Source organism: Ixodes scapularis, unplaced genomic scaffold, assembly GCF_016920785.2.
Source record: "Ixodes scapularis isolate PalLabHiFi unplaced genomic scaffold, ASM1692078v2 PGA_scaffold8__174_contigs__length_109621045, whole genome shotgun sequence".
Classification (NCBI taxonomy): domain Eukaryota; kingdom Metazoa; phylum Arthropoda; class Arachnida; order Ixodida; family Ixodidae; genus Ixodes; species Ixodes scapularis.
Genome location: NW_024609883.1, coordinates 6,265,702 through 6,336,482, shown reverse-complemented (window position 1 = coordinate 6,336,482; position 70,781 = coordinate 6,265,702). Strand labels below are relative to the sequence as shown.

At 44.8% G+C, this 70,781-nt stretch overlaps 1 protein-coding gene across 6 annotated transcripts; it reads right to left on the bottom strand.

Moving 5' to 3' along the window:
* Positions 1–11,544: 11,544 nt before the first annotated feature.
* Positions 11,545–27,165, bottom strand: LOC115329657. Of its 6 annotated transcripts, none has more exons than XM_040214545.3 (22): positions 27,089–27,165; positions 22,450–22,638; positions 21,573–21,794; positions 21,415–21,486; positions 20,788–20,871; positions 20,430–20,546; positions 19,046–19,260; positions 17,854–18,013; positions 16,738–16,848; positions 15,794–15,848; positions 15,528–15,582; positions 15,263–15,317; positions 14,996–15,050; positions 14,731–14,785; positions 14,465–14,519; positions 14,199–14,253; positions 13,934–13,988; positions 13,669–13,723; positions 13,403–13,457; positions 13,137–13,191; positions 12,871–12,925; positions 11,545–11,637 (listed from the first exon to the last, which is right to left on the bottom strand). In XM_040214545.3, exons 1-10 carry the CDS (start codon positions 27,102–27,104, stop codon positions 15,802–15,804), a joined length of 1,233 nt encoding a protein of 410 aa, XP_040070479.1. In that variant the 5' UTR covers positions 27,105–27,165; the 3' UTR covers positions 11,545–11,637; positions 12,871–12,925; positions 13,137–13,191; positions 13,403–13,457; positions 13,669–13,723; positions 13,934–13,988; positions 14,199–14,253; positions 14,465–14,519; positions 14,731–14,785; positions 14,996–15,050; positions 15,263–15,317; positions 15,528–15,582; positions 15,794–15,801. The 6 variants fall into 6 exon arrangements, with proteins under 6 accessions (XP_040070479.1, XP_040070480.1, XP_042142585.1 ...); XM_042286652.1 differs by lacking the exon at positions 13,934–13,988 and adding an exon at positions 16,055–16,122 and having other exon boundaries at positions 11,546–11,637; XM_040214546.3 differs by lacking the exon at positions 13,934–13,988.
* Positions 27,166–70,781: the final 43,616 nt, after the last annotated feature.

Sequence of the window (70,781 nt, the reverse complement as noted above, 5' to 3'; positions counted from 1 at the left end):
CCTAGCTGCTACACTTGATGCTTCACTATTGGCCACTCTGTCCCCTGATGAGGCTACAACATATGTTACTCAACAGATAGTCAATGCAGCTGAGCACTTTATCCCACGTACCTCCGGTAATTTGCCAAAAAAGTGCAAGCCATGGTGGAACAAAGACTGTTCAACCACACTTACAAGACAAAATAGAGCCTGGGATGTCTTTCGTAGGTACCCCACCGTGGACAACAAAATTGAATTTAAGAGACAAAAAGCGCAAGCTCGCTGGACAAGAAAGCAGGCAAAAAAGAAATCTTGGATGAAATATCTCTCTTCTATAAGTAGTTTTGTTACGGCTAAAGAGGTTTGGGATCGTGTACGCAAAATCAAAGGTGACTACCGGGCTTTTACCATTCCAGTATTTAATCTGCCTTTGGGGTCAGTCAAAGACGTTGCTAATGTTCTTGCGAAGCATTTTCATAGTGTATCTAGCTCTCATAATTATAGCGCTGAATTTAAACAGTTTAAATCTCGTGCAGAGAGTTGCTCTATTTTTATGGGGGGGTCTAACTCGCAGCCATATAATGGGCCCTTTACAATGTGCGAGCTAGAACAAGCTCTCGATGTAAAAAAGATGTCTGCTCCAGGGCCAGACACATTGCACTATGCTATGCTTCGAAAGTTGTCACGTGACTCGCTCAGAACACTCCTTTTTTTTCAACTCTCTGTGGGAGAAGGCATGCTTTCCCCAGGCCTGGAAGCGGGCTCACATCATACCACTCCTGAAACATGGCAAAGACGCTACGCTCCCTTCCAATTACCGACCCATTGCACTCACTAGCTGCCTGGGGAAAACATATGAGAGACTGATTAACAGACGGTTAATGTACCTTTTAGAAAAAGAGAATCTTTTTGCAAATAACCAGTGTGACTTTCGTCGTGGACGATCTGCAGTGGATCACTTAGTCCGCCTGGAAACAATGATCCGTGAAGCTTTCGTGCATAAACAACACTGTGTCTTGGTTTTCTTTGACCTAGAAAAAGCATACGACACTACATGGAGGTATGGAATACTTAAAGACCTTTACAACTATGGTATTCGGGGCCGGATGCTGAAGTGTATAGGAGACTTTTTAACGAATAGGACATTCCAGGTTCGATTGGGCTCTACTTTGTCTGATCCATTTGTTCAAGAAAACGGAGTTCCTCAAGGGGGCATCCTCAGTGTTACCTTATTTGCAGTCAAGATAAATTCCGTTGCCACAATTCTCCCGTCTTCCATCTCATACTCGCTTTACGTAGACGATCTTCAAATCTCGTGTTCCTCCTGTAACAGTTTTACCTGTGAACGCCAGCTTCAGTTGGCTCTAAAAAAACTTGGTATTTGGGCAGATGAAAATGGATTTAGGTTTTCTCCAGAAAAAACGGTTTGTGTGCCATTCTCCTTGCGCCGTGGGCTGCCTTTGAATCCAGACCTCGAACTGAAAGCCATGCGGTTGCCTGTTAAAAATGAGCACAGGTTTCTGGGGGTGATCTTCGACAGGAAGCTTAATTTCATTTCCCACTTGAAGTGTCTGAAGGAAAAATGCCTTAAAAGTATGAACCTCTTAAAAGTATTGGCTAAGAAGACTTGGGGATCAGATAGAAGATGTCTGCTGCGCCTATACAATTCCCTTGTGCGATCCCGTCTTGATTATGGTGCAATAGTGTATGGATCAGCGCGACAATCAGCTCTGAAAATGTTAGATCCAGTGCACCATCTTGGATTACGACTCGCCACGGGTGCTTTTCGTACATCCCCCATTCTGAGTTTATACGCCGAGTCCAACGAGTTGTCGTTGGATAAAAGACGCCAATATCTAAGTATGACATATGCCTACAAAATATTAGCTAACCCTCGCCATCCAACATATGATTCCATAAAACGTTCAAGGTCCTTTTCGAAAACAAGCCCAGCATTGTACGCCCATTAAGCCTCTGCCTTGCTGACTATCATACCTCTCTTCAGATTTCGTCCAATGGAATGTCCCTACTCTCACAAGTTGACTGTATTGCTCCCTGGGAGAGACTGCCGGTTTGTTGCGATTGGTCACTTACGAAATATAATAAGCACTGTGTTACTTCAGTGGTTATACTGCAAGATTTTCAAGAGTTGCAGACAAAGTATGCTGATTATTGTCAGTTTTATACTGACGGTGCTAAGTCTCAATCCTTCACTGGATGTGCCGTATATTCTGAGAACTTTTCTCGAACAAAGCGCCTTAATTCGATCGCCAGTATCTTTACAGCAGAACTGTATGCAGTGATGTTAGCAATTGACCATATTAGACTGAAGAGAAAAGTAAGATCGATTATATATGTGGACTCTCAAAGTGTGATCACTGCAATTAGTTCCCTCAGACACCAAAAATATGCTTGTACAGCTTGTGCGTACCAAAATTAATCGTGCATTGCAGAACGGACATCGTATTATACTTTGCTAGGTGCCAAGTCATGTAGGTATATGGGGTAATGAAAAAGCTGATAAGATGGCTTCTTCCTCTAGGAATCTTCGGCAGTTAGCAGCCTCGTTACCTTACCAGGATATCAAACCGGTCGTGAGGGCATCAATTTTCCAGAGATGGCAGACAGAATGGGACGAAGAATCCAACAATAAGCTTCACTTCACCAAGCCCATTCTTGGACTGTGGGAGAGTGACTCTTGAAATCAAAAAATTGATTTCATGAGGTATTGTTATGTCGCCTTCGCATAGGCCATTCCTATATAACCCACAAATATCTCCTCTGTGGAGAAGAACCACCCCAATGTATACACTGCGGGGATGATGTTTCCATCCTACACATTCCATGGCTCTGTTCCGGTCTTGATGAAAAACGACGGCATCATTTTCCTGAATTGTTTAGATATTGTATACCTTTTCACCCTGTTCTGTTATTAGGAAATCACCCTCTTATCCCATTTGAACGAGTGCTCAGTTTTATTTCTAGCACTGGCTTTTTACACCAGCTCTAATACCCATGATAATGACGAACAATGTCCCATTTTATCTAGAATGTGAATGAACTACCTAGTTTGGCGCACTTTGGCCTCAGTAGCATTTTGCGCCATAAAGCCCCCAATCATCATCATCATCATACATAGCGTGCAACGCAGCCAAAGATAACGCCCCGCAGGGGGCACCTGTGACAGCAGGTGTTTGGAGAGTGGCGTCTCCACGGACCCCGAGCCATGCGGGTTCGCCCGCCCACGTCTGACTGTGCGTGGCTTTCCCGTGTCTGGGGAAAAGGGCATCCTGGTGGTTGAGCCAAGCCCGGGGTAGGTTTGGACCCTTCGGGGCCCCCCGGGCGAGGCAATACACCACTTCGGCCCCTGCTTCTCATAGACGGGAGTCCTGGTAAGGCCCGGCCAGGATGATTCAGTCTAGTCGCCACTCCTTCTACTATCCCCTCCCTTCTTTCACCTTTGTCTTCTCCTTCTTTTCACTCTTCTCATTTCTCTTCTTTCCTTTTCAACTTCTTTGGCGGCAAGGGCTAACCTTGGGTGGTGGCAGATACTCTCGTCCAGATCCACACTTGGTTATAGTTTCTGGGTAGCGCTAATAGAGTAATGCTTCCAGCAAAGCCATATTTGTTATGGGGTGTTACCTATTCCCTCGTTGGGCTCCGTGGTGGGCGGCGCGCCACAGATTCTGAACACCCTTCGCCTTTTTATGGCTCCCCTGTCTTCTAAACCCCGAGCAGAGCGACCCCCCAAAAAGGTTTGCCCCGCTCCCCCTACTTTTGAAAAAGCCAAAGAACCCGACACCTTTTCACGATTTCTTGTACTTCATGCTGCGAACGACTCTCTACCGTTATCAAAGATGTCACCTTTCCTTGTCTCTAAGGTCCTAGAGCAGACGATCGGAAAGAATTACGAGGCAAAAAAACTTGCTGGAGACCTCCTCGTTGAGGTAGAAAACAAAACTCAAAGCACAGCATTACTGAAGTTGAGTAGCTTAGGCGAACACCAAGTTTGTGTAACCCCGCACCGGACTTTGAATACTGTCCGCGGCGTCATCTCTGAGGATGACCTCCTTCAGTGTACTGAAGAAGAAATCCTGGAAGGGCTGCGTCGGAGTGCTGTTGTGGCCGTGCGGCGAATCACGCTACGACGAGACGGACAGGAGATACCAACCCGACACCTAGTCCTGACTTTTGAACTCCACTCTCTGCCTTCCACCGTGAAGGCAGGGTATCTAAACTGTAGAGTTCGTCCTTTCGTTCCAAACCCACAGCGGTGCTTTCGTTGCCAGCGTTTTGGGCATGGCTCCCGAAACTGCCGCGGCCGAGAAACTTGTGCGAAATGTAGTGCCACTGACCACGTCGCTGACATATGTGAAAACGACCATAAATGCATAAACTGTGGCGGACCACACCCCGCATTTTCACGCACATGTCCGAAATGGAAGGAAGAAAAGGAGATAATTACATTTAAGGTGAAACACAATCTCAGCTACCAAGACGCTAGAGAACAGCTTGCCTTCAGGGCAAGGGGTTCATATGCCGAGGCAGTGCGAAGGGGACCCCCACTGTCTATGGCATCCGTGGAGACGCAGACTTCCCCGGAAGACCTGTCATCTCCACAAGGGTCCTTTTACGTACGTCCAAAGACAGTGGGCAACCCACTGCCTTCATGCTCCAATGAGTGTATTGTGCCCTCTAAGGAGGGTGCTGCACCCTCCAAGGAGCCAGACGTGTCGTCACCGGCACTAGCTGGCCCTTCTGGCCGGAGTCGGGGGCTGCCTCCTCGTGCCTCTGGCAGCTCTTCAAAGCCTGGGCGGTCAGATTCACCTCTACCGCCCAAAGGACCCAAGGTCTCATTGGATGAGAAGATGGATGTGAGCGTCCCACTCTCCGATGAGGACCTTCCTCTCTCTCAAACAGGCTCTGTTTTTTCGGCCTCCTGCGAGGCTGGAGGACGGCCTAAAGACACTGCAAAAAAGAAAACCATCCCACGGATTGTGGCACCAAAAGACACATAAACAACATTTCACAATTTTTGAGTAAAACACTTTTGAGGCGTTTCCTTTATTGAAGATAAATGTCTTTCTTCCTTCAGTGGAACTGTAGAGGCCTCCTGTCTAACTACGATGATGTGAGCAATCTTTTAGAGGATCACCGGCCCATTGCATGTTGCTTACAGGAAACGCACCTAAAAACCACCCACACCAATGTTTTAAAACACTTCCAGGTGTTTCGTAGGGACCGTACACATGCAGCTCACGCAGCTGGAGGTGTTGCGGTGGTTGTCCAACGTTCAATTCCTAACGAGGTAGCCCTGCAGACTTCACTTGAGGCGGTGGCTACACATATTTTGTTAGATCGAATAATTACAGTCTGCTCATTGTATGTACCTCCCAATTATCAGTTACATATGGAGGAGCTAGAAGACCTTGTTAATCAACTTCCTTCACCTTTTTTACTTTTAGGAGATTTTAATGCACACAATCCCCCTTGGGGTAGTGACAGACGGGATTCTAGAGGGGCCCTTGTTGAACGTTTTTTGCTTTCTGCGGGATTGTGCCTGCTGAACACAAATGAATCTACATAGTTTAGCTCAGCAACTCACACTTTCACTTCCATTGACCTATCTATTTGTCACCCATCATTATTCCCATTGCTTTCATGGAAGGTCATACCGAATCCTCACGGAAGTGACCACTTTCCCATCATTTTAGAATTTAACCATCTTCCCATGACAGTCCCAACACGCTGTCCTCGTTGGAAATTCGAAAATGCCAACTGGCCTACCTTTAAAGAATCATCTCTTTTCGCATGCACATCACTTGACGATCTCGATATCAATAAAGCCACTGAACATATCACTCGGCACATTTTACAAGCTGCCATTCTCTCCATCCCCATGACGTCGTCGCATCTGCCCAGGAGACCAAAGCCCTGGTGGAACAAAGATTGCCGTTTGGCCAAAAAAGAACAAAATCGAGCCTGGGGTATATTTAGGCGCTACCCTACAACACACAATCTTATTGAATTTAAGAGAAAACGGTCCCAGGCGAGGTGGATTAGAAGGCAAGCTAAGAAAAAAAGTTTTAGAGCGTACGCTTCTTCAATTGACAGCACTGTATCTGCGAAGGAAGTCTGGGATCGCGTACATAAAATTGACGGCTCTTACCGGGCATTCACTGTCCCACTCTTGAGTCGGAATGGAGTTTGTTCTGCAAGCCTTGAGGAACAGGCCAACATCCTCGGTGAACACTTCGAGTATGTCTCCAGTTCGGAACATTATACCCTAACGTTCCAACGATACAAGATCAATGCAGAAAAAAAAGCTGTTATCACATCAGGTGGCATGCACGAACCCTACAACACTCTATTTACATTATACAGTACAAACTTCGAATGGCACTTCTTTGTTCCAAACAAACTGCCCCTGGACCAGATGGTATTCATTATAAAATGCTCGAACATCTTCATCCATCCACTATGGAGCTAATTTTGTACCTTTTTGCTAGAGTTTGGCTCGAGGGCCACTTTCCATCCTCCTGGAAGACCGCTGTGGTTGTACCAGTGCTGAAGCCCGGCAAAGATCCCTCTTGTGCATCTAGCTACAGACCAATAGCTCTAACTAGCTGTCTTTCCAAGACATTAGAAAGGATGATTAACAAGAGACTCGTGTTTTTTCTAGAACGAAACAGCTGCCTTGATAAGTTCCAATGTGGCTTTCGGTCAGCACGGTCCACTGTCGATCATCTCGTCTGCTTTGAGACCTTCGTACGTGAGGCGTTTGTCAACAGACAACAGTGTCTCTCCATCTTCTTTGATTTGGAAAAAGCATACCACAGAGCCTGGCGTTACGGCATTCTGCAAGATTTATTCGATCTTGGTTTCCGTGGCCGAATGTTGAGGCCATACAGAGTTACCTGCAGCACCATACGTTCCGCGTGAGGCTGGGAAAAACTCTCTCTAGGGAGTTTTTACAGGAGAATGGAGTCCCTCAGGGGGGTTTACTGAGTGTCACTCTTTTTATCGTCAAACTTAATTCCATTGGCCGTGTAATTCCTCCTTCGGTGCAATATTCCTTATATGTTGATGATCTCCAGATCTCCGTTTCATCCTGTAATCTCTCAATTTGTGAACGTCGCGTTCAACTTGCGGTCAGATGGGCCGATACGAATGGGTTTAAATTTTCTCTCGAAAAAACAGCTTGTGTCAACTTTTCTCGTCGACGTGGTGCTCTTCAGGAACCGTCTTTGAACATGTATGGTTCTCCTATTGTTGTAAAAAATGAGCACAAGTTTTTGGGCCTTGTGTTCGATTCCAAGTTGACTTTCCTTCCACACATTAAGAGATTAAAACTCAAGTGCCTTAAATCTCGAAACATCCTTAAGGTCTTGTCACATGCATCATGGGGCTCTGACCGACTGTGTTTGCTGCGTATCTATCACTTAGTCATTCGCTCCCAGCTTGATTATGGTTGTATTGTCTATAACTCTGCTCGGGCATCAGTTCTAAAGATGTTAGATCCTATTCATCATCAAGGACTGCGACTGGGTACTGGTGCATTTCGTACCTCCCCAGTGCTTAGCCTTTACGCGGAAGCAAACGAATTGTCCCTTGAGTATAGGAGGTTTTCCCTGGGTTTTATATACTCTGTCAGGGTTCGCTCGGTCGCGGAGCACCCCGTTCGAGATAATATTGAGACGATCAAGTTCCATTGCACATTTGAAAACAAACCTTCCACAGTTCCCCCTTTTTCTATGAGGAATAATACTGCAGCACAATCCGTTGGGATGGATGCAAAGCCTCAGTTGGTCCAATACCCTCCGAATATAGCTCCATGGAACAACTGCCAGATACATTGCGACCTTACACTGACCAAGTATAACAAAAAGAATGTTCCACAGGAAGTCATAAGGCAGAACTTCTTTGAGCTTCAGACCAAATATCACGAGTATGCCAGTTTTTATACAGACGGGACAAAAAAAGACTCCGTAGTAGGCTGTGCTATGGTGGGACCATCGGTAAATCAGGTGAGAATAAATTCAAAAGCCTCTATACTAACAGCAGAGCTTTATGGTTTGTTGTTAGCTGTTGATTACATAATCAAAAAACGCCTTTCTCACGCTGTAATCTACACCGACTCTTTAAGCTCTCTGAAGGCTGTCGCATCAATGAACCATGTAAAAAACCCACTGGTTTCCGAGTTAAAGTACAAGATAATCCTGGCTGCAACGAAAAATTTTGACATAGTCTTATGCTGGGTTCCTAGCCATATTGGCATTCCTGGAAATGAAGCAGCTGATAGTGCAGCCAGTTCTGCTAATGATAGAGAAATTGACACACACCAAATACCCTACAAAGATTACCACAATTCTCTGAAACGTTGCATCAAAGCAAAGTGGCAGCTGCAGTGGAACGGCGAAACCGGCAACAAACTACATGCAATCAAACCTCTTCTAGGCGAGTGGGAGAGCGCCCGACATCGGGAGCGCTTTTATGAAGTCGTACTGTGTAGGCTACGAATCGGTCATACTCGTCTTACACATGGACACCTCTTGAGCGGGGAGGATGCCCCTGAATGTGTGCACTGCAACCTACCTCTAAGTATTATGCACATACTCATTGAATGCCCTAAGTATGACCAATGCCGGTATAATCACTTCTCACTGCTTTATAAAGAACACATTCTACTACACCTCGCCCTACTACTAGGTGACGAACCGCTCATTCCATACAGTTGTGTTTTTAATTTCCTCACAGATATCGGCCTTCTACACCGACTGTGATTTTACTTTCTATCCTAAATTCATTGTCATATTGTTTACACTTATACACATTCATGTTCATGGTTTTATCATATATTTCGCTACTATAGCTCTTTCCTGTTCTTAAACCCGAATTGCAATAGTCTAAGCTTGGCGCAATATAGCCTTAGTTGCTGATGCGCCATAAACCCCCAGTCAACCAATCAACCAACCAAAGATAACGCACTGGTTTGCACTGCCGACCGCCTACGTTCGCCCCATAAAATAGTGCTACCCCTGCAAGAAAAAAAATCGTAAAATGTGCATTTTTGGAGCTAGTAACTGATAGTGGCGTTATGATTTCGACGGAACACCGATTTTTTTAAATAAAAAGGAAAAGATAATGTACACTACTCCAAAGTCCAAATTGTTTTCCGTTTTCGTCCGTGCGGCAGTCGCTTCGGGTTTTCGGGTTGTGCGGCTTCCCCTGCCTCGCCGGTTTTGAGAAGATGGCCTCTTACGCAGGGAAGCTTTCCTCTCCTGCTCGGATTGGCGCTTTTTAGTCAGCGTTTTGTGGTCTTCTTTTTCGGTCCTTCAAAAAGTTCGTGAACATTGTTTATTTCAAAACAGCATTGTAAATATAAGCAAATACCGTTGAGAATAATGCAGGAAACTCCGGGGTAAAATGGGAGACGGAAGTAGAAAGCGATCCTGGCGGTGTGGAGTGGACAACTCGCCACTTTCCTCGAAAATGAATCAAGTGGGTTTGACTCATTAGAGAAATTGATTGTCTATGAAATATTCCCATTTTTTGATGGCCGCACTTCCTCCGACGCCCGTCGAAGGAGTGACATCTGTGTGCAAATCACTCCTCCGACGCCGGAAGTGACGTAACGGAAGTGACGTCACCCTGTTAATTATTAATAGCTAATATAAATCATTTCTATATGCAGAATATAATGTGCCTTTGAAAATAACTACAAATAAAAATAAACCCGTTCGATTTTAATGTAGTTTTACAGTAAAAGGTCACGTGACTAAACATTTTTGTCGCAACATTTGTTTATTTACAACTTTTTAAACGCAGCCTGACAAAAGTTGTGAGTTATAAAAATAGTATTAATTCATATAAATTAATTTTTATTGTCTTTGTGTCACGTGACATTATTATTGTGGGCATGGCTGCCGTGGCCCTAGCGCGTGCGTCGCGTGCGGTAGTGTGCTCCGAATCGGCTGTCCCTTGCATTGTACATTGCACGCTCCTCCAGCCCGGGCGCTAGTCCTGTGAAAAAAACGTCTCGCAGCTGATCTCGTGCCCGTAGCCTTCGTTACACTGCCAGCGAGCGGAACATAGCACGACGCTCAATGCTTTCAGTAGTGTGCTCCGAATCGGCTGTCCCTTGCATTGTACATTGCACGCTCCTCCAGCCCGGGCGCTAGTCCTGTGAAAAAAACGTCTCGCAGCTGATCTCGTGCCCGTAGCCTTCGTTACACTGCCAGCGAGCGGAACATAGCACGACGCTCAATGCTTTCGGTAGTGTGCTCCGAATCGGCTGTCCCTTGCATTGTACATTGCGCGCTCCTCCAGCCCGGGCGCTAGTCCTGTGAAAAAAACGTCTCGCAGCTGATCTCGTGCCCGTAGCCTTCGTTACACTGCCAGCGAGCGGAACATAGCACGACGCTCAATGCTTTCGGTAGTGTGCTCTGAATCGGCTGTCCCTTGCATTGTACATTGCACGCTCCTCCAGCCCGGGCGCTAGTCCTGTGAAAAAAACGTCTCGCAGCTGATCTCGTGCCCGTAGCCTTCGTTACACTGCCAGCGAGCGGAACATAGCACGACGCTCAATGCTTTCGGTAGTGTGCTCCGAATCGGCTGTCCCTTGCATTGTACATTGCACGCTCCTCCAGCCCGGGCGCTAGTCCTGTGAAAAAAAAACGTCTCGCAGCTGATCTCCCCCGCAGGGGGCACCTGTGAAAGCAGGTGTTTGGAGAGTGGCGTCTCCACGGACCCCGAGCCATGCGGGTTCGCCCGCCCACGTATGGCTGTGCGTGGCTTTCCCGTGTCTGGGGAAAAGGGCATCCTGGTGGTTGAGCCAAGCCCGGGGTAGGTTTGGACCCTTCGGGGCCCCCCGGGCGAGGCAATACACCACTTCGGCCCCCGCTTCTCATAGACGGGAGTCCTGGTAAGGCCCGGCCAGGATGATTCAGTCTAGTTGCCACTTCTACTATCCCCTCCCTTCCATTCACCCTTGTCTTCTCCTTCTTTTCACTCTTCTCATTTCTCTTCTTTCCTTTTTCAACTCTTTTGGCGGCAAGGGCTAACCCTGGGTGGCGACAGACACCTTGTCTAGAACCACACTTGGTTATAGAAACTGGGCAGCACTAATAGAGTAACGTCTTCAGCCAAGCCATTCTTGTTATGGAGCGTTACCTATTCCCTTGTTGGGCTCGGTGGTGGGCGGTGCACCACAGTTTCCGAAAACCCTCCCCCTTCATATCCCAGACAACACAAGTACATTCGACGTACATCCCTGGGTGATCCTTTCAAGATATTTGGATATCCCTGGGAAATGCGAATATATGCAAAGATAATCCAGGGACATTCTCAGGATATCGAAATGGCCACTTTGAGTTTATCCCAGGGTGTTATGTGACAAATCTTTAAGGATGACTGCGGGACATTTTAAGGAGGTCCCAGCATATCCTAAGGAGCTGCATGACAGATCTTTATGGATGACTGGAGGACATTTTAAGGAGGTCCCAGCATATCCTATGGAGCCACGTGACAAATCTTTTCGGATGACTGTAGTACATTTTAAGGAAATACCAGGACAGTGCACCGATCTTTCCCAAGTTGCTTTATTAAAAGTATGACTAGTAACAACGTCTTAGGCGTAAAAATTCTTCAAAGATGTCGCTGAAAAAAAAAAACAACTCTTAATGACATTTCCTCACACTTGGTTTTATGTCAATATAACCACTTGAAAAAACATCTGCCGAAATTGCTGCTTAGATTTTCGTTGAAATGCAAACCATTTTACAGTTTTAGTACAATAATTGCAAATTCATGCCTTACACTAAGATGATAGCCACGTGCCTAAGACCTAGGGCAATGGTATTATTAGTGCGTGCAACTGCTCTGCGGAATCTGTATAAATTATTTAGCGCGTCTCTGGTTCTAAAAAAAATATACAGCGCCCGTCGTCTGTTTGGTATTCGTACCATAACTGGCGCGGATTACATGCAAGCTATGTGTTGTGAAATTCTTTTCCCTTTAGATTACGGACTCTTTTTTGCCCGCTAGTTTTAGGAAAATAATTTGCCTAATAACCATAGCCAAATAATTTGCCTAATAACCATAGCCTAATATTTTGCCTGCTATATTGTTTTTATGTGGTACGACCGACCCACTGATCGACATTTACAGGGTTCGACCAGAAATGTTTCGCGTTTACAACTGAACATTAGGAAAACAAGAAACAGCGCAAAAAACACACAGGATAAGTGGAAGAAGTAGACGGAACAAGCGTTGACTGACAACTAAAGTTCACTGAAAACACAAAACACACTAGCAAAAGCAACCACCATCCAAAATCCAAAAGCAAACACAAACAAAAAAACAAAGAGCTATAATTTTCAAGCTTTCATTGATGATGGTCTATCGTGCTTGCTTTTACTGCATGCTTTTTTGGTTGTTTGATTGCTTTTGTGTTTTTGATGGTGGTTTCTTTTGCTCGTGTGTTTTTTGTGTTTTCAATAAACTTTTAGTTGTCAGTCAGCACTTGTCCAGTCTACTTCTTCCACTTGTCTTGTGTTTTTGTGCAGTTCCTTGTTTTTGCCATGAAACAACTCGCCTGTATCGCCACCTTAATAAACATTAGGGTTTGGAGGTTGCAGAGGCATCATAAGTATCCCCTCTACTAGTATGAGTAGGATACTTCAGCTTTGCTTGTGAATACTATACTCAGTACAAAACAAATATACAAAATGTAAATTTTTGGCTTATTAAAAAGTTTGACGATGGAGCAACCATCTTCAATACTGTTATATACTTGGGAAATGTGTCTCCCTATTAACGTTTGCTGAGTTATAGTGACTGGGGCTCTCACGAGAGGAAAAAAGCGCCAGCAATGTCGAAAGCATGACTTACCTCTGGAGCTACCTGCTCCTGTATTGGGCTAATGGCAAAGAAGTAACACCAAAATCTGAAAAGAAAGTAAGCGAAGAAAGGACTTTTAAACAGAACATCACCGAACACTTAATCTCCATCAATCATTTCGTTTCCATAGACCTGCCAACTTATAGATAACCATTGAGACTGTTTGGCTCCAAATAAACATATTGCACAGTGACTAGCACTCTCGCGTGAGAAACAAAAAAAAAAAATTGGCAGTTTCTGTCAAAAGCATCCCTTACCTCTGGAGCTACCTGCTCCTGTATTGGGCTAATGGCGAAGAAGTAACACCAAAATCTGAAAAGAAAGTAAGCGAAGAAAGGACTTTTAAACAGAACATCACCGAACACTTAATCTCCATCAATCATTTCGTTTCCATAGACCTGCCAACTTATAGATAACCATTGAGACTGTTTGGCTCCAAATAAACATATTGCACAGTGACTAGCACTCTCGCGTGAGAAACAAAAAAAAAAAATTGGCAGTTTCTGTCAAAAGCATCCCTTACCTCTGGAGCTACCTGCTCCTGTATTGGGCTAATGGCGAAGAAGTAACACCAAAATCTGAAAAGAAAGTAAGCGAAGAAAGGACTTTTAAACAGAACATCACCGAACACTTAATCTCCATCAATCATTTCGTTTCCATAGACCTGCCAACTTATAGATAACCATTGAGACTGTTTGGCTCCAAATAAACATATTGCACAGTGACTAGCACTCTCGCGTGAGAAACAAAAAAAAAAAATTGGCAGTTTCTGTCAAAAGCATCCCTTACCTCTGGAGCTACCTGCTCCTGTATTGGGCTAATGGCGAAGAAGTAACACCAAAATCTGAAAAGAAAGTAAGCGAAGAAAGGACTTTTAAACAGAACATCACCGAACACTTAATCTCCATCAATCATTTCGTTTCCATAGACCTGCCAACTTATAGATAACCATTGAGACTGTTTGGCTCCAAATAAACATATTGCACAGTGACTAGCACTCTCGCGTGAGAAACAAAAAAAAAAATTGGCAGTTTCTGTCAAAAGCATCCCTTACCTCTGGAGCTACCTGCTCCTGTATTGGGCTAATGACAAAGAAGTAACACCAAAATCTGAAAAGAAAGTAAGCGAAGAAAGGACTTTTAAACAGAACATCACCGAACACTTAATCTCCATCAATCATTTCGTTTCCATAGACCTGCCAACTTATAGATAACCATTGAGACTGTTTGGCTCCAAATAAACATATTGCACAGTGACTAGCACTCTCGCGTGAGAAACAAAAAAAAAAATTGGCAGTTTCTGTCAAAAGCATCCCTTACCTCTGGAGCTACCTGCTCCTGTATTGGGCTAATGGCGAAGAAGTAACACCAAAATCTGAAAAGAAAGTAAGCGAAGAAAGGACTTTTAAACAGAACATCACCGAACACTTAATCTCCATCAATCATTTCGTTTCCATAGACCTGCCAACTTATAGATAACCATTGAGACTGTTTGGCTCCAAATAAACATATTGCACAGTGACTAGCACTCTCGCGTGAGAAACAAAAAAAAAAAATTGGCAGTTTCTGTCAAAAGCATCCCTTACCTCTGGAGCTACCTGCTCCTGTATTGGGCTAATGGCGAAGAAGTAACACCAAAATCTGAAAAGAAAGTAAGCGAAGAAAGGACTTTTAAACAGAACATCACCGAACACTTAATCTCCATCAATCATTTCGTTTCCATAGACCTGCCAACTTATAGATAACCATTGAGACTGTTTGGCTCCAAATAAACATATTGCACAGTGACTAGCACTCTCGCGTGAGAAACAAAAAAAAAAAATTGGCAGTTTCTGTCAAAAGCATCCCTTACCTCTGGAGCTACCTGCTCCTGTATTGGGCTAATGGCGAAGAAGTAACACCAAAATCTGAAAAGAAAGTAAGCGAAGAAAGGACTTTTAAACAGAACATCACCGAACACTTAATCTCCATCAATCATTTCGTTTCCATAGACCTGCCAACTTATAGATAACCATTGAGACTGTTTGGCTCCAAATAAACATATTGCACAGTGACTAGCACTCTCGCGTGAGAAACAAAAAAAAAAATTGGCAGTTTCTGTCAAAAGCATCCCTTACCTCTGGAGCTACCTGCTCCTGTATTGGGCTAATGGCGAAGAAGTAACACCAAAATCTGAAAAGAAAGTAAGCGAAGAAAGGACTTTTAAACAGAACATCACCGAACACTTAATCTCCATCAATCATTTCGTTTCCATAGACCTGCCAACTTATAGATAACCATTGAGACTGTTTGGCTCCAAATAAACATATTGCACAGTGACTAGCACTCTCGCGTGAGAAACAAAAAAAAAAAAATTGGCAGTTTCTGTCAAAAGCATCCCTTACCTCTGGAGCTACCTGCTCCTGTATTGGGCTAATGGCGAAGAAGTAACACCAAAATCTGAAAAGAAAGTAAGCGAAGAAAGGACTTTTAAACAGAACATCACCGAACACTTAATCTCCATCAATCATTTCGTTTCCATAGACCTGCCAACTTATAGATAACCATTGAGACTGTTTGGCTCCAAATAAACATATTGCACAGTGACTAGCACTCTCGCGTGAGAAACAAAAAAAAAAATTGGCAGTTTCTGTCAAAAGCATCCCTTACCTCTGGAGCTACCTGCTCCTGTATTGGGCTAATGGCAAAGAAGTAACACCAAAATCTGAAAAGAAAGTAAGCGAAGAAAGGACTTTTAAACAGAACATCACCGAACACTTAATCTCCATCAATCATTTCGTTTCCATAGACCTGCCAACTTATAGATAACCATTGAGACTGTTTGGCTCCAAATAAACATATTGCACAGTGACTAGCACTCTCGCGTGAGAAACAAAAAAAAAAAATTGGCAGTTTCTGTCAAAAGCATCCCTTACCTCTGGAGCTACCTGCTCCTGTATTGGGCTAATGGCGAAGAAGTAACACCAAAATCTGAAAAGAAAGTAAGCGAAGAAAGGACTTTTAAACAGAACATCACCGAACACTTAATCTCCATCAATCATTTCGTTTCCATAGACCTGCCAACTTATAGATAACCATTGAGACTGTTTGGCTCCAAATAAACATATTGCACAGTGACTAGAACTCTCGCGTGAGAAACAAAAATATTGGCAGTTTCTGTCAAAAGCATCCCTTACCTCTGGAGCTACCTGCTTGCGGAAGACATGCTAGGCAGTCGGGCTTGGTGGCACAGACATACCAACTTCTTTAAAGTAAGGAAGGACAAAGGAACCTTTAGTGGGCTATCCCTGTACCCTTTGTTCCCAGAAACATTTGGAACTAACCTGTCAAGTAACTGATTAATATGAGGTTCAAAAGTTGTCTTTGTTGCAGTTGGAAAACGAGTGACTTAAAAACAAAACAATGATTTCCAGAAACAAATTTTTGAAACATTTTCACGTAATGCTGGGCTGCAATTTTTAATCAGTACTGCATATCAGTATTCCAGTAAACTTTGAGGATTCATTCATTAACAATAGCGATATAGTGTCTTTATGCTTGAGAGACTTATTTTTCAAACATGTTCCAGTATACAGCTAACACTTAAAGAACAAATAGAATGATTTGAAACTCTTGCAGATCTACTTTCTTGTTGTTTCCATTACAAAACATTAAAAGCATTGATTCTGATAATTCTGCAAATAGTATTTTACATTAATCTAACTTGTAATTAACTGGATAAAACCAAAGACTATCCGTCATAAAAAATATGTTTGAAAGATGAGTTTACAGATTAATATCACAGCTGTATTAAATGCTTGTCACATTTAATATGTTGATTGAATAATTATTAATATCAAAAAAATATATTTTAACATACTTTTGGCTGCTTTGTCCAGTCTCTCCTTTGAATGGGCCAACCATGACTTAACTGTTTGTTCGACATCATAATCCGTGGCACCAGAAAGCTTACCCTGCGCTTTAACAGTTTCTGAAACAATACGAAAGCATGAAGTCAACAGCCGTCGGGACCTCCGAACCACAGAGCCACCACCATATATGCCCCTGAAGGAAGTGAGTAGCGCAAACTTGAGTTCGACATCTCAGCGACTGCCACGTTAGACAGAACTCCGTTTGGGAATGCATGGGGAATCGGGAAAAAAAAACCTCTTTCCCTTGTTACTACTAAATGTGCAGTGTTAAGACTAATATTAACATAATGTGGATGTTTTATAAACACAGTCTTATTAAACTTAAATCTTGGTGCAAATACAGTTGCCGCATTTTTAGTTAAAAACGACCCAGGTCGAGTAGACAATTTCAAGTAGACATTTCACACACGTGACCAGTAGACAATTTCACACACGTGACCAGCTTCGACCAACGAAGAGCGCTTGCCTTGCTCATTTCTCTCGAACTGATGGATGTCTGCAAATTTTGTTGGAGAAGGCAAGGAACAGGGTCGATCCGTCAGCGAAGCCCTTGATTAAAGGAATGCGCAACCCTGCTACCTTCAGTAGCATATGCAGTGCTCTATCCCATCTAGCCTCTCCCTCACAGTGTCGGGAAACCAAACGGGGAGCTTGAGAAGTAAATTTGTTGGCTCCTCTCAGCACCGATTTTGCTGCAGCCATTCTCACCCTAGAGAACATGCTGTGTCATGCTGTCAGATGAACTAACCAAACACCACTAAGCATGACGACTTCCATCATCAAGCGGGTATCATTCATGCCGCCCAATAAAATGCTCTTCCATCCCCGGAGAAGTGCCAATGTCACCACGCTAGTGCAGGAAAGGGCGACGTTTTCGTAAAGCGGTACACATTCCCCACAGTTGGTGGGGACTTGTCCCTTGTGTGAATCCTGCTTAAAAGCACAACAGTAACACTTCCGTAACAAAGCATTCACATTTGCAGGTAAATTGGCATTCATATTGTGCACGCTTACTGTTAATATACATACTAACACAATGGAAAAGATGGTTTTGAAAGGCCTACCTTTAATGATTTCCCAGCAGGCGAGTTCGTTAAACTTGCGCTTGCCTTTACCCCCCTTGAAGCTGTACTGAACAGCGATGTCGTCGGAAAGCAGTCCAACGAGAATTCTCCTTGTCATGTCAGGTCCAGAAGAACCCCCGTACTTGCCCCAGGAGACCATCTGACATTGAACAACCATGTAATTTCAGCATGAAAAACTACGGAATTCCACCCCATATTAGTATTCAGCTATAAGTTTAAAATTGTCTAAAATAGGAGTTCTATGGTTGTTTTACTTCCCATAAAAGTTCAGTTTCTGACTTTATTTGAATTGTAAGCCCAAGGTATTCTAGTTCACCACTGCTTTTTCCGCTACACTGCAATGCATTCACATTACAAATAGTAGTCGATCCATCTGCTTCAATGTTAGCTGCTAGGCAAAAGATGAAGCGATTGCACAATCTACTAGCGGAATGAATGGACACAAGGTCTCTTCCAAGTAGCAAACATGGGAGACTAACGCCCTTCCGTCTTGACTACACATCCGGCATAACCACCCCAATATCTTTCAAAAATAATTTTCTTGCTTAAAGGCCGACGACCAGTTCGCGCTTTCCACTTCTGCCCCGCTTGCTCCTCTCCACCCTTCTACCCTGCCCACTGCTGCCGGTTTCTTTTTCCCCATGGTGAGGAGGATCTTCTGCCTTGCAGAACCTCGAGTCTGGTCGTCGGCTGTTAACGTACATTATTTCAGCATAATCTTACAAAATGAAAGCTATGAATCAATAGAGCTGGACCCTAAAATAAATACAATCAATACAGTGAGCAAGATTGTCCGCTAGTTGGCCATGTATCCACTACTCATGGTGCATTCTGAAAGCGCACTTCTTGAGCATTCTTGGCATTTCCCATTGAGCATGCCTTCTTTTCTTTATATTCTCATCTTTTACGAGCTCGTGCTAACATTCTCATGCACAAGGTGCATTTTTGTTCACTTGTATGCCACGTGCAGTATACTCAAAGCCACTAAAACCATAATTGGCCTATTGATTAAAACTGCTCTAACCCGTTTAACGCTCCTACTGTGCAGATATGTTTTTAGTGCTTACAAATATGTTAAAATGAAGGTTAGTGCAAGTGGCTATTCACTTTATATAGGGTAAATTGTCAATAGCAGTCGAAGAGCAGACTTAAGTTATATAAGTAGACTCACCAGCCGTTTTTTTTTCTCTTCGGAGCTTGCCACAGAAGCATCAAAGTCTAAAAACGTTGCGAGTTCATTGAAGGGCCCAAAGGATTCGCCTGAGACAAGAATGTTCTCGTCGTTGCTGTTCGAGACCAGGGTGGTTAGCAACTCTAACTTCAGTGCATGTTCATTCAGCTTGAATTGGATGATGTGCAGTAGGCGCAAGATCTCCTTGAAAAAATCTGTAACAATGAGGGGTTTAAATTTTTTGAAAGTCAGTGAAGAGCTGGAAAAGCTTAAGAGGGGACATGGGCCTAAGTTTCAAAATTTTTTTGAAAAAATTCCTTTTTAAATTTCGAGGTTTTTGGTTTTAGAAACTAATTATACACCCGTACACTAAATTTCATAACTATGTGCCAAATAGTTCCGTTGATATAAAATATTTTCAACAGATTGTGAGGCAGTGACAAAGTAAAAGAGTTCAATGTTTGAATGCAGTTTTCTCAGTTCCACTTTTTGCTGCAAATTTGGTACGAAGGAATCTTTTGTTCGAAGGTAAAAGTATTCTGATACCACAATCAAGATGTTTCTGAACTGCAGCCGCTTGAGGCGGCCATGAGAAACACGCGGCATGACGTCAATGGGGAATCTTGTAGAAAGATAGAAAGTTGTGCGAATACCTGCTCGATAAAAGGTAACTTTTCTATAAATCTTGTTGTTCCAACATAAATATAAATGCGCCAAAACCCTCGTATCATCGACAAAACTTTTATTATATGGAGCTTTAGTGGCGCCATCTATCCAAGGTCCACAAAACCGTCGGCTCTACCTGGTACCGCGAACAGCCGCCAGAAGCCGGAGGGGGAGGGGGACATGGCGGGATGGGTAGTGATGAAACTTTCCTCCTCTCACCATATTGTTCGCTCTGCGCGCGTCAGCACGTGGTCACGAGCAAGCGGATGAGTTCTCGCCGCTCACTGATGGCTCTAAAGAGAGCTTCACCGGAACCCCGCGCCTTCCCATTGACGTCACAGTGCACTTGACTCGGAAGATAGTGAATGAGTTGAGAGGCGCCGAAAACCTCAATCTTTGTCCATTTTTAAAATTAAAACTAGGGCATGCAGGCGAATGCGTTTTTTTTGTTCTTTACTTCAGAAATGCCGAGACACCAACTTCCACATTAGTTAAGCAAAGCACTGAAACTGTTGCACAGCTCCTTTAATAAAGCAGGACATGGCCGGGTAGACAATACCTGTAAAACCTTGACTGAGCAGAAAGATATTATATAGCAGGGCATGGCTGGGATAGACTAATTAATAATCTTTAACTTTTATGGTGCTATGGCCTAGATGACTGCAAATCCTCAGAACACAAAGGAGCTACAGCAACAGCAAGTTCTCATTTTGCTTACTTGGAGTGACATGATCGGAACGAGTTGCCTGAGGCTCATTTTGGAGTGGCACCAACCCTGTTGCAGCACTAAAATGGGGGGTTCCTGCCCTGAAATCACTTCCTGCTGTGGAACAGCCTGCAAAGAAAACAAACAAAATGACCATAGTTTTAGTTAGCTCTATTTAAATTCTATCTGTAGTTTCTTTTGTTGCAGCTGTCTGTTTGCCTCGGCAGTTACTAAACCTGTGTTCCATCACATCCCCAATTCCTATCTGGCCACACTATTGGTTGCTGTATCAGAATACAGTAGAAACGCATATTTCTACGAAATATGAAGGCCAACAGCGGAAGGGTTATAAGGCCAGTCCAATACATACTTGGCATGGCGCTGTCACTTGCTTGAGGATCTCTGCACTGAAGAGCTGACTCTGATCTGGCAGTCTTGTGTCTCCTGAACTGATCTACATGCCAAACAAAGAAAAAGAAACTTTTTACCTTTCTAAAGCAAATCATGACGTCTTGAATCTCAGCATTCATGCCATGATACAATGAAGTTGATAAGATTGGAAAAATGCAGAAGCAACATTGCCAACCTCCTTTTCAACAGAGGCCACAAAATGCCATTTATTATAGTGTGATGCATTTTAAATATACTCCCGTGATGCATTCACACTGAAAATATTTTAACTAATATTTAATGTCATGCTATAAAGAAAAAAGCACACGTCACATGAAGCGTTCTATACCTTTCCCAAGGGAATGACTAACCTCCTTGACACTATAGGCCGACTCAAATTAAGACAGACCTCTGGAGTATGTTAGATGCATTGTCAGCAACAATCTTTATGCATAAAGGTAGCTAAAGAATTTAAAGATGGGTGTTTCTGTTTCGAGTTGGGTTAACAAAATAACAATATATTGTGCTGCATTAATCATAGGATATACAACGTGCAACTCCATTTAACTAGGGCAATTTTTTGGATTAAATAAAAAGCAATAATGACCTAGACGGGCCTTTCTGACCTGGTTGTGGCTCCTGTCTTGAGTACCACATAGAGTTGATCGGTTTAGTAGCTCTACAAGAAAAAAAAAATCAGTGATTAAAAAAGACTATTAACTGTTACACTTGGTTAATTTTCGGTTGCTTACAAAATTATGTCACCTGTGTTACGATCAGGACGTTGCTTTGGATGCAACGGCGAGGCAGATGCTGGTGGCGATGGCAGTGGTAAGGATACAGCAAACTGGTAGCTGTCATCAGAGTCTGAGTCCGTGCTATAGCGCCTGGCTCGCCTACGCCGCCTCTTCGGCTGTTCAATCTCACTGTAGAGGTCTGACAACTCCTCAGCCTCAGGAAGCCTCTTCCGTGCATGGTCATATGATGCTGAAGAATATTGAATGGCAGTTAGATGTCGCTCCATAAAGGCCGTAAGTATATGCAATGGTTATACATCATGTTCAAATTTGGCATTATATATCTTGTACCAAGAAAAGCCCCCAATTGAAAGTGCCTACAGCAAACATGTTGACGCGAGCGCAGCTGAGTCAGCATGAACCCGTCTTCCACGCCCGTGGCTCGAATCCTGAAACCTGCTATCGTTTTACCTCTTCCCATTGCTGTAATGTTCTAGTAAAATCGAAAATCTTACCATTTCTTGGGGATCAGAATGTTTGAGGACCGAACTTTCTAGACCGAATCTGCCAGGAGGCAGTGCGGTTACAAAAGGGACTTCACGTGGCTGCGTAGTGCCACCACCGTCAAAGGATGTATGGGTTAATTGTTTTGTTTTTATTTTGTAGGCACAAGTCTGCCTTATTAAAACTCTGTTTTAAGTATTATAAAAAAAACAGTTTATTGCTTCATTCGTGAAAGCATGTGCACGGGTGCGGCAAAAAAAACCCATAAGAAACATATTCATCCAGTTGGCATCTGTGCTAATACAGACTTGATTCAAGATAAAATAAATTGTTAGCCTCACAGTGACTGATAACACTAAGTGGAAATGGAATAATCTATGAATCTATGAGTAAATACTCACCAAACCATCCAATGGGAATGCATCGAAGTCGCCGCCACTCGGACGTCGGCTGCTCACCGTTTTTGACCAAGGATTGAATCTTTCCAGTGTCCTTTGGCCAATAGCAGATGTCCCCGTCTAACCAGCTCTCATGTATGAGTGCCACACCATTCTCTTCATCGGGAAACTTTGCGATAATAAATGGTTTCTCTGAGAAAGATGAAATGTTGCATTTTAAGACATCTACCAGTGCGCAACTCTAACCAATCGGACACGTCAGCAGCGACATCGTCGCTCCTGTGGCCTTTGGGAAAAGGTAACAGCAAAGCCAAACATAGCATCCCAGAACTCGTCTAACATAGCTCAATTGAGATGCAACAGTGGGTAGACTGCAAACTTGTCACCCAGAGGCAGTCGAACACATTTGAGCGCCACATCTTGTAGGGGCCATGATGACACTGTGTGTGGGCAAGAAACTAGAGAAATATTAAGAAGCGACGACCGGCATGGATATGTGTACAGATCCTCTACTACAGAGTACCTCCTTCCAACAAGCACTGGCTTCTTGGACAAGCATGAAAATGCAATGCTGTGAACCTCTATGATGCCACCATCCAGAAGTGTACATGTGTTGTCTCGTTTGTTTGTTGCAATACAGAACCTTCCTGGAATGTCGACTTTTCTGTACTGAGGGCTCCGACAGTGTGATGGCAGTGGAAAGTCTTCATGCTTCCCGGAAAATTTTATTGATTCGCTTGGTCGGATCTTGTCCTTGAAAGCAACGGCATTTTTTTTTTCTGCTAGCCTGTTGCAGAGTTGTTCTAGTGGCTTTTCTGGTTTCCTCAAACTCTTTTTGAAGTTTTGCATGTAGTTTTCAAATGCAAAGGCACTCCACCTGTCCAAATGACCGTGTGCCCTGACATCATTTGCCAAGTGCAAGAGCCCATGAACATTGTATGAAATAAATTCGGTTCCAAACAGTGACTTGCAGGTCTCCACAAAGTAACGCAGAAGCTTTTCAGCATAATCAACAAGCTCCTTTGAAAGCCTTGGTGAAGCCAGGATTGTTATGGCACAATGGAGAATCATAAAGTTTGCCTGAAGGTCTGATCGAACTGTGGATGGAAAGATCACAGGACCAGTGTACAGCAGAAGAAGTCTGAATTCCGTTGCTTTCCACATCTCCATATCCCAAAAACTTCGAGGCCGACGACTAAAATCTGATGGAACAAAATGCCGCAGTGCTTCGCTTTTGGTGGAGAGCTCATCCTTTACATTTGACCCCATCCGACAGGCTTTTGGTCCTTTAAACCAGACCCTCATCAGCTTATGCACGACACCAATGCACACCAAATGCATGTAGTCAAGCGGGACTTGTGCTACCATGTCAATTGGTAGTTTCTCAAGTATGCTCACACCAGTGTGATGACCCTCATCAACATGGCTCCTGAAACTGTCATTTGTTCTTAAAGGGGCGTCTAACTCGGGGAAGCACATCCTACCAAGCGAGACTCCCTCAGTAGTGCACCTACTGCAACTTGAGTAGCCCGAGTGACCTTTGATATGTAGGATGTAGGCTCTAGCTGGAGCATCACACACTAATGCTGTAAGCTTCACTTGGACGGTCACATCCCTAATGGTCACGCCGGAGTCAAGTGCCGCGTTTAAGTCATCTACGAGTGGTTGTAGGAATTCATTTGCTTTCAGAGCCTTTGAATGCCCATAGAACACACCAACTGGAAATGGTATGCCTGGTCCACAGTTAACCACCTGGCAAAGAATTGGCCAAAACTGTTCTTTTGTACTTTTCCTCAAGGGAAGTCCATCAATGTTGATGTGCAAATTCAGAACTCCGGGAAAGTGTTGGACATTCTCAAGGCTTTGCTGAAGTTGAGTAGCGAGACCAAAATGACAGTACTGGCCGCCACCTATGTTCACAATGCCCATACACATTCTAGGTGTTTGAAGAAGGGTTCTAGAGCACCCTGGCAGCTCTGCAAAGCAAGGGTGTGTGCGCTGAACCTTCAAAAGATCTGTCAAGCACTCATGAGTTACATTGTGTCTTATAGCCCATGTCTGGAGCATTGTTTTGAAGCTCTCAACACTATTCTTCTGTGTAGCACTCACTGATACAGATGTGCTTGGCACCAGTTCCTCAGTGATGTGGTTTATGTCAGCAGAAAACTGCTGTTCCCTAGAGTCAAAGGATATGCAAGAATCATCCGAGATGGACCCCAGTTGGTCTTGTGAAGAGGGATCGCCTGTTTCACTCGATTCCTGCTCAGAGCACGTCTCCGACTCGGAGGAGAGTGCAGCATTCAGATAACCTCTCTGAGGGTTTGACAAGACACGGTTTGACAGGACAGGGTTTGTTTGCAGGGAGAGCTCATTGTCAAAAGTTGACGCTGTAACTAAGTTGACACTATCTCTGACTGCATTAGAAATATGACGCCGTAGGGTACGTTTTGATTTTGGCATTGTCTGTAAATGAAACAAAAATACATCCTTAATGGCTGGATATTCACACACGACATGAGACACCTCAATAACATGAAATGTATACATGCAGCAGCTTCGTTCTAAATCTAGAAATAAAGCCTATGATTACTGCAGCTGCACTGCTGCAATGGGCAAAGATTATCTGGTTTTCAAACCTTTTGGCTAAGGACGTACCTGAAAGTCACGGATGATACAATGATTTATATAAGGCCTTCAACAGCCTTTGGAGACGGTCGTAAAAGCGCAGCTACATATTTCGATAATGTTCTGTCGTGGAATCTGGTATGTATGTACAGTCGGGAGCAAAAGTTTGCGGGGCACGGGAGCGCGTGCCGAAATGCATCGCCGCGCCGTCCGACGGCGCGCCGTCGCACCAAGAAGCAGCGCTTTGCGCATGCGCGCCTTTCGTGCTCGCTATCATGCCTCTTTCGCTCGTTTTTTTCTGACGCACTCCTGATAACACGAGTCGGCGCCAGGGGCGCGAGCCAGCGCTTACTGGCTGTCATGCTGCACGTCTGCTTCAGCCTCCTCAGCCGCCGCGCTTTGTGACGGAGCTCCCGTGGGGGGATGGGACCAGGCGCTTCGTCACAAAGCGCGGCAGCCGAGGCAGCTGAAGAGGATACGAGGCATGACAGCCAGCGAAACGGCAACTTGCGCCCCTGGTGCTGACTCCGGTTATCAGGAGTGAGTCGGACAGAAATGAGCGAAAGAGACATGACTGCCAGCACGAAGGGCGCGCATGCGCAAAACGCGACTTCTTAATTCGGTGGGGCGCCGTTGCACGGCGCGGCGATGCATTTCGGCACGCGCTCCCGTGCCCCGCAAACTTTTGCTCCCGACTGTACATATATACTTATGAAATAGTTATGTTTTCTCCTGTTTTGGAGGCGTTCCTAAACTTTTTCCATTCTGTATTGGAGGCGTTCTTAAACTGTTTAGACCGCGACACAGCACGAAAAAGCGATCATCAACTTCTTCCCATATTAATATCATCAAACATGCTCATAGGGGTAAAATACAAGGGCTGTGTCTACAGTGCCGTCCGACGGCACTCCAATCGCGCCTACATTGCAAGTGCCATCCGAAAAAGTAGGATGGTGCGTATATCACTGAAAAGCTCGTCTACAGCCCCCCCTACTCTTCCTCTCTCCTCCTCCTCCCTCCTCCCCTCCCTCCCTCCCTCCCCCTCCTCCTCCCCCCCCCCCCCCCCCCCCCGGCCGGCTTGCGTTCACGCCGCTTCGCGGCGACAGTATGCGGCAGCTAATTACAAAACTATTGACCCATTTGGTTTGCCGGCTGACCAAGTTCCGCTGTACCCGATGCACCTCCGGAAATAAAGCCCCATACCGTTTCGTTCAGCGAAGTTTCGACGACAACGTTCGCTTTTCCTGTGTTAATCGTAAATAAATGTAAATATCGCCAAATGCGTCGGCAAAATAAAATTTTCGAGAAAACAAAAACAAAAAAGTAGGCCCGCACTGGGGAACGAACCCGGGACCACTTGCTTATGAGACAGAGATCCTACCACTTGTTTTATACGAGACTTTCGGACGGCACTTGAACGCGCGAGTGGAGTACCGTCGGACAGCACTTGAACGCTCTGCAAGAGTGCCGTCGGACGATATTCTAGACCACGACCAGTCGTGCTCTAGACACTACGAAAAAAAAAATGCGCGTGACCAACGCGCTGGCTGTCGCACACACAGCGAGCCACAGCCCAAGCACGCCTTCGGCGTCTTTTTTTTTTTTTTTTTTTACATTACCAAGATAGGATATCGAGAAGCACGAACTTTTTCCTGATAATTTGTAGCCCCAAACACACATTTTCCACGACACTAAGAGTTTTGATGACACCAAATGAATTCTAGAAGACTGAAAAACAGTGCATAGAGTCAACACTCAATCCGGCCTTTTGCCCAAATTGCAATCCTCACAATCCTTATTATGTCTCTGTTCGTCAACTAACTCAAAGACTGAAGCCCAGAGGTCGATTTTAAGTGCCCGTTTGGACCGAAATGCCTTTATAAATTGTCCGAATTACCAAACAGTGCGAGGCTATGAGGTACCGACCGTTTACTCGCTACAGCACATCAAGAAATGCAAAATCCAAATTCATGCAAGACATTTAAAACAGTGAGCATAGAACGTATACGATCCATACCGTGGGTGTCGTTCATTATTTAGAGTTGCAAATTCTTCCAACGACGAGTGAACAAGCTATGACGACGAGCACAGTGACGACGAACAAACAGCGCGCGCGCGAGTTCTCAATAAAGATGGCGACCGGCAAAACGCTAGCGTTCATACACCGGCACTAGTTGCGTATTTCAAAGTAAAATTCTTAAACACTATTCCAGCTAAAGGTCTACAAAATAAATTGATTAAGATGTTTATTATTGCTGAAATTGTATTTATTTAACGTGTTTTGTGCGTCTAAACAAATACGAAAATAAAGTATGTTTTTCATATCCTCGTTTGATCTCCCTAGAATATCTGGTGGGTACGTGAGACGATGCACCGATAGGAATCTCCTAGGGACATACTGGGGATGTCATATCCCGAGCAGTAGGTTGGGAGCTTGTAGGGATATCCTGGGGATATTGTGTGTTGTCTGGGATGGGTTCCAAACTTAAACCTTTTGATCGGCCCCCCAAAAAGGGGCCGCACCGAAGCACTGAACATGATGAAAGAATCTTTCGTACTGCAGAAATTCCCGAAATTCCTTGTAATGCACTCGGAAGGTGACAAGCCACTTGGCAAACTTTCTCCCTTTCTGGTCTCCAAAGTTCTTGAAGGTGTTATTGGCTCCAATTACAGTGCAAAAAAGATGGCTTCTGATGATCTCCTTGTCGAGGTCAACACAAAGCAGCAGAGTGATGCCCTTCTCAAACTCAACCTTGTCTCCGACTACAAGGTAAGCGTCAGTCCTCACCGCAAACTGAACAGTGTTCAAGGAGTCATTTCTGAGGATGACTTGCTTGACTCACCTGAGCCAGAGATAATTGAGGGCCTCTCTAGTCAAGGAGTTACAGATGCACGACGAATCACTATCCGCCGTGATGGTGTGGAACGGAAGACAAAACACATCATTTTGACTTTCGATTCAACCACTCTGCCACAGACTGTAAAAGCAGGTTACCTTCAGTGCCGTGTCCGACCTTATGTGCCGAACCCTCAACGGTGCTTTAAGTGCCAGAGGTTCGGCCATGGGTCACGGAACTGTCGGGGAAGGGACACCTGTGCAAAGTGCTCCAGCAAGGAGCACGTCACAGATGCGTGCAATAATGAGCCCCATTGCGCAAACTGTGGTGGCAACCACCCGGCATACTCCCGCTCTTGCCCTGTGTGGAAAGACGAGAAAGAAGTTGTTACATTAAAAGTCACTGAAAACATCACGTATACTGAGGCAAAGAAGCGTTTTGCCTTTGTTTCAAAAGGCACTTATGCCGAGGCCGTGCGGAGGGGACCAGCTCGGCCAATGGTTTCGATGGGAACGCAGACGTCTCCGGACGACCTGCATCTCCCATCACGGTCCCCCTCGAAACCCCCGGGAGCGGCGCCGGTGGCACCGCCTCCGAACCGCAAGGTGAATGCTGCCTTGCCAGCATCCACCCCAGAACAGGAGATGACGTCTCCTGCTCAACCAGCTGCTTCGACCTCTCGGGGTCGGGGCCTACCTCCCCACACCTCTGCTCCCCAGAGGAAGCCTGGGGAAGTGCCAAAGCAGTCGACCTCCAAGGGCCAGCTGCCAGCAACTGCAGACGAGCCCATGGATGAGGGTGGGTCGAGATCTGATGAGGAGGCTCTCCTCTCAAGATCAGAGTCCACCCCCTCTGCCTCCGGTGACTCTAATCGGAGGCAGAATAACCCCCCCCAAAAAACAAAGTGCACCGCGTGTAAAAATAGATTTTAAACCGTAAGGAATATAGCTTTTTAGTAGAATTTGTATGTTATACTTATTTTGTTTTAAATGGTTAAAAATATAGGTATAATGCAGTGGAACTGCCGCGGTCTTTTACGAAATATTGATGATGTCAACTTTTTTCTCGATGAGCTCCAGCCTGTTGCCATCTGTTTACAGGAGACTCATCTTAATGAAACACATACACAGGTATTACGGCGACATCAGGTTTTTAGAAAGGACCGTGTTTCTTGCAACAGCTCTTCTGGTGGAGTAGCTGTGGTTGTGCAGAGTGGTATTGCCTGTGCTCCTGTCCCTCTTGCGACCCACTTAGAGGCAGTAGCAGTTCGTGTTCTGCTTGACCGCCTAATTACAATTGTCTCGCTTTACCTTCCACCAAACCTTCCAGTGCATGTACATGACCTGCAAGGACTTGTGGGCCAACTCCCGCAACCTTTTTTAATCTTAGGAGATTTTAATGCACACCACCCCATGTGGGGCAGTGGTCGTCAAGACTCCCGTGGTGGTGTCATAGAACGTTTTTTACTGTCATCTGGCCTTTGCCTTTTAAACAAGAGACAACCGACTTTTTTTAGTGCACCTCATAATACTTTTACTTCCATTGATCTTTCCATATCATCACCTGCTTTACTTCCTTGTTTTTCTTGGAAGGTTTTAGAAAATCCTTTTGGTAGTGACCATTTTCCTGTAATTTTAGAAAGTTCAGTATCCCTTCCTTCTCTTCGAGCTTGTGCTCCCAAGTGGAAATTAGATAAAGCCGACTGGTCTTTATTTTCTCTGGAGGCAGCCGTCGATCCCGCTGTTTTTTTAGCTATGTCTCCTGAGGAAGCGACTCTTTACCTTACTGAAAAAATTATAAATGCTGCTTCTCTGTCAGTTCCCCGAACTTCTGGAAATATTCCCAAGAAATGCAGGCCTTGGTGGAACAAGGACTGTACGACCACCATAAAAGCTCAGAATAAGGCTTGGGGAAGGTTTCGGCGGTACCCGACTGTTCAGAACAAGATTAAATTCAAACAGTGCAAAGCAAAAGCTCGTTGGACACGAAAACAAGCCAAGAGGACCTCATGGGTAAAATATGTATCCTCTCTGAACAGTTTTGTTCCTGCAAAAGAGGTATGGGATCGTGTTCGGAAAATTCGGGGTACTTACCACTCCTTCAGTATTCCCCTTTTTCCTTCATCATCCCCATCACTAAAAGATCAGGCTGACATTCTTGCTGATCATTTTCGAGAGGTCTCCAGTTCTTCAAATTACAGTACTAAATTTAAAAAGTTCAGGTCTTTGGCAGAAAAACAGCCAATTGATTTCTCTGGAAGTGATACTGGTTACAACCGGCCGTTCACAATGTATGAACTTGAAATAGCCCTTGCAGTAAGGAAACAGTCAGCACCTGGCCCAGATATGATTCATTATGAACTGCTGAGGCACTTGTCGGCTGAATCCTTGATGAATTTGTTGTCTTTCTTTAATCATTTATGGGCAGCTTCTTGTTTTCCACAGTGCTGGAAGCAAGCACACATCATTCCCATCTTGAAGCCTGGCAAAGACCCTTCCCTACCAGCAAGTTATCGGCCTATCGCTTTGACTAGTTGTCTAGGAAAAACTTATGAACGGCTTATAAACAGAAGGCTAGTATACATTCTAGAACAAAAGAAAATTTTCGATAAAAACCAGTGTGGTTTTAGAAGAGGTCGCTCAACCTTGGATCACCTTGTCCGGTTAGAGACTTTTGTTCGTGAGGCTTTTGTGAACCGGCAGCATTGCCTTTCTGTCTTTTTTGATTTACAGAAAGCTTATGATACGGCATGGCGGTACGGAATACTTCAGGACCTGTATAGGTGCGGTGTTCGAGGTCGCATGCTGCGTTGCATAAAGGACTTCTTGACAGACCGTTGTTTTCAGGTCCGCCTGGGATCCACGCTCTCGGATGTTTTTACACAGGAAAACGGCGTCCCACAGGGAGGTGTCTTGAGTGTTACCTTGTTCGCAATTAAGATCAACAGCCTCGCTGCAGTTATACCATCATCAGTTTTTTATTCATTGTACGTAGACGATGTCCAGATTGCTTTCTCCTCATGCAACTTGTCAATTTGTGAGCGCCAATTGCAGATAGCAATAAATAGGATGAGTAAGTGGGCTGATGAAAATGGTTTTCGGTTTGCACCAGAAAAAACAGTGTGCGTGCCTTTTTCATTACGTCGGGGGTTGTCGCTAGATCCCAGCTTGCAGATGAATGGCACTGACATAACCGTTAGGCATGAACACAAGTTTTTGGGTGTTATTTTTGATAAGAAGCTCACTTTTCAGCCCCATCTAAAGGAACTGAAGCGAAAGTGTCTTAAATCTGCCAATGTTCTCAAGGTACTTGCACACGTCTCCTGGGGTTCTGACAGGAGATGCCTCCTGCGACTCTACAACTCGCTGGTTCGTTCCCGTCTCGATTATGGTGCAGTTGTATATGGCTCGGCACGACCGTCATCTTTAAAAATGCTGGATCCTGTGCATCACCTTGGGCTTCGACTTGCCACGGGGGCCTTCCGAACGTCGCCTGTTCCGAGTTTGTATGCAGAGACGCACCAAATGCCACTAGAAAAGCGAAGACAGTTCCTCAGCCTATGCTATAGTTATAAAGTCAAATCTGATCCTGAACACCCATCCTATCGTTGCTTGCAGGTATCTCCTTTTTCACGTCTTTTTGAGAACAAGCCAAGTATAGTACGGCCTTTATGCCTCCGCATTCAATGCATGTCTACATCCCTGCAACTTGCGCTCCCTGAGCGTAGCTTGATGACGAGAGTTCGAAGCATTGCTCCTTGGAAGGCGGTTCACTATACCTGTGACTGGTCGCTAGCGAAATACAATAAGCGATCTGTTGCACCACTAGTTCTTCAGCAAGAGTTTATGGCCTTGCAAGCTAAGTATAAGCACTATGCACAATTCTTCACTGATGGTGCAAAAACTCCACACTTTGTCGGTTCAGCTGTATATTCAGAACACTTTGTAAAAGCTCGACGGCTTCACTCTGTTGCCAGCATTTTTACTGCAGAACTTTATGGTGTGCTCATGGTTATTGAATATATATTAGGCAACAACATCAAAAAAGCTATTTTGTTTGTGGACTCCCAGAGTGCTATCCTTTCTCTCTGTTCCCTCAATGATTCTAAGAATCTGCTCGTGCAACAAGTACAGGCAGAGTTAAACCTGGCTTTCCAAATGGGATACAATATCAAGCTGTGCTGGGTACCAAGCCATGTGGGAATTTCAGGTAATGAAAAGGCGGATAGGCTAGCAGCCTCCGTTAAGGATGCTCTGGAAACACCTGTTCAGCTGCCTCAAGAAGATTTTAAACCGGTTCTCAAAAAAGCAGTTTATTATGCCTGGCAGCAAGACTGGGACAAAGAAATAAATAATAAGCTACATGTTATCAAACCACGTTTGGAGTTATGGGAGAGTTCGCACCATAGAGACCGTCGCCATGAAGTCTTAATGTGTCGCTTGAGAATTGGACATTCACGTATCACCCATCGACATCTTCTTTGTGGTGAGGACACCCCAGTCTGTGAGCATTGCGGTGAATCGCTAACTATACTGCATATTCTATGGCACTGCAAATTTTTTGATCAGGAACGCCGGACGAGTTTTCCTTTACTTTCTGGATATCTTCCATTTCATCCAGTCTTCTTACTGGGAGATGAACCTTTAGTTCCTTTTGATCACATTTTAGATTTTCTTAAAAAAACTGGCTACCTGCACCAGTTATAGATCCTCTGCATAGTGCATTGCATAGTAATTCCTTCCTTCTACTATAGAGTCTTTTAATTATCTCTTTGGCGCAGCATGGCCTATGTTGCTTTTTGCGCCATTAAACACCTAATAATCAATCAATCAATTAATCAATCAGCACTTTCTGGATACCTTCCATTTCATCCAGCCTTTTTACTGGGAGATCAACCTTTAGTTCCTTTTGGTCATATTTTAGATTTTCTTAAAAAAACTGGCTACGTGCACCAGTTATAGATCCTCCGCATAGTAATTCCTTCCTTTTACTATAGTCTTTTAACTATTCCTTTGGCGCAGCATGGCCTATGTTGCTTTTGCGCCATTAAACACCTAATAATCAATCAATCGCAGCTGATCTCGTGCCCGTAGCCTTCGTTACACTGCCAGCGAGCGGAACATAGCACGACGTTCAATGCTTTCGGTAGTGTGCTCCGAATTGGCTGTCCCTTGCATTGTACATTGCACGCTCCTCCAGCCCGGGCGCTAGTCCTGTGAAAAAAACGTCTCGCAGCTGATCTCGTGCCCGTAGCCTTCGTTACACTGCCAGCGAGCGGAACATAGCACGATGCTCAATGCTTTCTTGCACCAGCGTGACCGGCGGTACTGACAGCCGGCCGAGTGCGCCCGCGCGCTTAGATGGGTGTTTGCTGTTGCAAAGACCTTAAACGTGACCAGAATCATTGATTATCGCACCCAATGAGTAGTTTTGAACGAGCCAACAGCTGAGTTACGTTAGGGTTCTCAGTTACAGGTGGTAAGTGTGCGTAACCCAGCTGCAAGAAGGTTGAACGGATAGGAGTGACCCCCGGGACCCCCCGCGGAACCACGGGAGGGAACAGGGGTGGGAGGGGGGAGGGGGGTCGTTGCGGGTACGCCAGTTAGATTTGAAACTGGGTCCACTTGGAGTCACTACTACTGAGATATGCCGGTTCCAGTTGGGATCCAATGGGGACCTAACTGGTAATCAACTTGAAGCAAAGAATTGTAACTGGGATTTAACTCAATTTGTAATCATGCATATTAATTTTACATAATATGAATTTATTCTTTGTGTTTGTTTTTATATAGAACCAGATTTAGTTTTTTCTTCTGAGGCTGATTTTTGTGTAGGTGTTGACACTTGCGCCTTCGATCGAACCGAGCAGTACTGAAAAGGTGTGCCCACCATATGACACACTCACGGTTAAAGCTGACCGAACCACTCGGTCACATATGTTGCCTGGCCCTTTCACTGCAGTAGAATGCGTAGAGTGTTATCAGAGTAGAATGTGATACATGGTAATAAAACCCGAGACTCAGGAACACAGAAGGGGACGAATGTACGATTGTGATACTCGACTCATTCAGTGAGCGCGTCGCCCTCACCGTCCTGCAACTCTATTAAATAGCAGCATATACTCTCTGTTGTGTCTACAAGCTGATCCTGGCTGCTGGTAGACGAGGACGAAGAGGAAGGGGGATACGAATGGAGCACGAGATGGAGTTGCTTTTTTTCTGTACTGTCTGACATAGGCGTTCGTATTAAAAACACAATTGGTGCAGTCGACAGGACTCTAGGACTCCTCCTAGAGTCTGAACTTTCCCTAGAATCTGCTCTTGCCATCGCCTGTCAAGTTGAGCAAGCGATGAAGGAGGCCAAGCTCTTGACGGAAGAGGGATCCAGTTCACAAGTGGCAAAAATAAAAGCCAAAAATTCGAGGGCAAGTCCCAGCAAGTCGTCCGGCACCTGTTACAGATGTGGGTCACCGCACCAGATGGCGGACCATCCTAAGTGCTGGCAAAGAATGAAGCTTGCAGAAAATGCGACAAGAAGGGACACTTCGCCTCCGTTTGCAAGCAGGGAGTTTCACAAGCAAAATCCCATGTGCGAAGAGTGGAACAAGCGCACGACCAAGTCCAGGTGCTAACTACCAGCTTTACCAAACAATCGGTTACGTGTGAGATACATCTGGCACATATGGTCCCACCAAACGTTTAGTCGATACGGGTTCATCTGTTTCAATCCTGCCAAAAGACGTCTACCGAAGACACTTCCACTCTTACAAGTTGGAATGTTTGAGTACAACACTTCTGGACTACTCCGGAAAAGACATTCCCGTTCTGGGGAAATTCGACGCACCGGTGCAATTCGCTCAAAGACGCAGCACCTGCACATTTCACGTCAAACGAACAGGCGCGGCTGTCATGGGCCTAAACGCCTTTTGTGCATTGGACCAACTAAACTTTGCTCCTCCCACCGGAGGACAGGTGGCAACGGTCTCTGCGAGAAACCTTCCAGAGATCACACAAGACTTCCCCTATCTGTTCTTCGAGGGATTAGGTCATGCGAAAGGGTTTGTACATAAGGTAAAGACAAAAGATTCCGTCGCTCCTTTCCAACAAAAGCTACCAAGACTACCTTTCGCAGTGCGGGAGAAAGTTTCTGAGGAACTGGTGAAGCTGGAACACTCCGTGGTTATCGAGCGCGTCGATCCTTCAAAGTGGGTGTCTCCCATCGTAGTGGCCCGCAAAAAGAACGGGCAGATCCGGCTCTGTGTAGGCCTATGCAAGCCGAACACTGCAATAGTTTTCGATTCCCACCCTCTACCGTGCCCCGACAAACTTTTTCATAAGCTTTCCGGTGCCCACGTCTTCAGTAAGCTAGACCTCTCATTGGCATATCACCAGTTGGACCTGGCAGAGGAAAGCAGAGACCTAACGGCATTTGTGACGCATGAATGTCTCTTCAGGTTCACCAGAGTATGTTTCGGGCTGGCATCTGCCACCCCTGCCTTTCAAAAATGGTGGACTATATACTCTGAGGTACTCCAGGTACCATCGTCTCCCTGGATGATGTACTTATTTTCGGGCGCACAAGAGAAGAGCATGATGCCCGCCTGAGGCAAGTTCTTTCACGCCTTCAAGATGCAGGCTTGAAACTAAACCAGCACAAATGTTTTTTTTTGCAGTCCAGCAGCTTCAATTCCTAGGACACGAGCTGACACCGCAGGGAATCAAGCAATGCGAAGATAATATTGAGGCTATCATGCAGGCTTCACCCCCCACAAACATAACATCACTACGATCATTACTCGGCCTGCTCACATGTTACCTCAAGTTTGTACCAAACTTTGCGACCATCGTGGAGCCTCTGCACATGCTCCTGCAGAAGGATGTTCTTTTAATGGAAAAAGGCACAAAAAGAGGCATTCACTGCTGTGAAGGATCTGATACGAAACAGCAATCCACTGACTGTGACGTGGTGCTGCCCACCGTCGTCACAACGGATGCATCTAATTACGGATTAAGCGCGGTTATGCAGCAAGTACATCCGGAAGGAATTCAAACGGTGTCGTTCGCATCGTGAAAACTTTCAAGCGTCGAACGCAACTACTCTGCAGGGGAGAAAGAGGCATTGGCGTGCCTTTGGGCCTGCGAGAAATGGCGCCTTTTTCTCTTCGGGCGCCATTTCACGCTCAAGACAGATCATCAGGCTCTCGTTACTTTGCTTTCTACACGAGGATCCGGTCGACAACCAATGAGGATAACCAGGTAGGCTATGAGACTCCTCAGGTACGACTACGAGGTACTTTTATTTATTTTTATTTATTTAATTTACCTCAAAGCGCCCTTTCGGGCATTGTATGAGGGGGGGAGTACAAGGTTTTCGACAAAAATATTGAAACGATACATATCGTACATATTTGCTTAATAAACAAGAAACAATGCAATACACCTACTCGAAAGGAATACACTCTTACACAAACAGGAAACAACGTGCCAACCAGGCTACAAAAAGAGAAAGAAAAGACCATCTTTGCACATAAAAACAAGAAAGACACCATCCCGCGATTCATTCCATGGAAAAGTGAAACAAACGTTCACATGATGATTTGAATTCATTTTTATCTATGATATCTACAACGTGGTGGGGCAAAGAGTTCCATTCTGCAATGGCAAGCTGTAATGGCGAGTTTCGAAACTGGTTAGTGCGACAATTTGATAAACGAATTTTGTGAGGGTGATCATGTCTGGGAAAGATGCGATGAGGGGGAGGTAATAAGGGTTCCTTAAGGCTAACATCATAGTAATAAATATTGTGAATGAAGGTAAGACGGGAGACTTTGCGCCTGACTTTTAATAAAGGTAAATTAGCCGTTTGTTTCAGTGCCGAAACGCTCGTGTAAGGTGAATAGTCACTAAATATGAAGCGCGCGGCTTTGTTTTGAATTCTTTCAATTTGGTCAATCAGGTAGTCCTGGTGGGGAGACCATATGATGCTGGCGTATTCGAGCTGCGATCTGACAAAGGACTTAAAAGCTAGCAAACGAGTTTCAGGGGGAGCTAAATACAACTTCCGCCTGATGAATCCTAAAGAACAATTTGCTTTCCCAACTAAGTAGTTAATATGGTCATGCCAATTAAGACTATCGGAAATAAAAACACCCAGATACTTATATTTATTTACCTTTTCCAGAGGGACACCGTTGATAGAGTAGCTGAAATTAATTGATGTTTTCTTTGTTGTCACGGTCATATATTTGGTTTTATCTATGTTGATTCGCATTTGCCACTTGTCGCACCACGAAGCAATAGAGCTCAGATCGGTTTGAAGTGTCGAGGTGTCGTCTATATGTACTATCTTTTTATACAATACACAATCGTCTGCGAAAAGTCGAATCGATGAAGAAATGCTAACAGGGAGATCGTTTATATATATAAGGAAGAGAAGGGGTCCCAGGACAGAGCCCTGGGGCACGCCAGACTTAACATCAATGGACGATGACAACTGATCAGAAATTACAACGGATTGAGTTCTGTTCGTAAGGAATTGTCTAATCCAAAATATCAGTGAGGGGTCTATATTCAACGTTTCAAGTTTTTGTAATAACCGCTGATGCGGTACACAATCAAAAGCCCGGGAAAAGTCTAGAAATATCAAGTCGGTCTGTTGGAGCGAATGAACGTTATCATAAAGATCGGTTACAAGCTCGAAAAGTTGAGTCTCACACGATTTGCCTTTTCTGAAGCCGTGTTGTCCCTCAAAAAGAATGTTGTTCTCCATGACAAAATTAATAATATGACTAATATGACATTACCAGAAAGGAAACAAGAGTGTCGTAGCAGACGCACTGTCACGCCTGCCTGCTCCGAATCCTTCGGATTGCAGCAAGTTTAGTGACGACTAGGAAGAATTCACTTGCCGGTACGCAATCTATGCAGAATCGATCAAGAAGAAATCAAGAAAGAAACCAGGCAAGACCCTAATTTGCCTCGAGTAATCCAGTGTATCTGCACTGGATGGGGTCACGAGGAACAATGTGATAAAGTACTATCTACATACTACAAGTTGCGAGAAGAGCTTTCCTCCGTGGATGACTTACTACTACGTGGTGAAGTGTTGGTTCCACCTATTTGGCTACGGCATCGACTCATTGATCTAGCTCATGAGTCACGCCCTGGAATTGTGCGGACGAAGCAGCGTCTACACCAGCACTTCTGTTGGCCCAGAGTCGACATCGAGGTCGACACCTACATTAGAGACCAACACCTGTCAGACGAACGACAAGGCAGCTGTGACGGCAGCGGCACCCCTACAACCAGTTCCATTCCCATCGGGTGCATGGAAACAACTAGGAATAGACATTGTCGGACCTTTTTACAAACTTCCATCGCAATTCAGATTTGCAGTCGCCCTAGTCGACTACTTCAGTAAGTGGCCAGAGGTAGCTCTTTGTAACCAAGTTACGGCTGAAGCTGTATGTGAATTCCTCATTAGAATCTTCAACCGGGAATGGTATCCGAAGGTAATTGTTTCTTATCATGGCCCATAGTTTGAATCCCGCATATTTCACGAGTTCCTGAAGTCCAGAGGGATTTACCACCATCGGTCTCCGGCATACCATCCACAAGCCAATGATCAGGTTGAGCGCTTCAACCGAGTGCTTAAGCAGTACGTCCAAACTATCCTGCAGGAACAAACCAACGTTCGTACAGGCCTTCAGGAGTTTCTGGGTGTCTACCGAAGCACACCACATGCAGCGACGAAGCTCTCCCCCGCGGAGTTCATTCACGGACGTAAAATGTGTACCCGTATGGACATTGTGGGTTTCCCAAGTTTTGACGAGCCCGTTCACATCGAGATGCAGCAACTCCGCCAATGCATTGCTGATTACCAGAAGCAGAGCAAGCAATACACAGATGATAGGCGAAGAGCCAAACCATTTACAGCGGGTGTAGGAGATTATGTCTGAGATTATGACTGAAGGGAACACCATCATTTGACCCCTCTGAAAGAATTCATGAAGCTGTGGGGCCAAGCACCTTCTCTGCTTATTCTTCCATCTCTTTTACCTCTATCCCCCCATAGATTGGTTGATCCTTTCTCTTTACCTTCCCTCCACAATCTTTCATTTATTAATCATATTTCACACAAAGACCACCATCTCCTTCTCATTAAAGTTTGCTGATGAAACCTTAAATTTTGTATGATTATTCAGAAAAAATTATGTATGAAAGGGCAAAGCCTGCGTCAGTCGAGCTGGAGTCCTATGCGAGGCTAGGGTTGCTTATGTGTCTGTGCAAGGGAATGATCGCTTGAACTGGTGAGTATGGGATAGCTGGAGATGACTTCCTGAATGTAATTATGGTACTGAATTCTGGCGATTATTAATTATTAAATGAACTCTCCAAGTGTAGGAACTATTAAACAGGCAAGAAATAAAAAGAAAGCATTATACTAGTATGTCGTTACTTATGCAACTTTACATTTTAACATTTGAAGTGTTCCTCCACCACAAAGTTTTATTATTATTACTGTTTTATATTGATTTAATCATTCCAATTTATACCACCATGTGTTTTCTTTTACATACACATTGTATGCTGAGTACAGAGTTCTGGCTAAAGCTAAGACATGTTTTGTACACCATTTATTTGTACTAACCTTATAATTGGGAGGAAACATGTGCTTCATCACAATCGCAACATTGCTGAAGTAGAGGTTTCAAGGAACAAATACAATTACTTGGAAGTCTGCTTGCCCCTGGAAGGACATTTTTCTATGACATCTGTGCAGTAAAAAGCCCACAAGCGTGCTTCTAATTAAAAACGCACGCTATCCAGAATAGCGCGACCCGCAAAAGCGGTTCTTTCTACGAGAATGTGCCTTGTGGAACAGTTTGAAACTCAGAAAAGAGCTTGTACCCTGGAAGGAGGGTTTCCCCCTTCTACTTGCTGTACGGCGGGAAAGCGGCGGACCAAGTAACTCGCAAGTGCGCTTCCCCTTGCACGTATTTTCCTTGTGGGAAAGCGCAGAACCAGCAAATGTACTTGTCAGTTGCAGTAAGATGGGAAAGCAGTAGACCTAACATTCCATAAGCGTGCTTCTCCCTGAAACACCGAGTTTTGCAGGAAAGCAAGAAACCCGCAAGTGCGCTTCACCTTACGAAGTTGTGTACTGTGGAAAAGCGACCTAGAAATACTTCTTCATTATCTACATTTACTGCAAGAAATCCATGCGCGAATCTCATCCTCCGAAGAGCACTTATGGCAATAGGCCACATTGATTGACTGAACATGACTTTATACCTAACCAAATTACAGATCTCTCACTGGCGAAATTAAAAAAAGAAAAAATCATTGATTAGATTTAAACTGTTTTCTCAAAATAATGTTTTGAGAGAAATATAATTTCTCTGAAAATAATAAATACACTAGAATATGCAAGATCAACCAGAGACATATACTTTAGTCTGTCTGACTGATACTATACCTCTCTCTGCTGGTATTTGAGTTTGTATGCTTGTTCACGCACGCAGTTCTTTTGTTGATTCTACCCTTTCCCTTGTTTTGCTATACCTGAAGAACGGGCTGAAAAGTAGAGAGAGCGTTCAATTCTACAATTTACTTGTGCCTCGAAGAAGTCTTATATTTGCTCGTTATCCCCATATCAATATTACTTGATAATCATTTTACATGGAATGAAAAGATAAATACACCTGAAAACAATAAAATAGTTGAGGTTCCAGTGGTAAAATAATGTTTTTTTTAAATATATCAAAATGTTTGATTTGAAACATCGGTATTCAAATCATACTTGGGTAGTCATTTAATTACAGTAATTAAATTACTGTAATTTAGTTACTTTTCTGGTAATTTGTAATTTATTACTTCCTGCTAAAGGGAGCTGCAATTGTACTTTATTTGCTTTTTAGCATCAGTAATTACAAACTTTGAGGCATAATTACAATTACTTTTGCAAGGATTTCCGGTTGGCACTGGAAATCCTTGCATCATCATCACTGATGATGACATCAGTGACGTCACTGATGACGTCACCGACATTAGCATCGTCATCATCACTGATGATGTCATCAGCAAAGTAATTTGTAATTGCAATGAATTATTTCTCAGGTAGTACTAATTGTAACTGTAGTTAAACTACTTTTGGAGCAAAGTAATTGTAATTAAATTACATTTTAGAAGTAATTTACCTGTATGATTAAAGTTGTGGTCTAAATCATGATTTCGATTTAAATCAACTTGATTTTTATCCTCCACCCGGTCGATATGTGTGTCAGTGCATGACCACTGCCAATCATTTCATTTGCAGCATGCGACATTGAGCCCTCAATTCTTTATATGAGGGCAATGGGGGATGGCTAAGGGATGAAGATGGGCTGAACAATTTTTTCCAACATTTTGTTGATATACTATTAGATAACTTTGCACTCTGCAGGTGAAATTCGGTACGGTCTGCTTTTCTGGAATCGATCGGATGGACACTGAATCTATAAGTCGATTGAATCAGGATGTCCCATGCAGGAACCAAACTGTTTAATTTTTTTATAGCTAACTTACTAATATTGTAATATTGCTGCTTTTATGCTTCAAGTGTATAGATAAGTGGGTAGCACAAATGCTCAGAAAGAGTGGCAATGTCATGTTCTTTATATAGTTGATTATAGTGGAGACAAGAGCTTCTGGAAAAGTATTTGCGACTCTGTGTAGGTGTCAATCAGGCAAAGGCAAACGCTGGCTTGTACCGCAAAGACACGAGGAATTATGTTACACCACTTTTCTTTGCAAATAATGATTTGGCAGCGCTACAGCGATAGTAGATAGTGCTGTCAAAAAAGGGCTGTCATTTGTGGCCCTCGAATTAGGAGGGTCAGCAACAGGTTTATAATAATAATCATCTTTATTTTGGGTGCCATCAGTCTTTATCTTGGATGCCCCGTGGTGCACCAAAACAAACAATAAAACCAGCAAACAAAAAAAAATCCTAAACACACTTATAAAATTAACAAACAAATAAATGTAAGATTATCCAAATGGCAACGGTACATTGCAACAGATGCAGATATATAAAGGTGAGGTGGAGCGATGGCATCATATGACTGAATCCGAGAGACGTGAGGTATTGCACAGTGAGCACACATAAAAGCATACGAAATGTCTGGTTACACATGAAGGAACATGAAACAGTTCTGCTCGTGTTTGCCTGTAGTTGTTTACAAAGGCATCGGTGGACATCTTCACAGACTCCTTCTTTAAATAGGGTGGACATGCCTGCAAGAAGCGGTAACATCATTCCACATCGCATAGGCTGTAACTATTTGCTATTACCCATGTGCAATAGGTGTTCGTTGCCCGTAGTAATTACTCTACATGTGATGTGCAGGAATTTGTGGCTCCTGTGCCGACCAAGGCAATGAATTTGTGAGCCAAATATCTTATTATTGTCACTCCCAATAAAAGGAATTTCCTTGCATCTTGTGGAAGTGCTACCTGGGCTCCGGATCATGTTTCCTGCAGTATGGCACCCAGGCCCAATCCCATGCCATTCAAGAAAGAAAATCGAGACGGCACGTGCAGTACCAGACAACTGGGTTCTAGTTGCCTGGTAGAAAAGCTGCTTTTCTACCAGGCAACTAGAACCCAGTTGTCTGGTAGCTGTGATGCTTGGCCGAACAATGCAAACAAAGAAATTGTTAGCTATCTGGGCCAGCAGCCTCTGAAAAGCATTCATTTAAGGATTAGCAGGAAAATAAGAATAAAGTGTTGGTTTCAAACTTTTGGACATAAAAGGAATAGAATACTAACTCCAGACGACTACTACTTATTTCAACCAGTAACAAAATTCATCACTGTCATTGCTGGTTGAAGGAAGCAGTCCACTGTAGTTTCTTTCCATTCTTTGTGTTGGAAAGTTTTTGTATAATCTACTGATATGGCCATACATCCTTCAACAGTAAAACAAATTTTTTTGATAATGCTGTAAACAAATACCTCCACAGCGCACTTCCAGCTTGTCGGAGTAATGAACCACGTCTCTGCAAACTGTGGTGTTCTCAATACAATGCTAGTATCAAGCTTAATACTTTGCGACAATGCTCTCGTGTTAAGCTTTTCCTTGTTGCACCAATACACGCGGAGAAGCACTCGTGCTCTCGCTGTAAGTCTTCCCACATCGCACCGGTGCATGTGAAAAGCACCAGCTCTTTTTTGGTAACCTTCTCCACGCTGCAGAGAAATGCCAGTGCTCTCGCAGTTAGCTTTCTTACGTTGCTCTTTCGCATGCAGAGAAGCACCGGGCATTATTTGTGGAGTGATCAGAATGGAAAAAAGGGGCCCATGTGCGCTAGCTATTGTTGGGGCAGGATTGATATCAAATGCAGTGTGTTGATGTAACTACTAAGGTGTAAGACAAATTGGCACCCCACCAAATGTAAGTAAACAACATCAAACTCGATTTGTAATGCAGAACAGTTTATTCACATTATAACACAAAATTCCGATTCCCTCGAAGCACTTCAGACTCGGAAAGAATCATCGGACTGTGCAGCGCCTAGTTGTTGGTTTCTTCAGAGCCAATTTACACAAGTAGCAACTTGCTCAGTTTTCAAGGGGCCTTGTTTTTGTAGCCTTCTTGTTACCAGATGTGAGGCCCACAAACTTTTTGCTATAATATCCCCAGCCTCTTAGAAAGACTATGTCGTCAGATTAACAAAACTTTGCTGGAAAAGTAGGAGAATTCTGAAGAGACAACATGGCGTGGTCAATAGGGCACCCTTGATGGTCCAGCCGTCCCACGAGCGGGTCCCTGGCATTGCCTCCTTGTGGTCCTGCTGGATCTTGGCCCTGGCCATCTTCTCCAGGATGCTCCGTACTTGCTGGCCCATGAACCCAGCGAGGACCTGCACACGGTACTTGACATTAGCACCAAAGCTGATTGTCAGCTGCAGTCACCTCACTCGTTCAAATTGTTAAAGATGTTGCCTTGAAGATTTCACAGAAAAGGTGCTGCGCCTTTAGCTTTACATACAAGGCACCTATGCCAAAACGTCTAACTGGGACCGGTTGGCATCTCGACTGGTTACTACAGTTACTACTGGAACTAACTGGTCCCAAGTTGAAATTGGCTGTTACCAATAGGAGTGCAACTGGGACTAGCCGAGGGGTCAACTGGCTTGACTATGCCCAGATGGGGAACGGGTAGGGGTAACTGGGACCAGTTAAGGAGTTAACTGGTTGGAGGGATTCCCAGGGGAAGTTTCAATTGTTTTCCCATTCCCTGTTGGGGTTCACATGCCGTGTTTATTTCGACAAGATGGGGGTGTATTGATCTTTGCTAGTGAAGGAAAAAAAAACTTAAATATATAGATTTACAGAAATGGATAAACCTTTAATTACTAGGTATACATTTATGTATTTAATATATGTCAAATTTCAATGTACATTTATGTAAAAATATATGTCAAATTTCAATGTACATATCCTTTTATAAATTGCAATATAATTAGTGGCATAAAAAATATTTACTTAAATCAACATTTATGTACATGTATAAAAATGTATTAAACATTGAAGCAAAGACCTGCTCCTTTTTTTTTTAATCGGACCCAGCAGGCCAATGTGACACGCATGCGGATTAGTTTTACGCGTTGTCGACAGATGGCACATGTGACGCAGTGAAAAATCACCAATCATGATTTTTAACGATGATGAAGTTGAGAGGCTGAAGGTACAGAATATTACAGTTGAGAAAGCTATTAAATACAAGTATCTAGGAGTATGGATATGTGATGGTGCAGAATATCTCAGTGAGCATGCAAAGTATATAATAGGTAAGGGCAACAGAAATGCAGCTGTAATGAAAAATGGAGCACTTTGAAATTACAACAGGTATAAGGTGGTGAGAGAGATTTGGAAAGGGGTCATGGTGCCTGGCTTGACTTTTGGAAATGCAGTGCTATGCGTGAAATCCGAAGTGCATGCGAGACTAGATATAAAACAGTGCAGAGTAGGTAGGCTGGCTTTAGGGACACATTGCAAAACGCCAAGCCAGGGAGTACAAGGAGACATGGGATGGGCGTCATTTGAGAGCAGGGAAGCGGTGAGCAAGATAGAATTTGAGGATTGGTTGAGGCAAATGGATGGGTGGCAATGGGCACAAAAGTTTTTCAGCTATTTATACATGAGGAGTATAGATACAAACTGGAGACAGTGCACTAGGGAGTTAGGAGGACAGTTTTTAAGGCTATAGTGAACTTAGGAAGAGCAGGTGTCAGTTAAGCCCACAGAAAGAGATTGGTGGCTAGAGAGAATGCAGACAAAGACGGCTCTGGAAAACTATAAATTAAACAAAACAGTTATTGCCAAAGAAAGCATTTATGACCATTCTAGGGGAAGCTCATTGTTGTTTGCGGCGAGGACGGGTGTACTGCAAACCAGAACACAGAGCGAAGTACCAGGAAATGGATACAGTGTGCACTGCTTGTGGAGAGGAGGACGAGATGGCTGAGCACTTGATACTTGATACGAAGCGCTTGATAAGAAGAGAACATAGATTTAATAAAGTCATTGGGTTTTAGAAATAGCAAAGGAACAGTGGATTTCGAGACAGTAGAGATTACCAAGCAAATATTAAGTGAATGGTGGCAGAAGGCGAGAGAAAACTAGGTATTTTCTTATTAACTGATGGCAAGGGTGTTTTATAGTCTCACTTTCTTTGCAGTGCGGAGTGAATATAGCTTTCACATTTAAATATTCTAAGCTTAAATGGTAAAACAGAATGGCTAGGTGGCGTAAGCTACCGCCCGATCCAAAGGGCTCAGCCGGATTCATCCATCCGTCCATCCAGTGGTCGGTAGAGAAGAAAAACCATCGCCGAAGTTGGTGTATTGATAAACGTGTCGTTACGAAAATGTCAAAACCATATCTGCGCGTCTTACGACCCAACGGTGAGCTTCGAGGGCAGAAAGATGCAGTTCAACGACCGGAGGGCACCCAGGGAGAAACCAGACGGAAGAGAAAACAGCCGCGGAGAGCACAATGGTGAAAATGGCGGAAAGTCTACCCGAAGTGGCAGCTGTTGTGACACAAGCAATTGGAATCGTTTGATTGTAAGGCGGGAGCGCAACCGCATCCTATCAGGACTTCACCTGCGCAACGCGGAAACACGGGTGAGCACCTTTCTTCACGCGATGGAGAGAAGCTAGGGACGTCGTCACGGATGCGGACAGACGCCAGCGGCTAATCTTTCACCTCGCACAAATACTAGCTCTGAAAGGGTGATTCAGTCGTCGCAATTAGCTAACGAGGCAACTGAAGCGGTCTTTAGAGCTACGCTGTGCTTCCTTCAATCCGGAAACGCGGACGTCACCGAACCTATTTATTTTCATTCTCGGTTTTTGACAATAAAGACTGGTCAACCTTCCAAGTTGTGCCGTGTTTCGTTGCTGGAGTTGGCACCGTTCTGTCAACCAGTTGAATCCAACCAGTAATTTAGCTCGCCACGTGCGCGGGTCAATTTTCAGTTCCCCTCTTTACGGCGAGCCTTGCAATCGTAGCCGCCCTATATTCGCGCTCTTTAGTGCAGCGACATAACGCACGTGTGCATACCTTGTTGCCGATCCGGTTTGGGTGGACGCCGTCGCGGCCGATCCACTGGTGCCACTCGTCAGCCAGCCCGTCAAGGAACGTGAACCCTTCCCTGCGACACAGCTCTCGCGGCAGCGAGTTCACCTCTCGGTAACGGTCATTCAAAGCCTCGATCTCTGCAGCGTGACTACGCTGCCATTCCAATGAGCAGAACCTATTCTCCGGTCTCGGAAGAACGGCAGAAAAGGCGATCTGCATCATTGGATTGCGTTCACAGATCCGGGCAGCTAGAGGACGATATTTGTCGATGTACACGCTGGCACTAATATGGGAATTATTAGTGCCAACATCAGGACGACAACATCAAAATCGGGTTCCTTCTCAGACACCTGGGAAAACAAGTGCTCGATTCTAATACCACTAAACGGCGCAACCTCAACAGCCAACAGACTATTCAATGGCAAGTACTGGGGCAAGTACTTCACCATCGAATCGCCGGCTTCCAAAACTCGAGGCACGTTGGGGGTGCGATCAAAGCTAAAATACAAAGAGTAGCACTAGATACGGAAAAATGTATTGCTAAAAGGAACAAGACAATGCTAAACAAAACGCTTCAAAGAGTGCGAAAAATCAGTCAAAATAGCTTGCGTGACCGGAGCCGACAGCAGCGCGGGCAGGACCCGACCACAGAAGGCTACAGCGGCAGACGCACATGGTCGGGCACATGTCATAACAAAGGCAACATCCGGGGCCGGGGATGATACGTTACTTCCGGCGTCGAAGGAGTGATTTCCACACAGCCGTCTTTCCTCCGACGCGACTACGTCACTTCCGGCGTCGGGGGAGTGATTTGCACACAGGTCCCACTCCTCCGACGCCCGTCGGAGGAAGCACTGCCTTTTTTGATGGAACATAGGCAGCATAAGCTCGTGATATTGGACCTCTTGGTATTTTGAGGTCAAAATGCAGTGTGTTTTATTGACTGGTCAGGATTTGTATAGCGATTTTGTACAATCAAAATAATTATTAACCTTTTCTGAGCTTGTTGATTTATTTGTTTTATTCCTACCGAAACATGTCTTATTAGATGCCCTTCGCTCCAAGTGACCATAATTGACATTAGGCATCAATTTTTTATGAGAGCGACTTTAAATGACTTCAAGTGACTGCAAGGGATTATTATTGATAATTATGCGATTTTTTTGTGTGCTTACTCTTATGAACGGCTTCAAGTAGCTTTTGTTGGCATTAGCATCTTCTTTGACCAGATTGACCTTAAATGGCTGTCATAGCTATTGATGAGATAATTGACAATTACCCATTTTGGCGTTGGTGAATGCTTATGGTTTCATCTGGCTATTATTGGCTATCAGCCTCCACTTTTATATATATTTGATAGATATGGCTACAAATATTAATGAGTAATGAAAACTGAGCTATTTCTGTTTATAAACTGGAATGACTTCAGGTGGCTATTGTTGACGATTAGAATATATTTCCGACCAGAATGGCTCAATGGCTACTAATGGCTGTTAGTCAGTATAATAGCAATGAACCTTTTCCAAATACCGACGGCACCAGGCGGTGGCTGCACGAACTAAAATTGAGGAAGTGACCTACCTGCGCTACCAATCGATAATGGGAGCTACGCTACCAGTTGCTTCGCTCTCTGAGCAGCGTCGCGTGCCCAACCAACACCCCAACGCGACTTTAAAGAGGGAAATCCGTAGCGTCCACCCGAACGTCGTGTTTTTCTTTCCGTCCACTTAATTTTTTTGTGTAACACAATTATATATATGCTGGAATTACGTGTTTTACTCGTCGATTTACAGCCTCATTCCGAATTTCCTCGATTTTTCGTGCCGACTTCCACCGCTTGGCATCGGGCGCTCGCGCGTGCGCAGAATGCTTCTTGGAAAAGGTCCATTATCTGCTGTCGGAGTGTTTATGAATGAGAATGGCTTCAAGTAACTATTAGTGGCTATAGGCACCTATTTTCGAATAGATTGGCTGCAAATGGCTACAAACCGCTATTAGTAGATAACTATTGCTTGAGCAATTTTTATATTTACAAAATAGAATGGCATCAAGTGGATAATGTTGGCTATTTGTAATTATTTTTGACCAGATGGAATTGAAATGGCTGCTGATGGATATTGATGAGATCATAAAGCAATTACGTGCTATTTCGGTACTTAAAAATGAATATGGCCTCAAGCGGCTATTATTGGCTTATGCATCAAATTTTAGATAAAATTGATTAAAATGGCTACAAATGGCTGTTAGTGACTAGTGTTGATATTGTGAGACAGAGGAAGGTCGGTCAGATGACGGTTTTTTATCAGAGTCTGATAGCTATAGAACGTTTCAAAAAAGGTGCCACTAATCAGCTGCCGATGCCGATCGCGCCACCCACAGCCAAAAGTGACGACGACGATGTCCGTGGGCAGTGCTACGCAGAAGTGCCCTCACAGTTTTCCCCCGGTTGCGGAAAGGTGGCCACCCGGCCACAGAGGGAAGGAAGGGGTGCCGTTGAGCGGGGAGTGAAAGGTTTCAGTCGGGAGACATGAATCTGTTCGCGGCCGCGGTAGCGGCGATCGGTGGATGTTTGTACTGGTTCCACGGGAAAGTTGACAGGAGTTGTTTGAGCGATGACGCGGTAGGGGCCGATGTAATGAGGCAGTAACTTTTCAGAAAGGCCGAGCTTGCGTGTTGGCAACGAGACGAGAACAAGGTCTCCAGGTTGAAAGCTGGCGTTCTTGTGGATGGAGTCGTGTCGGGTTTTTCGTTCATGTTGGTGTTGAACAGTGCGAAGTCGCGCAAGTTGACGGGAGTCTTCAGCACGGGATACGAGGTCATCGAGGAGAGTTGTATGGGGCTCAGTTGGAGTATACTCGAGTACTGTGTCGAGCAGTGATGTCGGTTGTCTTGCGTGGACGAGCTCAAATGGCGAGTACCCAGTTGTACTTTGAATGGCCGTATTATATGCGTATGTTACGAATGGTAAAATTGCATCCCAGTTGGAATGATCTGATGACACGTACGTTGCGATCATGTGCGCAAGGGTACGATGAAAGCGTTCAGTGAGCCCGTTGGTCTGTGGGTGGTAAGCGGATGTTGTTTTGTGGATGACTGCACAAGCAGCTAAGACCTCTTGCACTGTTTGTGACAAGAAGGTACGGCCTCTGTCGCTGAGCAGCACGCGGGGTGCTCCATGTCGGAGGAGTAGCTGGTGGACGAAAAAATCCGCAACCTCGGTGGCGGAGCCAGTTGGAAGAGCCGCTGTTTCTGCGTATCGTGTAAGGTGGTCGACAGCGGTTACAACCCATCGTTTGCCATTGACTGTGCGTGGTAGTGGTCCAAACAAGTCAATTCCTACGATCTCGAAAGGTTGTGAAGGGCAGCGGGGCGGCAGTAATTGGCCGGTGGGTGGAGATGTGCGACACTTATGTTTTTGGCATACGAGACAAGAAGATACATACTTTGTCACCGCGGTGTACATTCCGGGCCAGAAATATCGTTCTCTGACACGACAGTAAGTTTTGAAGAGCCCTAAGTGGCCGGCTGTGGGATCGTCGTGCAGAGATTCAAGGACCAAGGCATGTAAAGTACGGGGAATAACCAAAAGCCAACGATATCCGTGGGGCGAGTAGTTTCGACGGTACAAAATATCATTTTGAAGCTGATAATGCAAGAGCTGGCGTCGGGAGCGAGCGTTTGTCGTAGGTGAGGTTCCTTCCATTTGGGCAATGATATTACGTAGCTGGGGGTCTTGGCGTTGTTGGGTGGCGATCCCTATTCCATCAACTAGTTCTGTCGGGGTTGGACTCGTCTCAATATTTAATATAGTCGTAATTGTCGAGGGTTGAGGTAGCGGGCATCGTGAGAGGGCGTTGGCATCTTGGTGTTTTCGGCCAGATTCATAAACAATTGTATAATCGTATTCCTGCAGGCGCAACGCCCAGCGTCCGAGACGACCTGAAAGATTTTTTAGGGAGGCTAGCCAACAGAGCGCATGATGATCAGTGACGACTGAAAAATGACGGCTGTATAAGTAAGGACGAAACTTTGCTTTTATGGGTGTTTTAGTGTTAGTGTTTACTAACTGGAATGACTGTAAGGGGCTATTAGCATATATTTGTGACCAGATTGGCTTCAAATGGCTAGAAATGGCTATTAGTAAGTATAATTGACAATTATGGGCTATTTCAGTGTTCATGGATGAAAATGGCCACAAGTGGCTATTACTGGCTATGAACATTTATTTTTATTGCAATGGCTTAATTTGGTTACTAATGGCTATTAGTGACTACTGTTGATAGTTATGAGTGATTTTTGTGTTCACCAACTGGACTGGCTTTAAGTGGCTATTGTTGGCTTTTTGTCATCTATTTCTGACCAGGCTGGCTTCGATTGGCTAGCAATGGCTATTAGTGAGTATAATTGACAATTATCTGCTATTTCAGTATTTTTGAATGAAACTGGCTACAAGTGGCTATTACTGGCTATAAGCATTTAGATCGGCTTAAAATTGCTACAAAAGGGCTAGTAGTGACTAGTGTTGATATTTATCAGCAGGTTTTATGTTTACTAACTGGAATGGCTTTTACTGTCTTTTGTTGGCTATTAGCATCTATTTCTGGCCAGATTCGCCTCAAATGGCTTGCAATGGCTCCTAGTGAGTATAATTGACAATGATGTGCTATTTCAGTGGTTTTGGATGAAACTGGCTACAAGTGACTGTTACTGGCTATAAACACTTAGATTGCCTAAATGGCTAGTAGTGACTACTAACTAGTGTTCTTATATATAAGCAGGTTTTATGTTTACTAACTGGAATGGCTTTTAGTGGCTATTGTTGGCTATTAGCATCTATTTCTGGCCAGATTCGCCTCAAATGGCTTGCAATGGCTCTTAGTATAATTGACAATTATGTGCTATTTTAGTGTTTTTTAATGAAAGTGGCTGTTACTGGCTATAAGCATTTAGATTGGCTTAAAATTGCTACAAATGGCTAGTAGTGACTAGTGTTGATATTAATAAGCAGGTTTCATGTTTACTAACTGGAATGGCTTTTATTGGCTATTGTTGGCTATTAGCATCGATTTCTGGCCAGATTCGCCTCAAATGGCTTGCAATGGCTATTAGTGAGTAGAATTGACAATTCCCTGGTATTTCACTGTTAATGGACGAAACTGGTTTCAAGTGGCTATTATTTACTATAAGCATTTATTCTTTATCGAAATGGCTTGAAATAGCTAGAAATGGCTATTAGTGGCTAGTCTTGATAGTTATGAGCAATTTTAGTGTTTACTAAGCGGACTTGCTTTTAGTAGCTGTTGTCTATTATCATTCATTTTTAACCAGACTGGCTTCAATGGGCTAGCAATGGCTATAGATAGTATAATTGTGGATATTCATGAACAGCCACTCATAGCCATTCAATGGATATTCATGAATAGAAATTCATGGCCATTCAATAGATATTAACGAATAGCCATTCATAACCATTTGAAGCCAGTCTGGTAAAAAATAGATGGTAATAGCCAAAACTAGCCACATGAAGCCATTTCAGTTCGTAGACAAAGAAATAGTTGCTAATTATAAATTCTAGTCACTTTAAGCCATTTGAAGCCAATTCAAGCCACCGAGGTCAGGAACAGATGATTATACACTCCGTGCGACGCGACTGGCGCGCCGCCGCGCGGCCGGTACCGAAGGTAGACAGTGAGCACCCCAGAGAAAACGAAACCGAAACCACGCCGCGTACGTTGGTACGCGTTGAAGTCGGAGTGGTGCTGTTGCGCTGGGTTCACAGCATGAAGTGCTGCCTGTGCTGCGTCATTAAGTGCTTCAATAGTTATGCGTTGTATCTCGTGAAGACAAAGTTTCACAGTTTTTCACCTCGCCGATGTTTTGTGGGACAGTGACAACGATGGAGCCGTGCCGTACGACGCGAGAAATTTGGTGTCCCAATCATGTCTGCCACTGTGTCGGCACGGCTGACATATTCTACACTGCCGCTTTGCGCTCTGCGTTTGTTTTTGTACCAGTAACGCCTACATGTGTCAGAACCGATGGGACGAACTGAAATGCCATCCAACATTCGCGGGTATGCAGTGCCAATTTCGTTGGAGGAATGCCCTCCAAAGAAGTTTCGTCCCCATCGTACATGTCGATGATATTTCCGGACAAATATGGCACGCAATCTGTACTTCACGAAGAAAGATTTGAACGGTAAAAAAAGTGACAAATATAAATCTAAAGAAAACAATCATGAAACTCGGAATGACTGGAGGATCGGCGTTTGAGTATGGAAGTTTTTGTGGTGTGCTTTCTTTCTTGATCATCCTCCTTTTGGGTGTGGAAACACTGACACCCCAAGTTCTGCAGACAACATTTTTTTTTTCTCGGCTTTAGAGCCACCTATCGCAAAGTGGTTCGAACTGGAAGTACCGTCCACTGGTCCCTTCCTACCTGTAAAGTGTGCACCTCCCACGATGAGTGGTATTTTCTGACAGCCTTTGACGGTCAAAGCCAGTTCCCATTTAGTTACGCCACCCAAACTAAATTTCCACCTGGTTTCGCTATGCCAACTATTTTTGTTATAATAAGTGTTGTGCCAAGTGACGGTCATGTCAAAGTACCTGTGGGCCGAAAATCAGCACCTCGCACAACAGGGTATTACACTACAGCTGACCGCAAAAGCCCTTGGCGGCCAAACCGTGTGTTGGCCGACAACTTCGTTTTCTCGGCTTTGGAACCACCTTTCGTAAAGTTGTTTCAATTGGAAGTACAGTCCACTAGTCCCTTCCTACCTCTAAAGTCTCCACCTCCCCCGACCTGTGGTATTCTCTTGACAGCCTTTTCATGGTCAAAACCGGTTCCCATTGAGTTACGCCGCCCTAACCAAATTTTCACCTGGTTTCCCTATGCCACCTTTTTTTTTGTATAATAAGTGCTGTGTCATGTTACTGTCAAGTCCAAGCACCTGTGTGCCCAAATCTGCACTTTGTACAGCCCGCTATAACACAACATTTTGGGTCCAATATTGGATATACCATACAGCTTTATTTCTTCATTCGTTAGAAACAACTTTCACACCTGCTGTCTTAATGAAACTTGGCACACTTCGTGCAGAAACTTAGTGGACATCTCACTCGCCTCCAATATCATCGTTCCAGCAGTCCTACGTTTACAGCGACGAGCGAAATAAATTTCCCGCTCGAAGCAATTGTGGTGGCGGCCGTCTTGCTTTTCGGAAAATTGCTCCAACTCCTTTTTTGGCCGCAACTAGAGAAATTCCCCCGAATAACGACTAAAACTCTATATAAAAAGAGGAGAACAGCTAAATGCCCTTGTTAGGTCTGCCCCAGCATTCGTGCAACGTCACCCTCAACGTATCGGCTCAAAAAGCAAAAGTTTCGTCCGTGCGCGCTTCCGCCGCCACAGCTTGGCATGCGAAAAGGTGCCGCAGGCTGCTGAACGCGCCTCACGGTCGAACGCCAGCTCCTCCGCTAGCGGCGCTGCGCGCGTTTTTCAAAGCGCCCCTATAGTTCCCGCACGGAGTGTATAGCCAATAGCCAATCCAAGCAACCAAGTCAAGAATAGATGCATATAGCCAATAATATCCAGTTAAAGTCATTCAAATCTATACACACTCCAATTGCATAAATTGTAAATAATAGCTACTGATAGCCATGTATAGCCATTTCAAGCCAATCTAGAAAAAATAGGTGCTAATAGCCAATAATAGCCATTTGAAGTCATTTTCCATCATAATCACCGAAATAGCAAGAATTGTCAACTATATTTACGAATAGCCATTTGAAGCCAGTCTGGTAAAAATAAATGGTAATAGCCAAAACTAGCTGCATGAAGCCATTTCAGTTCGTAGACGAAGAAATAGTTGCTAATTATAAATACTAGTCACTTCAAGCCATTTGTAGCCAATTCAAACCGCCCAAGTCAGGAACAGATGATTATAGCCAATAATAGCCAATTGAAGCCAACCAAGTCAAGAGTAGATGCCTATAGCCAATAATATCCAGTTGAAGTCATTCGAATTTATATAGACTCCAATTGCGTAAATTGTAAATAATAGTTGCTGATAGCCATGTATAGCCATTTTAAGCCAATCTAGCAAAAATACGTGCTAATAGCCAATAATAGCCATTTGAAGTCATTTTCAATCATAATCACTGAAATAGCATAGAATTGTCAACTATATCCACGAATAGCCATTCATAGCCATTTGAAGCCAGTCTGGTAAAAATATATGGATATAGCCAAAACTATCCTCATGAAGCCATTTCAGTTTGCTGACAAAGAAATAGCTGCTAATTATAAATACTAGTCACTTTAAGCTTTTTGTAGCCAATTCAAGCCACCCAAGTCAGGAACAGATGATTTTAGCCAATAATAACCAATCCAAGCCAACCAAGTCAAGAATAGATGCCTATAGCCAATACTATCCAGTTGAAGTCATTCAAATCTATACACACTCCAATTGCATAAATTGCCAATAATAGTCGCTGATAGACATGTGTAGCCATTTCAAGCCGATTTGGCCATAGCCAATAATAGTAGACACTTGAATCCATTCATATTCAAAACATCATGAATACTATGTCACAAAATGTCACTAATGCTCATTCTGAAGCGATTTAAGGTGATATTGTTAAGATGATATGCTATTGCTAACAATAGCCACTTGAAGCCATTTTTATTCATAAGTATAGAAAGCAGAATATTGCGACCAATAAGCACTTTAGCCATTTTTGGCAATTCGAGCCAACCAGGTCAATAACAGATGCCTATAGCCAATAATAGCCATTGGAAGCCAACTCAGCCTGCATAAAATCAAATAAGTCGAAATAGTGACTGATCATCATTAATAGTCACTAGAAGTCATTTGGACCTCAAATCCGCCATATGATTTATAAACATGATAATATAGCCAATAATAGCCATATGAAGCCAAATCAGTCTGCACACAATCAGGTAAGTCGAAATAGTGACTAATAGCCATTGATAGTCTCCAGAAGTCATTTGGACCCCGAATCTGCCGTAAAAATAAAAAAATATGATTGTGTAGCCATTGGATGCCAACTGAGGCTGCATAAGATCAAATAAGTCGAATTAGTGACTGATAGTGATTGATAGTCACTAGAAGTCATTTGGACCACAAGCCCACCTTATAACTTATAAACATAATCATATAGCTAATAATAGCCATATTAGGCCAACTCAGTCTGCACACAATCAGGTAAGTCGAAATAGTGACTAATAGCCATTGATAGTCACAAGAAGTCATTTGAACCACGAATCTGCCACATAAATAAAAAATATTGTATAGGCAATAATAGCCATTGGAAGCCAAATCAGTCTGCTTACAATTAAATAGCTCAAAATTGTGACCGATAGTCATTAATAGTCAGTATAAGTCATTTGAACTCCGAATCTGCCATATAATTTGTAAATATAATCATATAGTCAATAGCAGCCATATGAAGCCAACTCAGTCTTCACATGGTTGAAAAAACCCCCAGACTGCGGGTAAACGACACAACACTAAAAAGTCTCTAACTCAGCTGAAATTTTTATTTTCCGAAATCTGGTTATATAGGCACTTCGATACAAATGAAAAAAGGTGGAGAGGGTGAGAACCCCAAAGAATGCCACTTTCCACCAATGTAACCTTTGACAAGGACAACGGACTCTGCGTCATGCACCTCTCTTATCTTTGACCCCTCACTACCCGACCGCCAAACACACTGGAAAGCCTAAGCCCATTAACACACACACACACGCACAAAAAACAAACGACTTAACGTTTTTTCTACCCGAAAACCTACATTAACCCATTAACACACACAAAAAAAACAAACAAACAAACTTTTTTTTTACTTGAAAACCTACAAAGATAAACCTTGAAGGTCAGAACTTTTCACAGCCTAAGAAAACGCCGATGTTCGTTGTCCAACCCAAACGACGGCTTATCCACTGCGTTACCGTGACCTAGTACCGTTAATGACTCTTTTATCAATCGCTTATGGTCATCTTTTTCCCGGAACACTACTGAAGTTAAATGCCACAACGGTGCACAGTTCCTACATTCGATAACATGTTTTGACACTTCGGAGTACGGGTCTTTTTTCATTATACAACGTTTGTGTTCCATCAAGCGCTCATTTATACAGCGTTTAGTCTGTCCAATATAACAGAGGCCACAATCAAAGGGTATCTTGTAAACGACACGCGACGAACATTCTACATCCCTTTCTCTGTGTTTTATCGTGCAACCTGAAACAGTCGAGGAAAAAGGGGTCAAACGGCTCAATCTATAATCTGTAGAAAAGGCAGTGCCAATATTAAACCTGCTGGCTAACGCTTTGATGTTGTGCGAATTTTTATGAAAATATGGAAGGACTACTCGCTTTGAAGGTCTAGGATTTTTCCGAATTGACTTCTTTGGACATACCATATACATCAACTGCCTTAAAATATGTTCCTGAGGATATCCAGCAACCTCGAAACGTTCTGTCAGTCGACGAAGAGAAGAGCCAATAAAATGTGAGCATGATTTCTGTACTGTTGAATTGACGAGATTCCGAATTATTCCCATTTTGACATGTTTATAATGGCAGCTATTGAAAGGAAGAAGAGGTTTTGCTGCAAACTTTCCGTACTCCCAACAAAGGCCTGAACTATTCCTAAGTTGAATATCGAGATACTGTAAACGGTCGTCATTCGGTCTCTCTAGCGAAAACTTTAATTCGGGCGCTGCTTCGAACACTACTTTCTCCAAAGAATCCGCTAAGGAGTCATCTGTTGAACAAACCAAAATATCGTCTACGTACCTCCTCACCAGAATTTACTTAGGGGACCTATGTCTAAAAGACTCTAGAAGACGCAGATCTAGGTCTCTTAGATAAATATCCGAGAGAGTTGGGGCTACCGCCGATCCAATACACACGCCCTGTTGCTGAATGTAACTTTGACCGTTATGTTGCACCACCGTAGAACCTATATACACTTCTAAAATCCTGAGAACGTCTTGAACAGATATCCCCGACTGCGACTGGAAACTGACCAAATGTTCTTCCAAAAAGCTGCTGACCCTAGCCAATAACGTCTTAGGTTCTAAAGAATTGTACAGATCTTTTATGTCAAGAGAAAAGATTGTGCACCTCTTCCGTGGAAAGGTTGCAATTCAGCCACTAAATCATCAGAACACCGCAGTGACAACCGGGATCTAGTATCCAAGATCGTGAGAGTCTTCTGAAGAAATGAGGACACTATTTTCTGCCATGTGCCATTCTTGTTTATGACTACTCTTAGAGGAAGATCTACTTTATGATCTTTAAGGAAACATTTAATGCCAGACGTGTCTTTAGAAACATTATTAATTCTGGTGGTCAAAGCTGCTAGATCGGCGTCCTTACAAACCCTCACAATTTCCCTTTTGGACTTTTTCAAACAACCGTCAAACGGCCTAAACAACCCCGCCATGGCTTCGTCTGATTTCCTTTTGGAACTCCAACACTGGTAACTCTGAAAACAAACCCGACTTATCGGTTTCTAAGAGTACTACTTCTTTCTCATCTAATTCCATCTTGACTGATACGATCTTGCTGAAGTCCCTACGGTCGCTTTTGTACGAATCGTCAACCAAATCTGACATCTTTTTTAAAGAAGACGTTATCAATGCAGTTTTTACCGCCGGGTCAGAGACGGCACTTGACACAGTATGAATCGCAGATACAATATCCATCCTGGACGGTTTTATATTTACACAAAATTTAGGGCCGTTAGCAAGAATGCGTTTTGTCGGTTTTGATAGTTGAATATCAGATGGGTTGACGACCTTCTTTAGCACAGAGAATGCGGAAGACAAAACCGGATTCGACCTCCTCCGGGAATATATCCTAAGTCTTAAAGTTCTAAAAGCTACGTCATAGTCCATCTTCTTTAGTGCAAGCCACTGAGTGAACACGGAAGAAGTGCGAAAGTTCCCATCTAGAAGGGCAATCCATAGCCTGTCACATAGAAGACTCACAGTTCGAAGTTGATCTCTTGTGCCGTCCCGGTAGTCGTTGAGGATCCTCTTCTTTCGATGCCACCCGACTTGCATTGATGCCAGATGACCGAATCGTGTTAAGTCGACGTACTTGTGTCGGAGGCACATTCCGATGTACGACACCTCCGCTTCCATCTGGGCCATCTGTTGTCCAAGTTTGCAGAGAACCCACAAAGAGTGGGAAAGCACTTGTGGAAAGTGGGCTGAATTCATAGAAATAATCGAATGGGGGGCGAAGTTTGCATCTTGTAGGATTAATGAACAAAAAGTAAGGGCGCAAACGAGCTGGTGTACATTGCACATGGTTGAAAAAACAGTCTTCACACAATCAAATAACTCGAAATAAGGAATGATAATCATGGAAAATCACTAGAATTCATTTGGACCCTAAATCTGCCATATAATTAGAAATATGAATGTATAGACAATAGTACCCATTGGAAGCCAACTCGGTCTGCACACAACAAATAAGTTGAAATAGTGACCGATTGTGATTAATAGTGTCACGGAAGTAATTTGGACCCCAAATCTGCCATATAATTTATAACATGATCACATAGCCAATAATAGCCATATGAAGCCAGCTCAGTCTGCACACAATAAAAAAAACTAAATATTGGCCAAAAGTCATTAAAAGTAACTAGAAGTCATTTGAACTACATATCATGTCACATTTTGATCAAAAAGCCAAAATTAGCCATTGAAAGCCAACTCAGGCCGCGCGCAATCAAATAACTCAAAATAGTTACAAATAGTCGTTGATTTTCATTACAAGTCATTTGGAACCAAAATCCGCCATATAATTAGGAAATTGAATCAAATATCCAATAATAGTCATTCAAATCCAATCTGAGACGTAACATTACAAATATCACGAAATGGTCACTAATGGTCATTAAAGTCTATCGCAAATGGAACGACCTAATAAACAGCTGCTTGGTCTATGTAACTAGAGTAACTGTATATGCTCCGCTTGCGGAGCAGAGTACCGCAATGGTGCCATTCTGGAGCCAAGCACTGCGGGAAGCCACGGTCGGTTTTTGCAGGGGCACGAAGGCGCAGACGCGAGGCGGCGTGCTGCGGCGTGCCGCGGCGCGCTGCGGAAGGAAAATAGTGCGGCGTGCGGCGACGAGCCGCGCATGCACCGTGATCGTTGTCCCGTCGTTTCCTGTCTCCTTCGCGCAAAAAGCACACCCGGGTACGCACCCGCGGGTCCCGCGGGTCGCGTGTGAAGTGAAGTCGTCAAGTCGCTGTTGCTGGGACGCAGATAGCGTCGTGAGCCCGCTTTGTGCCCAACTTTTTGAGGACCTTTCCCCTCGAGCGATCGCAAGCAGCAAAAGAACGCAGGCCTGCTTATTTTCCTCTTGTGTTTAATCGAAGAGCAAGTGCCGCTGCTCAGCCTGACTTTTTTTTTTTCTTTTTTCCAGCAGACAGTTTACTAGATATTATGTAGACGGAAAGGTGCTTTACCTTTGTGCCTTCCAATTATATGCGAATCTGAGAAATGTCGAGCACCCCCACTTTTATGCTAAAATACTGTACAACTTTTTTTTGTTTTCTTTTTTATCCGAAGTTTTTGCCATTTCACAAATTCAAAACGCCCGAATTGAGAGCTCTTGGAGACTGGAATTTTCGCATGCTTTCAAGTTGGGCTAAATTTTGAATTTGCTTGAATCGCAAACATTAGGGGCTCGCGAATAATAAATGTTAGACGGTGCTCCGAACTCTGGGAGATGCCGCAAGGTGCAAACTGCCTAATATAAAAAGAGTCCACCGACGTTCCACTTTCATTGCGGATAATGCTTTGAAAACGTAGTCCAATTCGTTGCAGGGACCAGAATAATGCCGAGATTGGCTGTTTTCCTATTAACCAGTTTATTCCGCCCCGAGAATAGGGCGATAGAGCTCTGTCTACTTTCAGTGTGTGACACCAACCTATAGCTACATTTCGCTTTCTCTTCTATTTTGAACATTTTGCTGAACCTATTAAACTGTTTTACTACCACCGACACGGTCCATTGAAGAAATTACGAACAGGCACAGCACTAAGAGTCTCTAAAACATGCTTATCCACACAACTGCCTGCAGAAATCTTTTGGGGTATTGTAAAAGGGCAGACAATGATTAAAAATGGTCTCCTTCTTATACGAAAAAGTCGGACGAGGCGGCGTCTCACATCGTGTCTCGTCGTCGGAATCCGGTACAAGCTTTTGCCACTGTCTGCGCGTATTGTGCACTTGGTAACACTACAGCCTGTCATTTTCACGGGGCTCTTTCTACGCGCATGCAAAATTTAATGCGGCAAACGAAGTAGCGGCTGACGACAACGCCGTCCCCACGCTTTCAAACGAGAGCTCGGCGACTCGCCAAGATGGCCGGATGTGCCGGTGGCGTATCGGTATCGCGTATCACTCCGCGAGAGCCGCAGACGCGGGGAACGCGATCGCCGTCCGTGTCGTCTGCTTCACATACCCTGAAAACGAATGTCTCAGAATATCGCTCGCGTTATAAAAAAAAAAAAAAAAAACGGGATTCTGCTGTACCCAGTATATACGCATAATGTTCAATGACTTAGGAAGCTTTCGGTTTGTTCGATTTTGGTCTAGGATCTATATTTTGCGAACGGAAAGCGGAAAATATGTTCCCCCGAAACTCGGCGCTCTGGAAGGCCGCTTTCCCGCACGAAGATCGGCTCCAGTTCTGCGCACGTGACCACCCCTCCGCCAATACGGAGATGGCGGCGAAAGGAAAAGGAACGCGCTACTCTGGCTCTGCAAGCAGAGCCTATACAGTTACTCTATATGTAACAAGTATGTTGCGCCCCCCTCCAGTCCGCCCGTCTGCGGCCGCCTGGCTCGGCGGGCAACATTGGTCATCGCACAAATAAACGCCGTTGAGTGCTCGCCGCTCCAGTCAGTCATCGTCCACCCTCACAACCAGGCTGCGTGGCGTCGCTTCCCGGCGGGTGCTTCGGCCCCCTTCGTCCGCGTTCTAGAAGGATCGTGACAGTCTATATTCCCCGACATAGTTTAGGGTATTGGCCCAGAGCCATTAATAGCCCTTGGAAGGCAATCTAGTTTATACTCATTCAAATAACTCAGAAATACAATCCAATAGTAATTGCAGTCATTAGAGGCTAACCAGGCCCCCAAAACGACAGGTAATACTGAACCGGACACTACTTCTACTTCCTTATAACTACTGACTCTTTGTTAAACAGCCAGTGTAGCATTTACTGGCTGTAATTACTACGTCGGGTAGCATTTCCAGCCTCATTGGAAGTGAATCTCATATAATTTAAAATAATGACCCATGGAGCAATTACCTATTTGAATTGCTGTGCTTTATTTCTAACTGCAAAGAGCCAGTCACTACAGCTAGTAACAGCCATAGCCTTTAGAGTGGTCCATAAACTGTCAATTTACCAGAAAGTCACAAATTGCCAGTAGGCCATTTGTACCAGGTGTAATACATAGGTCTATATTATCTAAGTATTTAGTGCTGATATGAAGCGCACCTCATTATTAGAGATACCGTGTATCAGCTCTTGCTCAATTGAAATCGGCACACCGATTTGCCATATATTCACTATTCCTGATAGTGTGAAGAGAAAAAATAGTGTAGTGAATGACTGTTATCCTTTTAATTTCGAGCGCATAGTTTACCATCCCACACCGAGAGATGGCAGCACGTGTCTATCTCGTTTGCGCTGTGGTCACGAAAGACTTTGATTTGCGGGCATTTTAAACGCAGTAAGCGGTTGAGATAGAAAAACTCTTGTGAGCGGACATCTGGTGGCGGGGACTATCAAACCTGCGACACCGGAAGGGGCTCAGAGAAACAAGGATCGCATGCGCGATGAAAGTGCAAGACCTGAAAAAGGAGCTGAAATCGAGGGGCCCTTCTACCACCCGCAATAAGAGCGAGCTTATGGAACGGCTGCAAGCCATCTCGGAAGCTCCCAGCAATTTACTGACAGGTGTACAGGGTGATATTGCTGTAGTGGAGCACCAGGGCGACTACGCGGTGGTGCATGAAGACCAGGTGTTCTGCGTGAGCAATGTGACGAGCCTGGTGGCCTGGAAGGACGACACGAAAGAGTTCATGAATTGCGCTGACGTGCACTTCACCTTACGACTTCCGTCTTCGTCCCGAGTTCTCCAGGACCAGGGAGCTGTGACCGACCACATGCTGTCCGCACAGACTCAGAGTAGGCCGGAACACCAGGCCACTGGGCTTTTGATGGAAACCACCCCTCTCCTGAATGCTGCACAGCAGGACAAGACAAAGGCGACCAATCGCCAGGAGAGCGGCTCGAATGAAGTTTGTTTGGCCACATCCAAAACATCTGTTAAGGATCTGCCCGTGGATGAAGTGACCCAGGATAATAACAATTGCAACATGTCGTTTCCAGCCAGCACGCCAGGGGAGGTGCCGCATGCGAACATGGTTGAGCTGGAGGAGAGCGCTGGCTGTATCTGTCCCATATGTCCCTCAGTAGACTGTGCGCAAAAATCCCAACAAAATATTATTCAAGAGCTTGAAAATCAAATCAGCACACTCAGAGAACAACAGCACCAAGTTGACATAGATAGGAAACATATTGCCAAATTAACAGGGAGACTAGACAGGTTTGAAACGACGGAGCGAGGGAGGTTGGAAGGTCAGGAAGCCCTGCTGGGTCTGATGGCCCGCTGTGAAGGCCTAGAAACGAGACTTAACAGGCTCCTGGATATGCGGTTGACGAACTTGCGCGTGCCGCCCCCGGAAACTTCCCAAGGTCACCAGGAGGCTTTATCTCGAGTACCATGCGATGAGCCCATACCTCTTGAGAATTTATTGGGGGACAAGGGCATGACAATTGCAGAGCCATTACAGCATGTGAAAGAACCGGACATGGGAAAAAGATGTCAAGAAAATAGGTCTGCTTCCAAAAATCGCCCTCACACACTGCCCAAGAGAACGCAGAGCCAGGTCGCCTCAGCCAGGAAGGCGTCCGCTGAAACCCAAGCAGATGAAGAGAACGAAGCTGGGCTCAATCACTCTCCTCAGTCGGCCGAAAGTTTAACGTGTCGCATGACACAGACTTCGAGTAGCGTTACAGTGCAGGGTGTCCCAGAGGAATCAATTCGACCTCCAACGGGGGTGCACCGAGAAGTTATTGTTGCCAGAGACAGCAATGTGGCCCTTTTTGCGCGAGCTCTCTCTGAGGAAGTCGGTGATCGCCAGAGCCTGGAGATAGTATTGAACAAAAAAGCCACAGTAGAACAGATTCACGACCTGATTGACACATACAAGGAGAGAGCAAGACCGGTTCCACGAATGTATATCATTCATGTTGGTGTGAACAATATTTTACAGGGTGATGAACCGGATGCTATAGTAGAATGCTTACGGATGAGGTGGACGAAGCGAAAGGCCGCCTTAGCCATCTGCTTAGTTCCAGAGATTCGAAGCAGAGGAAAAGCGCTTCAGGCTCTGACCTTGATGCTAAATGCCAAACTAAAGAACCTCTGCAAGAACATCAAAGCACGCTTTCTAGACTTTACCCGAGACTTCGAAGACACGAGTGCATTCGAGAAGGATGGTTTTCACTATTCTTCACAAGCGGTGCATGTAGTGAAAAACCGGCTGGGGGTTGTGGCAAATCGTTTTTTAGGGTTCCGGCAACAAAGAAACCAACAAATAAGACCGCCAGTGAACAGCAGGCAACACAGAAGGCAAGCACCAGCACATCGCGCGCCATATGTGAAACGAGACAGCCCAGGCCTGGTGTCTGGGGCACCCCTCGTCCCTTGGCACATCATGAGACCACATACGTAGCCCGAGGACCCCGGCCACAAGCAAGCACCGCATTTGATCGGCCCAGGATCGGCATCAGAGTACCAGAGGGAATACCCACCATTGGCGGGACTCGAAATGCGGAGCTCTCTTGCGTGCACGGTATGTCCTGGACACCTGCAAAGACAAGCTTCTACAATGACGCCAATCAGGGACACTCATTATTGGGACAGACTACCCCCTGTGTCGGAAAGCTCGCCGAACAATTTGTTCCGCGGAGACTTCCACCGCCTCCCAGCTCCTCCGTCTTTCCCAGCTCCGAGTGCAACTGCTCAGATCAACAGACCTTCGACAGTGCCGGGTCTCCGGCCAAGCTTCTCGATCAACGAGAATTTTCTTCGACCCCCTCCTGCTCCTCCATCACTGGAGTTGCTACACTTCGTGCAACAAGTAGTCCAGCAGCAGGTCGAAGCTATGCAAAATCAGAAGTGATAGAAAGGCCGCGAGCGGGAGCACAAGACGCTGTTGATCCTGCTTACATTCCGAAAAGGAGATCAACAACCAAGAAGCGAAAACAAGGAAGTGTTGTGGTAGGTTTTTTGAATATGAATGGTGCGCGCCGTCAACGAAAGTGGCTTGAATTGTACACGGCTCTCCTTACGAAGTCCGTTTCTATATTCGGTGTAGCGGAAACCCACTTGAGGGACATGGAAGAACCACCTATAGATCCAGCCTGGTGCTGGACTGGGTGCAATCGAGTTGAAGACGAGAAGGAGACGTAGGACTGCTTTGGTCAAGTCACGGACCAGCGTGGATTCAGACATGTGAGAACTGCAGGGAGCACCTATGGGTACACGGAGAGATAGGTAACGTGCTGACAGCCGTCTGCATCATTTATCTTTCCGTGGGAAACAACCGCCAAGAAGAGAATAACAATATCCTCGAGTGTGTTCGTCGAGATATACACAACCTGCCCACAGGTCTCTCTGTGCTGATAATGGGAGATTTTGATGGCCACCTGGTTGAATTGGATGGACGGGAAGATAATAACGGGACCATGATGAGACACTTGGCGGAGGACGTCGAACTGGAGATCTTGAACTTTAAAGAAGATTGTGAGGGGCAGCACACTTGGATGGTGCGAGACCGCCGGACGTGCATAGACTATGCGCTCGCGTCAAAAAGACTTGGGAGCAATCTTCAAAAGGTGGTTGTAGACGAAGAAGGTGAGTGGAGCGTCAGCAACGATCACAACAGCATTTTCGTGCACTTCGGCACTGATCGAGGAACTCCGAGCCGTTCACAGTGCAAAGTTGTAACTCACCTACGCGAAGACAACATATCCACTGTCGTCCAAACTTTTGACGAGAGCACCCAACGTATGCACGCACTAAGCTACGACGAATTTGCAATAGAGCTCAGGACCGTTATCGCTTATCACTCCACCGTCAAGAGCGCACGAGGAAAACGAAAACTTGTCCCATGGTGGGATGTCGAAATTAAGAGGTCCATCCAAGTACGACAAGAAGCTAATCGGCGACATAGGCAAGCACTGAGGACTCTTGGAAAACATCCCGTGACCTTGCAACTATGGGAGGAATGCCGCAAGTGCAAGATACTAACGCAGGACACTGTGGAAGCAAAAATACAAGCCCCTTGACTGCAAGGTGATGGCGGACATCAAAGATGCAGGAAAAAAGGGCGTCGAAAAGTTCTGGAGATATTTGTGATCTTTGGCTGGCAAAGACAGCACTCAAGAACTGCTAGATTACGACAGTGGGTATCCAGTTCCGAATATCGGACAACTTCTTGAGACACAGCTCTACGCTCTGTTCGGAGTGGCGGATGTAGAGATTTCCTCAGAAAACTGGAAAACTCAGAGCCGAATCATAGGTGACGTTCCATTGTCAGCATCTAATGATGAATTTGTATCACTAGTGGGGCGAGTGGATGTAGACCGTGCACTCGCACGGTTGAATGGCAACACTTCTCAGGGCTTAGACGGAATCTCGGCTAAGGTGCTGAAGAATTTGAGACCAGATTCCCACGCCCAAATGGCGCACCTGTTTAGCCGCATAGTTTGCGGCGATGAACCCATCCCAAGGGACTGGAAGCGTGGCCGAGTCACATTCATTCCTAAGAAAGGTGGCAACAAACAGCATCTCCGTGACTACCGCCCACTCACTGTAACAGCTGTAGCCTACAGGGTGTTTGTAACCATCCTTATTTGACGCATCTCATATTGGGCCGAGGGTGCTGGTGCTCTCACCGAGCTACAAAATGGATTCCGCAGAGATCGTCGACTGTATGACAACTTGTTCACCCTTACCCAATGCATTGAGATCGCTCGGTTGGAAAAGCGGAACCCTATCTGTTGCTTTTTGGACGTTGCTAAAGCTTACGACAGTGTTCCCCATTCCTTGCTGATCAAGCGGCTCCAGCAGCTCAACATGCCGGAACCTTGGGTGTAGCTAATAAAGCGGCTTTATAATGGAAATCAAGTTATGGCAACGTTCAACGGAGCCTCTTCTGGTGACGTTCCGGTGCGTAGGGGACTACTTCAGGGTTGTCCGTTATCCCCCGTTCTGTACATGCTCTATACGTCCGGCATGGAGAAGGGGCTAGAACACACAGGTATTGGCTTTACTCTGCGACACATGCAACACGGAGACATGGTTAAATGGCGGCTCCCCGGGCTCGCTTTCGCGGATGATCTAGTACTGATGGCCGACAACGTCTCAGATATGAAGAAACCGCTGATCGCCTGCGAAGCGGAAGCGGCTCGGCTTCGGCTGCAATTCAATGCCAACAAGTCGGCCGTGGTGCTTTTCTCCGGGCAGGGCGAGGGCCTTGAATCTCTCACCATCCAGGACACGGCGCTTCCTGTTAGTAGCCGCTACAGATACCTTGGAGTGACCCTGACCAGTGCAGAAGACTACCTAGCAGAGCACCATGAAATTCTCAAGGGGTCAGCGCTGAGGAAGCGAAATGTGCTACGTCGAAAGAGCCTTTGGTGCTGCGATCGGTATGTAATAACCCGCGAACTTTGGAAAGCTGTCGCTGTACCAGGCTTGACTTTGGCCAATGCCGTTACATGTGCCGCCAGCGAGATCCGAGAATACCTTGAGTGGTGCTAAAGGGAAATCGGACGTCAGGCACTAGGATGGCATGGAAAAGTCGCAAACGAACTGGTCCGAGGAGACCTTGCTGGTCCTCCTTTGAGGCGCGGGAGGCCAGCAGCAAGTTGGAATACTACGCCCGATTGCGACACATGAATGGAAATCGCTGGGCGCGGTGGATTTTCGTGTACATTCACCTAAGAGGCGCGCACACAACATGGAGACGCCGTACCATCGGACTGGGCACGAAATACGAGGCTTTCTCAATGTCCGACGAGCCTCCGACAAAGAAAGTGGGTTGCCAAGGTGAGAGAGAAAATTAAGACCGTCGAGGCGAACCGGTGGAGAGCAGACATGCAAGAACACTCTAGCATGCACCTTTACGCGTCTTTCAAGACCACCATTGCTCCAATCCCCTGGTGTGGTAATACGCTGGGCAGCAGGTTTCTCGCTGAGGCCCGTGGGGGCGCCTTGCGTACCCGCCACTATCGACGAAAATACGACAGCAACGTAACCGACACCCTATGTGGTGCTTGTGGGGAAGTGGAAGAAACTATACACCACTTGGTACTTGAGTGTCCGGCACTCGCACCGGCAGCAGACGTCAGCGCTCGCATCGAGCAAGCCCTCGGGTTTACCGATAGGGTCACCACCCGTCCCGCGACTCGCGGTACTGTCCCGCATTGGGGGCTCGTGTCCCGCGTGCCGCAAGAAATATCAAAATCTTCAAAATGTCCCGCATTTCACACTGTCGTCAAATTCACTCTGAAACTCAAGGTGCTACCGAACAACGGGGCACGGCCAGGGAAGCGCGGAGGTCACTAGAATCGCAATGGTACGCCGTTTAGAGCACTGCACGGGCCGGAATTTCTAGACCCGACCCGGCCCGGTAGAGACACGGCCCGTGCCCGGCCCGAGCCCGACAAAATTTTTAATTTCTAGGCCCTAAAGGTTAATGAGCAAAATTCTTGCTATCAACAACAATTTGTGATTTACGGCACAAGATTGCCCAGGCGCGGCCCGAGAATTTTTTTGTTCAAGCCCGAGCCCGGCCCGGGCCCGAGAAAATACGTGCTACCCGGCCCGAGCCCGGCCCGCGGGCCGGGCTGGCCCGGGCCCGTGCAGTGCTCTAACGCCGTTTTCTATCCAAGCATTGCGGGAAGCGACCGTTTTTCTTGCAGGAGACCCGACGCGCATGCGCCGTTGTGCCTTTCCCCTTGGTGGCAAAATATTGTAAGAAAAAATTGCTCGCCAAAAGTTTAAATATAAATTATTGTTATTATTTTCGTGTCGTAGTGTCAATGCAAAAGAGTGGCTGTAGAAATCTTTTTTTTTCTCTTCTTTTTTTTTAAGTTAAGACAGCCACACCAGGCAAAAAGCCTCACAACCTTCGAAAAAGAAAATAATGTTAACAATGTGCGTATGAACATGTTGATAAAAGTAAGCATTGACAGGAAACAATAACTTGAATAAAGGTTTACCGTTTCTTAATTTCATTTGATGCATTGAGTTCTGCTGCAGTTGATTTTTATGCTTTCAACTTCGACACATTTGATAACATTCAAATATATCCCTGCAAGTAAAAATGAGTTTAGCTTAATTGCTGCAATGCGATTTGCAGGTGTATAAACAGCACAGGATATTAAATGTGCTAACAGAGCCTCGGTTCGTGGTCTGCGTGTTCGTAAATCCCCCCCCCCCCCCCCCCCCCCTCCCGCGTGTCCCGCATTTCGCTAGCAGAAAGGTGGTCACCCTATGTACCGAGGAGAACACCTATGTGCAGTGCCCGAAGCGGAGACTCGAGGCCTGGTGGGCAGTACATTGTTGAAACTAATGGATACACTTCGCTTTCTAACCTTTTTTTTTTTACTTTTTTATTAATTGTTTTGGCGTGTCTCTTTAGTAGACGCCCGATTCAAAGGGGATCGCCACATAAATACAATACAATACAATACAACAACCCCATGTATTTTGGCTCGAGTTTCCAGTATTGGTAGTCAATAGTATTTGATATAAGCTTCGACCAAATCAGATTTCGCTAAAGAGGAATGCTCAGTTTTAGAGGAAGCTCTGATTAAAACACTACCATGAAACCCAGTTCTCATCTATTGTCTTGAAGCAAAAGATCTACCTGCTTATCCTTCTCCTTTTGTGTGGCGCTAATTCCACCATCTTCGCTGTCAAGGTCGGAGTCATTTAGAAGTGGCATTGGAGCTCTACTACAAGTTCTACTTGAGCTAGTTGGTACATGCTTGAATAGGGTCAGCTGAACAATTACCAATTAGAAAAACCGTGTATGTCTTTTCCTCTCACGGTTTTTCTAATTGGAGCTCTCTTCTGTTTCGCTATTTCTTGGAGCTGTTACTTGGTTTCTGTACAAGGAGATTCAAGGAGTTACTTATAGTGTGTACGGGATAGTGCAATAGCAAAAAAAAAAGGAAAAAAAAAGAGGAATTAAATATATGCGGAGAGTTAACCAGCACACTAAGATAAATTGCTCAACGGTGCATTTATTGCCGTAATATTTTTTTGAACCGTCTTGCAACGGGGTAACCAGAAAAAGGTTAACTTTTTCATGTGCACATGGCATAATCGGTAAACAAAACCAGATTTTGTTTTGTTTCCACAAATAAATGCTGTCAATGACTCCTCACATCCTGGCCAAATTAAGCCATTTACAGTTATAGGCAAAGCTGAAATGATTTTAGTATTCGATATTACCCGAATCAAGGATCCTTCATAGTGTAGAAAACACTGTTGCACTTTTCTTTTTTCATTTTTTTTATTTGGAAGGGGGGGGGGAGGGGGAAGCAAGGGTGTATGCTGCAACGGGGCGCGATCGCAAAAGCACAATGCAAGCATCGTTGAAACATTCTTACCTGCCGGCAGAAGTATTTGGATGGTGTAGTCACCGGTGTTCTGATCATCCACTGGATCTATCCAAAATACTTCAGTCTTTTCGTCAAAGTTCGCGGCGTCTCAGGGGTGGAAGTTGTACATGTCGCCCACAGAAACTACATGCTTCCGACGGTTGTCATCATCCCTGTCTATTTTTTCGGTGCTTGTCTACGATCATGAACCAACTGGCTCGAATTGCCACGTTTATGTGTATTCTTGTTTTTGGGCCGTCGCCCATAAACAAGCCGTTGGAATGGGATGTTGTCGGCGTCGGTGTGAGTCCCCCTGCCGTTTTTCGCGTTCGAATTGTTGATTCTACGTCTTCCTAGCAATGTCTGACTACTTGAGCGGTCTTAGCGAAAATAACGAGGCTCGTTACACCGGAAAAGTTGGCGTGAATAAT

Bases quoted from the DNA above. Each gene is read 5' to 3' on its own strand.
- LOC115329657 (XM_040214544.3), bottom strand. From the start codon at position 24,906: ATGCCAAAATCAAAACGTACCCTACGGCGTCATATTTCTAATGCAGTC.